We start from the raw sequence: 72,089 nt of genomic DNA on the forward strand, positions 1-72,089 counted from the left end.
CTGTAGTCGATGTCGGCGGCGGAGCCCGGCTCCCGTAGGAGTCCGGGTGAAGTTGTCGTGTAGTCGATTCCACTGAGGACTTCGGCTGTGGGTATTTTATACCCAACACCAGTCCCCCTACTTCCGAGTTTGAACTTCAAACGAAGGAAGTACACAGAGAGAGATGGGCACAGCCGAAACCGTCCCTTCGAATCCTGCGCACTGCCGCCTCCAGATATTTTGTCATTAAATGTGCGCATGCCGGAGTCTTTTCGAATTGGAGCGGTACGAGGGGACGCTTCGAAATTCTTGCAGGTACTTTGGCCTAGGTACGATGCAATTATGATCCTGCCAACCATCAGCCGCTTTTAGCCGTCTGCCAGGGGGAGTGGGACACATGTCGGATGCGGACTGGCCTGAGGAATTCGCGATCATTATGGCGTCAGATCCCAGGGTCTATTTAAACCCGTCCTCCCTCCTTTAGGCATCCTACTCCATTCTTGAGTTTTCACTGGTGTCTGTCTTCTCTTCGAGAGCCCTGCTTTAGTGAGCGTCTTCTCGAGCCGTAGGCGCCTCCCGTTTTTCATCCCCCAGGTCCCTCAGAGTAATATAGGTTAGTGCCAACCTTCCTCTCACCGCCTAGGGGCTTCTCCTCTCATCATTACTTTTGTGTGTCCCTCCGAGTTAGCCTTCGGCCTCTCGCTCTCCTTTCGGTCCATCTTTTTAGGGTCCTTTAGATCCTCCCTTCGAAACTACTCAAAATGTCCTCTGGCTCTTCTGCTCCCGGCAGTTCCGAGAGTTCTTCTGCTTCAAACCCCCAGGTCCCTATCTCTGTGGACGAACCCGCGTCCGGGGCTGGGCCTTGCCCGATTTTCAGACCGGGCGTTATTCCATGTTCCTCGACTTCGGAGGAACTCCTTCTGATAAGGGTTCAGTATGGGGTTCCTCCGGAGTACGATCTGGAGCTACCTGGCCCCTCTGACCGGGCCAGCACTCCTCCTCCCGGTCGCTTTTGTTTGTATCAGGAAGCATTCCGTGCCGGACTCCGGCTTCCGCTTCCTGCCTTTGTCGCTGCCTTCTTCCGCTTCTTGGACATCTCTCTCGCTTCCGTGGCCCCGAATTCTTTTAGGTTTTTGATAGGGTTTCTCTCCCTCTGCCACATAGTCGAGGTTCAGCCGTCTCTCTCCTTGTTTAGGCATTTTTATACCTTCAAACGCCATCCTTCGACGAAGGACTGGTGGTACTTCTCCCCCCAATTTGGTAAGAAGGGGTTGCTGAAGGGTGCCTCTTCTTTGATTCACAATTAGAAGGGAAAATACCTCTTCGTCCACTGCCCGACCTTGGAACTGGGCCTGCCCCCTTGGGGTTCTCTGAGGGATTCCGTCCGTCGGGCTCCCAGCCTGGGGGAGGACGACCTCCAGGCCGCCCAGAAGCTTCTAACTTATCCCGCTCCTTCCCTTCCTAATCTTCTGAGGGAGCAGCTTCTTTTCAACATCGGCCTGAGCCCCAAGGATCCAGCGAGTATTTGTCTTATCTTTTCTTTTCTTGCCTTCCTCTTCTTCTTCTCTTTACTTCTTTTTCCTTCCCACTCTCTTCTTTTTCTTTCTTTCTTCTTTCTCTTTTTTTTTTTTTTTTTTTTTTGACTCTTGATTGATCGGTGTCGCTTCTTTTTTCCTTTTTTCTTCTTTCTTCTCCTTTTTTCTTTTCTCATTTTTTTTTTTTTTAGCAATGGACGCCGAAGCAACGTGGATGCTCGCCAGGGGCATGAGAGCTCAAAAGAGAAAGGGTGCGGCGGCCTCCGGATCGGCGAAGAGGGCTAGGGCGGAGGAGACGAGCTTGGCTGCGCCCATCCAGGCGGCCCCGGCCATCGACATTCCTTCGGATGCCGAGCCAGTGGCTCCCCGGGCCTCCTCGAAGAGCCCGCCGATTGGGGCCCCCACTCCGGGGGTGCGCTCCACGGAGGTGCCCGCCGTGGGGAAGAGGAAGAAATCGATGGCTCGCAGGGCGAGTAGCCACCGAGCTGCTGTAGACGAGTCCGTCTGCTCCGAGGAGGGATCGGAGAATCCCTTTAACGATAGGGACCTGATCAGGCGGTTGATCGACGGCTGCATCCTGACCGACGTCGTGGGGAGGATCGACCGTGCCGATCCTGAGCAGCGGGCTTGGGACTCCTTGGGGTCCTTCCTCGAGGTAAACAGATCTTTATTTACACGGTCACTCGGCCTCTGTTGTAATTCTTTATCCGGCCCTGCAGATTGGGCACCAGCTCTTCGCCTATATTGAGGCGGTGAGCCGCATGAGGAGGGACATCCTCCAGGCGGAGGAACGCTGCCAAGCCGAGGTTGCCCGCCTCCAAGCGAAGTCGGCTGAAGTAGCCGCCCTCCAGGAGGCCCTGGAAAGAGAGAAGCAGGCCCGGGAGGAGGAGAGGCAGGTCTTGGAGGAGTCGGCGAGGAAGGCGGAGGCCGAGGTTGCCCATTTGGTCGAGCAAACTCCAGTCCTGGTCTCGGAGGCCAGGGCCCTTGCGGTGGAGGAATTCAAGGCCTCCGCGGAGATGAGGAACCTGAATGTCCAGTTCGGCCAGGAGGCGTTCACCAAGGGATTCGAGCTCTGCCAAGAGAAGGTGGCCAGCAAATTCTCCGAGCTCGACCTCAGCTTCCTCGAGGAGTCTGAAGACGAGGCCGGCCCCTTGCCCGCCGCCACCGCAGTCGCAGCCCCCACACCGAGTTCTCCACCTCCCGCCCCTGAGGTCTGAGACCTCAGATCTTGTGCCCTTATTTTGTCGCAATATTTTCTTTCTGTTTGTCTTCAAAATTATTCAATCAATAAAGTCGAATTTCTTATTGTGGATGGCTTCTTCCGCCCCTTCCTCCTTCTTTCTGCCTTTCTCCTTGCAATGAGTCGTTCTTTGACGCTTCTACCTTCCGATGGCAGTGTCCTGCAGAAGCACTCCCCTTGCCCCTGAGGGTCCCACTGAAATCGACGATCCAGTGGTTAAAAAAGGAGGTCCTTCACCTGACGAAGAAGTTGAAGAAGTCGGAAGGCGAGCTCCGCAAATCGAGAGAAGGCCATTCTGAAGCCGCCGCTGAGGCCGCCCACTTTCGGAGTCTCCATGTGAAGGCAATTATGGATTACAGCCGGAGGAAAGTGAACTTCGCAAAGGAACTCGAGGAATGCAAAAAAAGCACCAGTGACCGAATTTGGGCTCAAGAAGCCAGGATCAGCGCCCTGAAGGTGGAACTGTCAGCTGCGAAGAGGAAGATCGGCCAGCTAGAAGGAAATTCGTCCCGGCTCTTGGCCCGGGTCGATGATGAACAGAGATGGTCGCAGAAGGTCTCCGACCTTCAGAAGCAGCTTCAAGACACCGAGATGAGCCACGACGTGCAGCGGGCTAGCTGGCGCAGGCAGGTGGAAGAGTATAAAGGGAGATTTCGGACGGTGGCTGACGAAGTCGTTCGTCTTCAGAGGCAGCTGGCTAACAGGGCGCAGCTTACTTCCGCCCAAGATTCCGAAGAGATTCAAGCCCTGAGAGGCACTGTTGAGGGGATCTCTGTCTCCCTCAGGGAGAAGACAGCCGAGCTGCAACAAGTGAAGATCCAACTGGCACTTGAGCGGCGGGCCGTCGTGGATGCGGAGGCGAAGTCCGAAGTTTTGAGGAAGAGGCGTCGAGAGGCGGAGGTCGAGAGCCAGCGACTCCGTCGGACGGTCCAGGACGCGCTGCAGAAGAGGGAAGAGCTAGAAGGAGAAATAGAGAATTTGAGGCAGTCCTGGTTGAGGGATGGAGTAGATAACTCTAGGTTAGAGGGAGCAGGGCCTCCTTATAGCTCTTTTATCTTTATGTCTTATCATGTAGTTACTTCCTTTTTATCGTTTTGTCCTTCTTTCCTTGGCCGTCCTGGCCTTGTAGTGTGTATATCGGAAATGGAAAAAAGAGCATTTTGTATTACCTCGTCCACGCGTTGCACTGATATTGTTGTCTACTGAACCTTTCTTGTCGTTTGACTTGTTTGATGTAGACGTCGCTGGGGGGGGCTTTTTCCCTTCATCCGATCTTGTTAGGCGGTCGGGTTTCGCCACCATTAACCCCCGCTGCAGAAGTCGTGGATGGAGCCCGGCTCCCGTAGGAGTCCGGGCGAAGTCTTCCTTGTAGGCAGAACCCGGCTCCCGTAGGAGTCCGGGTGGAGTCTTCCTTGTAGGCGGAACCCGGCTCCCGTAGGAGACCGGGTGGAGTCTTCCTTGTAGGCAGAATTCGGCTCCCGTAGGAGTCCGGGTGAAGTCTTCCTTGTAGGCGGAACTCGGCTCCCGTAGGAGTCCGGGTGAAGTCTTCCTTATAGGCGGAACCCGGCTCCCGTAGGAGTCCGGGAGAAGTCTTCCTTATAGGCGGAACCCGGCTCCCGTAGGAGTCCGGGTGAAGTCTTCCTTGTAGGCAGAACCCAGCTCCCGTAGGAGTCCGGGTGAAGTCTTCCTTGTAGGCGGAACCTGGCTCCCGTTGGAGTCCGGGTGAAGTCTTCCTTGTAGGCGGAACCCGGCTCCCGTAGGAGTCCGGGTGAAGTCTTCCTTATAGGCGGAACCCGGCTCCCGTAGGAGTCCGGGCGAAGTCTTCCTTGTAGGCGGAACCCGGCTCCCGTAGGAGTCCTGGCGAAGTCTTTCTTGTAGGCAGAACCCGGCTCCCGTAAGAGTCCGGGCGAAGTCTTCCTTGTAGGCGGAACCCGGCTCCCGTAGGATTCCGGGTGAAGTCTTCCTTGTACGCGGAACCCGGCTCCCGTAGGAGTCCGGGTGAAGTCTTCCTTGTAGGCGGAACCCGGCTCCCGTAGGAGTCCGGGTGAAGTCTTCCTTGTAGGCGGAACCCGGCTCCCGTAGGAGTCCGGGTGAAGTCTTCCTTGTAGGCGGAACCCGGCTCCCGTAGGAGTCCGGGTGAAGTCTTCCTTGTAGGCGGAACCTGGCTCCCGTAGGAGTCCGGGTGAAGTCTTCCTTATAGGCGGAACCCGGCTCCCGTAGGAGTCCGGGCGAAGTCTTCCTTGTAGGCGGAACCCGGCTCTCGTAGGAGTTCGGGCGAAGTCTTCCTTGTAGGCGGAACCCGGCTCCCGTAGGAGTCCGGGCGAAGTCTTCCTTGTAGGCGGAACCCGGCTCCCGTAGGAGTCCGGGCGAAGTCTTCCTTGTAGGTGGAACCCGGCTCCCGTAGGAGTCCGGGCGAAGTCTTCCTTGTAGGCAGAACCCGGCTCCCGTAGGAGTCCGGGTGAAGTCTTCCTTGTAGGCGGAACCCGGCTCCCGTAGGAGTCCGGGTGAAGTCTTCCTTGTAGGCGGAACCCAGCTCCCGTAGGAGTCCGGGTGAAGTCTTCCTTATAGGCGGAACCCGGCTCCCGTAGGAGTCCGGGCGAAGTCTTCCTTGTAGGCGGAACCCGGCTCCCGTAGGAGTCCGGGCGAAGTCTTCCTTGTAGGCGGAACCCGGCTCCCGTAGGAGTCCGAGTGAAGTCTTTCTTGTAGGCGGAACTCGACTCCCGTAGGAGTCCGGGTGAAGTCTTCCTTGTAGGCGGAACCCGGCTCCCATAGGTGTCTGGATGAAGTCTTCCTTGTAGGCGGAACCCGGCTCCCGTAGGAGTCCGGGTGAAGTCTTCCTTATAGGCGGGACCCGGCTCCCGTAGGAGTCCGGGTGAAGTCTTCCTTGTAGGCGGAACCCGGCTCCCGTAGGAGTCCGGGCCTTCCATTGGCCTCGAGTCGGTGTGAGGTTCTCCTCTCGTTACCAGCCTGGTTGCGGAGGCACGTTAGGGCACTGCAAGGCCTCTCCCCCCATCCGGTCTAAAAGAACCGGGCCTTCGACTTTGCTCATGTCAGGATGAGGTTCTCCTCCTATTCCTGACATGGCCGTGGGGGCACATTTGGGCGCTGTAAGGCCTCTCCCCCCATCCGGTCTAAAAGAATCAGGCCTTTGACTTTGCTCATGTCAGGACGAGGTTCTCCTCCTATTCCTGACATGGCTGTGGGGTCGCATTAGGGCGTTGTAAGGCCTCTCCCCCCATCCGGTCTAAAAGAATCGGGCCTTTGACTTTGCTCATGTCAGGACGAGGTTCTCCTCTTGTTCTTGACATGGCTGTGGGGGCGCATTAGGGCGTTGTAAGGCCTCTCCCCCCATCCGGTCTAAAAGAACCGGGCCTTTGACTTTGCTCATGTCAGGATGAGGTTCTCCTCCTGTTCCTGACATGGCTGTGTTTCTGGAGGGATCATATCCAGTCATAATACATCCACGCCAGGTGGGAAGGGCACGTTAGGTAGAAAGAAAAGTAGATTCAAGGTGAAATCGTAAGTGATACATTTACAGTTTTCCCGCTCCTCCTTGAGGCCCTCCGATGATGGAGTCGATGGTCCCGATGGGAGGCCGATCCCCAGGTTGCTCCTCCCTCTTCTGCGGTTCAGGCTGTGGGAGGGCTCTTGGCCGGTCTCCTCTACCCTCAGGCCTGCGGTGGATGAATCTGTCGAGTCGACCTCGCCGAATGAGCTCCTCGATCTCGTCCTGGAGTTGGATGCATTCTTCAGTGTCGTGGCCGTGGTCGCGGTGGTAGAGGCAGAACTTGTTGGGGTTGCGCTTCTCGGGATGTGTGCGCATCCTCTCCGGCCTAGGGAGCTGCTCCCTGACCTCCATTAATACCTGGGCCTTCGAGGCGTTGAGGGGGGCATAGTTGCGAAATCTCCCTGGTGGGGAGCCCCGCCGAACCCCACGGTCCGGGCTTCTCTGCCTGCGTGCCCGGGGTGGAGTATGGGCGCGCTTATATCCAGGAGGGGATCGGAAACGCGGTCGGGCTTCCTTTGGCCTTTTCTCAACTGCGGGCTTACTCAAATCTCCCGCTTGACGCTCCCTTGCTGTCTCTTCGTCCTTCATTTTGAAGGCTTCTTCCGCTCGGGCGTATCCTTCAGCCCGAGCCAGTAAATCGGCAAAATCCCTGGGGTACTTCTTCTCCAGGGAGAACAAAAGATCATTCTTCTGAAGGCCACCTTTCAGGGCGGCCATGGCAACTGATTGGTCCAAGTTTCGGACCTCCAACACCGCGATGTTAAAGCGGTTGACGTAGGCCCGTATGGACTCCCTTTCCCTCTGCTTGATGTTGATGAGGGACTCCGAACCCTTCCGGGGACGCCGGCTGCTGACAAAATGGGTCACAAATTGATGGCTCATTTGATCGAAGGAAAAGATGGTACCCGGCTTCAAAGCCGAGTATCAGTTCCTCACTGCTCCCTTCAAAGTAGACGGGAAAGCCCGGCACAAGATGGCGTCAGGAGCACCGTGAAGCAGCATCATCATCCGGAAGGCCTCCAGATGATCAACCGGGTCCGAAGTCCCGTCGTAGCTTTCGAACTGGGGAAGCTTGAAGTTTGGCGGGATCGGTTCCTGCATGATCATTTGAGAGAAGGGAGGGTCAGTGCAAATATCCTCACCATAAGCGGGGGGCGCGTGGCGGAGTTCTTCAATCCGTCGGTTCATCTCCTGGAGCCTCCGGTCCAGGAAATCCTCTCGACTTCGAGTCTCGAGGGTCCTTTGGCAGAACGGGGGCAGGGATCTTCCAGGGGTGGAGTCGTGATCCGATTGAGGGCACTCTACCCTCAGATTTGTTTTTCTGGGAAGGATGGGGCGGCTGGCCCAGGTGGCCCGCCCCGCCGTCGGGTTCTGGCATTCTGGAGATGCCCCTTCCGGATGCGCCGACGCCTGCGGTTGCTGCTGCTGCATTGCTTGTACAGCTTCGACGAGGCCTCTGACCTGTTGTGCCAGCAAGTCGAATTGCTCCGCATCGACCGCCGCCGCTAGAGGAGGAGGAGGAGGCTGAGAAACAGGAGGGGAGGCCGAAGCCTGAGATCTGGCCGCGGAGGCCGTGGACCGTCGTGTGGACGCCTTGCGTGGAGGCATCGAGTGTGGATCCCGTGGGGGAAAATAAGGAGTGGGTGTCGGAGAGACGATCGGAGGTGGCTCCGTTGAACACTCCTTTAAGAACAAGGGTACCGCGGAGGCTCAGGCCCTTCCTCTAGCGCCAATCCTGTTGGTACAAAAATCTGCTTGCGCTGGAAAAGCTGGAGTCGGGGAAGCCGCGGTCGCCGCCGGGACCTGCAAAGGAAGTCTAAACCGGAGGTGGGGTTGCTCCGGCAAGACCCTCTGACGCTCAAGTCAGTTCTCTGCCTCAACAAGAATGGAGTGCTCGAACGGAGAATTTAGCAGAGTTTTGAGATAAGAAATGAGCTTATAGAATAACGTATCTGGGTCCCCTTTTATAGACGGAGGAGGCAACGGATTGATGGCGACATTTGTAACCGTCTGGCAGTGGGCTGCCCAAGGTCAGGCGGGGTTTGCTGCGAAGAGTAGTGGAATGGACCCGTGGCTATCACTGGGGCGTGCCACATGGAGTTTGCCGCGTGAAGTGGGGCGGCGTTTGTTGTCGTGACTTGCCAGCGGATGGAAGAATCGTGCGGTATCCGTTGCAGGAGGTGGAGCAGGATCGCGGTCGTTTATCGTGGCCTGTCAGGTAGTAATGGAGCCGCGTGGGATCCGTCGCAGGGAGTGGAGCAGCGCTGCGATCGTTACTGCGGCCTGTCAGGGAGTGGTGGAGCTGCACGGAATCCACCGCAGGAAGTGTAGCAGAATCGTGGCCGTGATTGTGGCCTGGAAGTGCAAATTTGTCGGCTGAAGTTTGGCTGTGGTCGGAGTCTGACCCCACGTAAGGGTCCAGGCGGAGTCCTCCTTGCGGTTGGGGTAGTGGGTGGAGCCCGGCTCCCGTGGGAGTCCGGGTGGAATCCCCTGTAGTCGATTCCACTGAGGACTTCGGTTGTGGGTATTTTATACCCAACAGACACTAATTGATCCGCCTGAATGAAAAAAATTCATAGGGTGTAAATAGATTTTCAAGAGAAAAAAAGGAGCAGACGAAAAGGTAGAGACCTATAAAGTCCATCTAGTTGCCAAGAATTACTGTCAGTATTATGGTATTGACTATGATGAGACATTCTCTCCTGTGATAATGCTCAAGTCTATCCGGATTATGCTTACTATTGCTGCACATTTAGATTATGAGATCTGATAGATAGATGTCAAAATCACTTTCCTTAATGGAGAACTAGAAGAAGAGGTATATATGATACAACCTGAAGGGTTCACATCCATAGATGAGCCAAAAGTGTGCAAGCTGAAAAGGTCTATTTATGGACTTAAGCAGGCATCGAGGAGTTGGAACATGCATTTTGATAAAGTGATTAAAACGTATAGCTTCGTTAGGAACGGAGAAGAGCCTTGTGTCTACAAGTGAACTTTCGATTTTATGGTCATTTTTCTTATATTGTATATGGATGACATACTGTAACTAAGAAATGACATCCTGACTTTGCAGAGTGTGAAGTTATGGTTATCAATTCAGTTCTCCATGAAGGACTTGGGAGAAGCATGCTACATCCTAGAGATAAAGATCTATAGGGATAGATCCAGAAAGTTGCTTGGATTGTCCCAATCCACGTATATTGATGTCTTGTTGAAGCAGTTCAACATGGATAATTTCAAGAAAGGCTATCTTTTGATGGGCCATGGAGTTACTCTTTTCAAGAAGGATTGTCCGACAACTTCTGAGGAGAGAAAGCGTATGAGTAAAATACCATATGCTTCGGCAGTGGGATCTATTATGTATGCTGTGACATGTACAAGGTCGGATGTGGCCTATTCACTAAGGATAGTGAGTAGGTACCAATCAGATTCGGATGAGAAGCATTGAAAAATTGCAAAAGTAATTTTTAAGTATTTGAGAAATACTAAATACCAATGGCTTATCTATGGAGACTCTAATCTGAAATTTGTTGGACATATTGATTTCAGTTTTTAGTCAGATTGTTATGACATCAGAAGCATGTTGGGCTACGTATTTATCTTAAATGGAAAAGTTGTTTGCTAGAAGAGTTGCAAGCAACATACTGTGATCGATTCTGTATGCGAAGCGAAATACATTGCTGTATTGGATGCTATAAAGGAGGCGGTGTGGTTGTGAAAGTTTATCATCGAGCTTGGAGTTACACCTTCCATTGATGGTCCTGTCCTGCTGTACTATGACAGCTCCAGTGCCATAGCTCAAGCGAAAGAATCCAAGTTGCAACATCGCACCAAGCATGTTCTGCGCTGCTATCACCTGGTGCGAGAGATCATGAATGAGGTGATGTCAAGCTTCAGAAGATCGATAGAAAGGAGAACCTAACTGATCCCTTCATTAAAGCTCTCGGGATCAAAGAGTTCGATAACTTGAAATGAAAGATGGGTATAAGATACTGCCCCAATTGACTTTAATTCAAGTGGAAGTTGTTGAGAATTATGTTCTAAAACTAATTATGTGATGATTGAGTTCATCCTTATATGTGAATTATTGATCAATTGAATAATAATTATTTTGATATTTTTTCATCATAAAGTGATATCTTCCTTGAACTCTTGTATTGTGATGAAGTCTCTAGAACTATGCTAGTGTACGATAAAGAGAGGATTAATCGTATAGTTCTTAAACATGTTCACGATCAAATGATACGTCATTATGGGACAATGATGTTTATTGAGTGGAGGTCCTTGTGTGCCATATGAGTTGGTTGTCCTCTTAATCAAGGAGTGTGGTGACACTGCTATGGCATACAGATGAGATGTAGGAGTACATCATCATTGAACAAGTGACTCACTTGCTAAGTATTCTACTATCAAGAGCTGCTCGTGAAACATATGGGTATAAGTGTTCTTCAGATCTGAGATCACCATAGTGACTTACAAGTAACTTACTATGCTTTGGTGCCGGACTATCTGGATTTCTAATACAGTGATGGAAGGCTGCTAGGTATAGTCAAGTACTTATGAAGTCTGTGTATGGATCAATATGGGATTGATCCCTCTGGATTATTGGAGTTGATGTATCACTATATTTCAATTTAGAAAAGCCTTGGCCAGGATAATCTATGAGATGGATTTGAAAGGTTGAAATATAATGTAGATGAAGCAATCTCGATTGACAGTTAACCTGAGACCATCCTAAAGCATCCAGGGTCAAAAGGATGAATTATGTGGTAACCATGTGTATGGATTCTAAAATATTATTTTGTGATAATTCAACCTAGCTAGACATCGGGACCATTGCTAGATGGTATCTCGATTAGTGTAGGAATTGGTTCTTGTGCTATCGGCTTAGTGTTTAAACCTATGGAGTCACGCTCACAAGTCAGACAAAGTAGGAAGAAATTGACCTATATTTATATGTCCAATTTAAAAGTACTTGACTTGATTGAACATATAAGCTAACTTGATTGAGAATTAAGTTATGGGTCAAATGGAATTAAAGAGTTGACTATGTCTAGCTAGCACTACACATGAGGTTCAGGTTCGATCCTGGTGATGAACAGTTTCTGATCTATGATCCATGAAACATATGAAATATTAGATTTAAGTACTAATTAATTTCAGATTAGATCTAAATTAATTAGACTTAAATGGATCCAAAATCTAAGTTAAATTTTGTACAAAAGTCCTAAAGAGTTTGGGATTAATAGCCTTTCGAAATTATTTTGAACCAGCTTCGAATCGGATTCGAATCGGATCTGTTTTGGATGAGATATGAGTATTCCTACTTGCACTGAGAATACCCCCTTATGAAGCATGACCAAAACCTAGTTTGGTGCTTATTTGGGGCATCTCAAGTGGGTGAGAGATTGGGTGCAAGTTGATTGTCATATGTGATGACAATTATATGTCATATAGGAATCCTTCTTTTATGAACATTGGACTAATTCAAATCAGATTTGAATTAAGAGTCCTAATCTCATTGGATCATGAGAATCATCTATAAATAGAGATGGTCTCTACCTATGGATGTATAACAATAGCATAGCAAACAAATCAGATTGAGAGAAGCAAAAAGAAAAAGAGAGGCGTGAGAGAAGAGAGAGGTCCTATCTTCCCTTTGGCCTTTCCCCTTATTGCTGCCCCTCTTTCTTAGGGTGTGGGGTCTCTTTGGGCATCCCATCTGCTAATGTGAGGTGTCACACTAGCATATCTCATCCCTCGATTGATTGAGTTGCTAAGCCAATTAGATTGGAGTTCATTCTGCTTTCCTACGGCATCTAATGTGCATGTGAAGTAGAGAGTCTACACATCCAGACCTCCGTGAAGGTTTATATCAGATAATTTGAGATTTGATCCTTGATTCCACTACATTTCAGATAAGGATTTGATCATTAAATAAGTAAAATATTAAAAAATTTTAGATACAACCTGAGCATCCCGGAGGGAAACTATTTTCCTTCCCTTCAATTTCAAATCTTTCAAGGAGTCATGGCACGTTGCTAGATGTCAATCTTAACTTATAGATTCATTAAAATTAAAAAAATTTAATTCTGAAGTTAATTTGGAAGAGTCCAAGTTGATTGAGACTCTTCAGGTAATCTAATCTCATCGGATTAAGGTTACGTCGAAAGTCTTGTTCCACTACTGGCTAGATTTGAAACTCAATGGATCACACATTTTAGAATTTGGCTTTGATTTGATCTAGTTTGAGTTTAATATAAATTTTATAGGTTAATTTGATATGCTAGCATATTGTATTAATCCAAGTTCTCAAATTGGTTTAGATCAAAGTGTTTGAGCTAACCTAGACCAGTTGGCTTTGACCTAATGGGATTGGGTCAATTTGGATTGGTTCCTTATCCAACTTGAAAGAGTTTCAAGTGGAGAAGGAGTCTTCTATGCCCATAAGAACCCACAGCAAAAATAAATGCCGCCTCCTTTATTTTAGGCATGTAAAAGGAAGAGTCCTTCTTAACGAGGACTCTTAATTTTCTACGCGTTACCTTCAATTCCTGACCAAAAATCTTATATTTTGATGTCAAAATTTATTAAATTTTTTATGAAATGTAGAAGACTAAGAGTCATTCTACTTCAAATAATTAGATCACTAAAAAATTCACTCAATAAATTTATTTGGCACATGGAAAGTTGGAGCACCAAAGGTTGGCACCCCTTCATCCCATGTGACATCCCCTTGTCCCCTATTTATAGGAGATGCCCCACATAGCTTCTAATGGTGATTTTTAAGTAAAACTAAGAATAGGGATGTGGTAAACATAGAAAAAATTTTAAAAAAAATTTGAGAAAAAAAAGAGAGAATTTTGAGTGGCAAAAGTTGCTACAAGGGTGGTGAGATTTTCAGCAAGTGTTGCTTGAGTGCCCTAGGATTTGATTTTTATATATGTTGAAGCTAAAAATTAAATACTAAATTATATGATATCTAAAAAATATCTTCTTGATATCATTCTGGTGGTGAGATCAAAAGCAACTGGGCTTTGCTACGATCGTGACGTAAGTTCGAAGCTGGCAGTGTTCTTGAGAAGACAAGGCTGCGGCAGTGCATTGGTTGTAAAAGACTTTAGCCAACTTTCATGTGGATCGCCGTTGGAGGACTTCTACCTTGTGATCTTATGAAAAACATCAATATGCCACTCTTTTATATTGGTTAAAGTATAATTTTCTATCTCTTTGCATGCTTGAATTTGCTTTGATCGTGATTGACAAAGTGATTCTAGGATTTTGGATTTGGCTCGATAGTTTTATTTAATAAAGCTATTGATTTGCTTGTTTTAAATTTTTTGAAAATTATTTTTCACTGCATGGTCAGAACCCAACACTAGTTAGATGTGCACAATGCACTAACAGACTATGGTACTGGGTATATACTATTTTAACTTGTCCACTCATTATTGTAGTATCATACACAATGATATTACAATAATCATACTTATTGACACCATCAATAAGATTAGACAATAGTAATAATTACTTAAAATGACATCATCAGGGTTGAAAATAAGCTTGATGATTCTCAATGTTAGGATTGGAATAGACTTCCATCTCCTACATTTGAGAGTCTCTCATCATTTTCAAACTTTCTACTATCTTGAAGTCTTTGCAACTAATTACAAATATGACTTGCATAGTTGGTATCCAATACCCAGGTAGTAGTATTACCAATAAAAAAATTTTAAAGAGTTATCATATAACTATCTTGACCAGCAATCATTTACTAATTTCTCTTCTAGGCCTGTTTGGATTAGCCTTAGACTTTTTGATCAATTTAGGCTCAAGGACTATTCTTAACTTCTGATACTACCTATCGAAGTTAGGTCCGATTGTTGAAAATTATGTCCCAAAGTTAATCGTCAGTCTGTTAACGATTGCGCTCATATTTATAAAATATATATAAATTTTTATTAATAAAAATTATTTGACTTTTTCATCATATTTTATCTATCTTATTTGAACTGCTGTGTTGTGATGAAGTTCTTAAGACTATAATTAATCGATAAAGAAAGATTTATCATTTAGTTTTTAAAACATGTTCGTGATCGAATGATATGCTGTTAATATTACGATAGCAATATCGAGTATAGATCATTGTATGCCATATGAGTTGGTTGTCCTCTTAATCAAAGAATATGGAGATACTAGTATGGCATGCAGGTAGAATGTAGGAGTACATTCACACCAAATGTGATCATTTACCGAGTACTCTACTGTCAAGAGTAGCTCGTAAAGGGCATGAGTATAAGTATCCCTCCGACCTGAGATCACCATGGTGACTTATAAGCAACTCACTGTATTTTGATACGGGACCATCTAAATTTTTAATTCATTGATGAAAGGTTACTGGGTATAGTCAAATACTTATCAAATCGGTGTGTGAGTCAAGATGAAAGTGACCCCTCTGAATAAGTAGGAGATATGTATCAGTGTATTTTAATTTAGTAAAATCTTGATCAGAATAATCTATGTGATGGATTTGAAAGTTTGAAATATAATGTGATCGACTACATTAGGGTTGACAATCAAACCCTAGGTCATCTTGAGCATTTGGATCAAAGGGATGAATTATATGGTAACCATACGTCAGTAGGTTCTAGAATATTGCTTTGTAATCTTTTGACCTATTCGGACGTCGGATCCCATTACTAGATGGTTACATCGATTAGTATGAAAAGTTGTTCTTATACTACCCACTTAGGTTTGAACCTATGGGGTCACACACATTAGAAGATACAGTCCGATCTAATGGCTAAAGAGTCCAATTAGATTGGGACTCTGGAGAAGAGTCCCACTGAGACTGGGACTCTGGAGGAGAGTCCCACTGGATTGAGACTCTACTATTAATAGAAGATTTATTAATAATTAAATTACTAATTGACTTAATTTGATTGAGCAAAGAGCTTTGGATCAAGTCTAATTGAATTAGATTCAGTTTTGACTTAGATTGGGTTTAATTTGATCCAGCCTAATTGTAAGAAAAACTTATTTCTTATTTGATCAGAAGTTGGGTTCAGTTAATTTTTAATTGGATTAAGAATTTATTGAGATGATTAGATTCCTAATTAGATTTAGGTTCCTTCCTCTCATTGGGTTCAAATTAGATTTGATTTGGTTTAGAATTAAATTGAAAATAAAGAGTCCAAGCCAGTAGAGACTTGTTGGATGTATGTCCTAGAAGCCAATCTTGACTAATACATATTATATTTTTAGGATATGATTTTGTACTTATTGGGTATTTATATTATCATTCATATTTTATGTGTCTATGAATCATCCAAGGGATTAACAAAATGATGACACATATTCTCAAAGAGTTGAGAATTTGAGACATGTGTCATTGATGGTTAATTCTTAAATTACTTATGGTCATAAGATCATCATGGGGATGGTGATTAATCCAGATAGACCAGCACACAGATCGCTTTCTTCAGACAGATAGGTCTTAAGTCTGTAGTGTAGTGACACTAGAGCAAGAGTGTAGGTGGTTGTTAGAGAACAACTAGCACTGAGCGTGACTAACACGAGAAGTCATATGGATGTCTGCTCACTCGTTAGTAACTTTTTCGATGCTGCAGTTGTATGACTGATCCTTTGATCTGAGATAGCACTACTGCTTATAGTGAAGCTGCTGAAGTTTGACTGACACATCAACATGGATCTCAATGAGCCCTTGTAGTGGATGTTGGCGATCGTTGGTCCACTGTAGGAGTAGGGTGTGCATCAAGATGAGATCTATCGATCCTAGCAGAAGAAAGTAGTCTTATGGGATTTAAGAAGCTGAGTTCTTAAGTCTATAGCCATAGCAATATGATTGGTGAAAAAGAGTTTTCATATAACCACATATAGACTTGAGCTGATTGAATATATCAAATGACCGATGATGAGGTTTGATGATTCATCCATGACCTGTCATCTAGTCGGGACTCACGATAGAGAAACTGTATCATACGTTAACTGCACCTAGAGGTTTATCATCTTTTATTCTATTGGATTACCACTATATACTGTTAGGTATCACTGATGGATTGTGAGACCCATGAGCATCATTTTGATGATCAATAATTCTTAGTGGGTAGAGTTGGAACTATTTCAATCCATTGAAAAGAGTTTCAATAATATTGTGATAGAGATCATAATATATCTCACTATCAGACAGAATAAAATTTATGGGGTCACATACAAAGAAACTTTTATCTGATCAAATGGTTGAATTATGATTATGAATCACGATAGGATTTGATTATCAATTTGATTGATGATTGATCCAATGCAAAAGTTGCATTATGTAACTCGCTAAAGAGTTAGTGAGTTAAAGGAAGATTAATTAGCAATTGGATTGTAAAGTGGTATAATTTGATTGAGCTATGAGATTTATATCAAGTCTAATTAAATTAAATTTAATTTGACTTGACATGGATTTGATTTGATGAAACCTGATTGGGTTATAAGATAACCTAAATTGCATGGAACAATCATTCCTATTTGAATTAGGATTTAGGTTCAACTCAATTTCTAATTAGACTAGGATGTATGAGTTTCTATTTGGATTAAAAATTCTTATTTTCATGGGTGCACCAAATTCTAATTAGATAAGGATTAAATTGAGTTTGACTCAAGCATTAAGAAAGAGTCCAAAAGGACTAAGACTTCTTCTCCAATTAGGTGTCATCTAATCTAAATAGTTTGAGCTCCAAATCAGATTTGATTTTTCATCTATTTGGATCTAATCTGGTTCTAATATGATTAAGATTGTTTAGAGTTTAAATTAGTTTAAAACAGCCATCTAATCTAAGAGTCCCATTAGATTAAAATATCTTCCTTCCATGCGCCACAAAAGAGGTTCCACGCCAACCAGATTTGGACGCCCAAAACAACTTTCGCCGACCAGGTTTTAATGTGATTCCCCTTCTCCACCTTAGCATGTAAGAAGCCTTCCTAAAACCCCTTTCATCCTGTGAAAAATCTGGGTGCAAGTCAGATTGGATTGGGTGGTATAAAATTTTAGAGTCCTAGGTGCTTTGGACTCTTATCTCCTACCCAATCTCTAACTCTCTTATGCCTATTTAAACATGGGACTTGATGAGGCATAAGGGGGCTGATAAAGATCAGTTTGAGATGCCAAAAACCAAGGAGAGTGCATGAAGAAAAATTATGAAGAGAAAAATGGCATGAAGATGGAGGGCGTGAGTTTGCTTGATCCTTTCTTTCTTACACAACCAAAAGTTGGCTGTTAGGATATCTCTCCCTCTCTTTTGTCCATGTTTAGACATGGGTGTCTCCTTTTATCTTTATCTAAAAGTTGGACAAAAATTTTTACATCTCTATTGTAGAGATTTGGTATATGGGTTTATAAAGAAAAAAGAAGAAATGGTTCTTCTCATGATCTCTAGCATAGAGATTAACATCCTCCCATTTCTTCTTGTTCTCTAAGAGTGACTTGAGAGAAAAAAAGATTTTCAACCATCAAGATATGATTTCTATAAAGGAGCTAGCATCTCGATAAGATCAATAAGCTTCTGATCAGATTGAAGTCTCGTGTGGATGTCCGTAGAGGTTGGACACTTGTGCAGCTATAAGGGACCTTCGGAAGATATCCATGATCATTAGTTTACAGTAAAGATTGATCCATGCCAAGGTATGTTCTCTATTTATTTTTTTATTTAATTTTTATATCTAAATCTTATCTCACATATGATAATCCTATTTATAGTTTGAAGATTTGATCTTATGCATGCTAGGATTAAATTAGATTTAATCTGAAAATTTTAAATTTCACTGCATACTTATTTTTGAAAAATTTTGCATGCATGAAATCATAAAAATCTAATAGTAATATCAGAGCCATATCATATGCATAAAATTAAAATTTAGATCTAAAATCTATAAAAAAAAATTTAGATCTGAAAAATTTTGATGTCGTTCTGACATAATATTGTCCTGGCATAACTTGTTATGCTTTATGGTTATCCTAGAATGATGTTAAATTTTTTAATTAAATTAAACTTTAGATCTAATTTTTATAGCATATATGATATATATTTTATTATTTAGATCTAAAAAGAGTTTCAAAATCTATTTTGATTCATATATATGATATATGAAAGCATGTTTAGGACTGAAATTTATTTCTATGATCTAAATTTTATTCATGTATATGATACATATTTGTATGCATGATTTGAAATTATTTTGAGATCAAAATATACTCTTCATGCAAAAAATTTAGATCTAAAAATTTAGATTTAAGATCTAAAATTAGTATTTGTGCATGAGGGATTGGTCATGGGGAGATCAAATTAGGTCATGTAATTGGATTACATCAAAGGGTTTCTGATTTGATCATGTTGGGTCTAAATCAATTTAGTTGTTGATCAAATCGAGTCAAGTATTAATTAGGGTGAGGTAAATAGAGCTCAAGATTATATAATTATTGTTGATTGAATCGATTGACACCCATGTGTAGAATCGATTAATCTAAGAACCCAATTCAACTCTATGGATCGAATCTGAATCATCTAAGATAACCTATTTGGATCAATTATCCAATTGGTGTCTAAGGCAAGTAAATGAAAGATGATTATTTAATTGGTTTCGTTCGCTGACCTGACCAATTTATTGATATCTAAGGAAAATAATAGGGGGACTCCCACCAATCTCCACTTGGTCAATTTGAAAGATTGAGTCTCAAATATGGTTGCTTGGCGTTTGATTTAGCCCATGCCAATTACATCAGTCATGTGATGATTGATTAGATGAGATCTAAACTCAAATCTCTCTATAAATATTATATTCAAGGTCTTCTACCATTGTAGATGTGCAGACGTGCTACTGATGTTGATTATTTTTGACTGGACACAGTGGTTCAGTTGCATCGAAAATACGCAACCACTCTATTAGCAAAGAGTTGCTTCATAATAAAGATGAGATTGGATCCAATAACTGTTAGGTGAGAGACCCAATGACAGCTTTACACCTGCTTATGAACGGTGGGTCTGACTTAACTAAGAAGTATGGGCAATAACTATTAGGTGAGCCTACATGACTTAAAGACCAAATAGCTGCAACATGCTTAGAGAAGTATCTGGGCAAAGAGTTGTGCATGCATTGGTGTTTATTCATATTACCAATAACTATTAGGTGAGGTACATGGCATTGGTGAGACTGTAGCACCCACTAGAAACTTAATTATCATGTTAGGATTTTTATTTTTTCATATGGAGAGTGTAGGACATCTGATAAAATAGTGAGAGTCTTTTTTTGTATCTAAAAATTTCTAAAGTAATAAAATAAGTACAAAAATCCAATTAGAATCTTTGCTCTCTGTTGTTTATTGTGTCAACTTCCAACTCTCTAGCTCAAATCTTGGATATCAATCGATTAACTGAAATGAATTACATAGACTGGCTCACAAACCTAAGAATTATTCTTAATTTTAAAAAAATAAATAATATTCTCTACCAGGTTATCCTAATGTTAACGACTCATCCAACCCATAGTCAATGAGATATACTTGATGAGTGAATAGACAACGATAATTAAGATAGGTGCTAAATATTAAAGTCCATGTTAGATGAACTCCAACGTATGCATTAGCACATGTTCACTGCCCACGACACATTGATTCATTTACAAGTGTTGTGAGGTGATCAGAGTCGCACAGTGTATGTGATGCATGATGGGCAGTCAGTCTATAATTGTTATTTGATAATGATCAAAGACATTAAAAAGCTTAAAAGGCTCCACATAACCATGCATAAAGAATTGCTTATGGATCTGATCCTGTGATCTCTGATTAGTTTATATGTATAGTTTATGATAAACTACCATATGAATGACCATCATGGCACCCTATCTGAATTGATCAAAGTGTTACTAACAAAGAAACCTTGAAAGAGTTCAGAGGTAAATACCTGGAGAGCCTAAAAAGGTAAAGACATGCTTAGAGTAGGCATGTTGAAATTGCTCATTACCATCCTTATGATTTTTTCTTCTCCCAATTGAGCTATAGACTCTAGTGATTTTATATAGAGTCGATGAGAAGGTGGAGGGCTGAGGATGTAACCTTTGAAATTGACAATAGGGCAAGAGTTGCTGCTGTGGTCATGGATATCTGTCCTTTGTGATTATCATTTAGATTTAGTTCTTAGAAATGATCTCTATCATTTGCATGGTGATGCATCTGTGAACTTAATTAAGCAAATAGTGAATACCATTGGATTGAAGAGATCCAGAATTAAGATAAACTTAAAGTATATGTGGAACCTATGGCTAAGTCATATTGGAGAAGAAATGATTAACAAACTGAAGAATTATAGACTTTTGGGTTTATTGACTACTGAGTCATATCTAGTTTGTGCATCATCTCTTTGAGAAAATATGACCAAACTACTCTTGTGGGATAAGAGAAAAAAGATCACTAGGATACTTATCCTTGTACACATTTGATGTGTGTAGCCCATGTGATGTGCTACTGAAAGGAATTGTCTCTACTTCGTTATTTTTACTGATGATCAGTCATGGTATGGATAAGTATATGAGATACAAATCTAAAATTATTGAAAAGTTCAAAGAATTCAGATGTAAGTAAAGAAACAAATCAAAAAAAATTTAAAGGTACTTTGATCGGATCAAGGATGTAGTACCAATAAAAATTTTTTTCGATTATCTCATAAAATGAAATAGTTTTATATTGGACTGCTCTTAGTACATCTTAGCTTAATAAGATAAGACGAGTCATTGAACTATATGAGATATGGTTTGATCCATAATAAACTTTACTGATTTATTTATATTTTTTTAGAGACATGCTTTATTTCTATGGAATTGGATTCTCTCTAAACTTGTTCCTATCACACCATATGAGATATGGCATGGTGAGAGCTAAATCTTGATTATTTCAAGATCCAAGGATGTCCAGTCTGTGTCTAAGATAGCAGGTGGATATGTTAGAGGATAGGTCTATAAAGCTCATCTTAAAAGAGTCTAGGATACTACTTTCTGAAAGGATTACAATATGATTGTGATCCGATATACTATCTTCTTGAAAAATTGTTTAACCAAGTTGAAACAGTGGGAGGAAAGTCTAGCTTTAAGAGAGTCTCTGAAGAGCAGTGAACCATAAGATCTTACGAACCTATTCATCATGAGCCAGTAGATGTATATTCTTCTTCCACCTCGTTCACATAGTAGGATCTCCAATCCTTTCAAAAGGTACTTGGGTATGCTTAGCAGAGGATGTAGAAAAAATCATTTCTCATGAGAGATGAAAAATATAGAGATGATCTCAGAACCTACAATACAGTGATGTAAGATATTGACTCCAAGAAAAAGATGTGAATTAGCTTTTCTGACTAGATATCTTTTGAAGATTTCTATATAAAAAACTTATGGATTTTACTTCTTGTGATAGGAGATCACAAAGTCTACAATACTCTTGGAGTTGGAACATTTATTTTGATGATATGATCAAACTGTTTGATCAGAAAAGTGAAATTATGTGTTTTCAAAAGGGTCAGTGAGAGTGTCCAATTCTGACATCGATTAAAATATAGTTGAATATAGATTTCTCCATAAAAGACATAAAGTAAGCATCTTAAAGATCTATAGAGATAGATGCAACTAGATGCTTATGTCTTCATAGATAAAGTACAGAGACTAGATACTGAAAGGATTCAGCATAGAAATCTTGGCAGAGTGGTCTGCTATCCTCTTGGGCATGGGTGTATGCCATATAATATACTTAAACTAATATAGATAATACTGTGAATGTTATGAGTAGATATCAGTTGTATCCAGGCTAAAAGCGTTAGATTGCTGTAAAAACATCCTTAAGCTCTTGAAAAGAATTAAAAAATTATTCTTAATTTGAAGAAGGATCAAAGCTAGGAGTGGGAGGATACACTAATTCAGATTTTATGTCTAATATTGATGGTAGAATGTCTACATCATGGGGTGTATTCCTGTGTCGATATCTTAGAAGGGTTCTAAATAATCGATCGATGGAAGCTGAGCATACTGTAGATGTATAGGATGCATTCTGATTCTAATGTTAGTTACAAAATTGGATGTCATACCATCAGATGTCGTGACACTATATTGTAAAGATAATGGCACCATAGCCCTTGCTAGGGAGCCTAGATCTCACTAGATATCCAAGTATATAGAGCAGCAGAACACGTGACTATCTCAAGTAGAAATACATAGAGGTAAAGAGAGCAAACTCTACATGAGATACGGATGACCCACTGGTAAGTCACTTAGCTTGCCTAAGACCAAAGCCTATCTTGTGAAGATGGGACTTGGTAATGGCAGATTGGTTTTAGTGCAAGTGAGAGATTGTTGGATGTATGTCCTAGAAGCCAATCTTGGCTGACACATATTATATTTCTAAGATATGATTTTATACTTATTGGGCATTTATATTATCATTCATTTTTTATGTATCCATGAATCATCTAAGAGATTAACAAAATGATGATATATTCTCAAAGAGTTGAGAATTTGAGACATGTGTCATTGATGGTTAATTCCTAAATTACTTCTGATCATAGAATTATCATGAAGATGGTGATTGATCCAGATAGACCAGTGCATGGATCGCTTCTTTTGGACAGATGAGTCTCGAGTCTGTAGTATAGTGACACTAGAGTGAGAGTGCAGGTGGTTGTTAGAGAATAACTAGTACTAAACGTGACCAACACGAGAAGTCACATGGATGTCTGCTCACTCGTTAGTGACTTTCTCGATACTGCAGTTGTATGATTGATCCTTTGACTTGAGATAGTACTAGTACTCGCAGTGAGGCTATTAAAGTTTGACTGACACATCAACATGGTTCTCAATGAGCTCTTGTAGTGGATGTTGACGATAGTTGGTCCACTGTAGGAGTAGAGTGTGCATCAAGATGAGATCTATCGACCTTAGCAGAAGGGAGTAGTCCTATGGGATTTAAGAAGCTGAGTCTCTAAGTCTATGACCATAGTAGTATGATTGATGAAAAAAAAAATTTATAGAATCACATATGGACTCGAGCTGATTGAATCTATCATATGATTGATGATGAAGTTTGACGATTCATCTATGACCTGCCATCTATTTGAAACTCACGATAGAGGGACTATATCATATGTTAACTGTATCTAGAGATTCATCATCTTTTATTCTACTGGATTGTCACTACAAACTGCTAGGTGTCACTAGTGGATTGTGAGACCCACGAGCATCATTTGAATGATCAATAATCCTTGATGGACAGAGTTGAAACTGTTCCAATCCATTAAAAAGAGTTTCAATGATATTGTGATAGAGATCATAATATATCTCACTATCAGATAGAATAGAACCTATAGAATCACACATAAAGAGATTTTTGTCTGATCAGATGGTTGAATTATGATTATGAATCATGATAGGATTTGATTATCAATTTGATTGATGATTGATCCAATACAAAAGTTGCATTATGTAACTCGCTAAAGAGTTAGTGAGTTAAAGAAGGATTAATTAACAATTAGATTGCCAATGGCTCAATTTAATTAAGCTATGGGACTTGTATCAAGTCTAATTAAATTGAATTTAATTTACCTTGACATGAATTTGATTTGATCAAACCTGATTGGGTTATAAGATAACCTAAATTGCATGAGATAATCATTCCTATTTGAACAAGGATTTAGGTTCGACTCAATTTTTAATTAGACTAGGATGTATGAGTTTCTATTTGGACTAAAAATTTCTATTTTCATAGGTACACCATGTTGGATTTTCATGATTTTCATGCATGCAATTTTTACAAAATGAGTATGCAGCAGAATTTTAAAATTTTCAGATTAAATCTAATTTAATTTAAGCATGCATAAGATCAAATCTTCAAACCATAAATAGGATCATCATATGTGAGATAAGATTCAAATATAGAAATCAAATAGAGAAAAATAAATAAAGAACATACCCTGGCATGGATCAGAACTGATGATCATGGATGTCTTCCGAAGGTTTCTTGTGGCCGCACAAGCGTCCGGCCTCTACGAGTATCCACATGAGACTTTGATCTAATCAGTAGTCTTTTGATCTCATCGAGGTGCTAGCTCCCTTACAGAGATCGTATCTTGATGGTTGAAAATCTTCTTTTCTCTCAAAACACTCTTAGAGAAGAAGAAGAACATAGGAGGATCTTGATCTCTACGCTAGATCATGAGAAGAACCTTTTCTTCTCTTTTCTTCCTTAAATCCATGCACCAAATCTCTACAATAGAGATGTAAAAATTTTGTCCAATTTTTGGACAAAGAAGAGAGGAGACATCCATGTCCAAACATGGACAAAAGAGATAGAAGAGATGGTCCAAACAACCAACCCTTGGTTGTTGTAAGAAAGAAGGGATATGGAGATTCATACCTCATGCCAACATCTTCATGCCATCCCTCATTTTTCTCCCTTGATTTTTCATGCACACACTCTTCTCTTTTTGGGCATCAAACTTAATCCATATCAGCTCCTCTAACCATCCCATAAGTCCATGGTTTAAATAGGCAAAAGGAAGTTAGATATTGATTAGGAGATAAGAGTCCAAAGAACTAGGATGCTTGCAATTTTGATGCCGCCCACCCCACATCCTTTTCACCCAGGTTTCTCATGGGAATTATGGAGATTTTCTAAGGCTCTTACACGCTAAAAAGAAGTGGAGAGGTGGCATCCAAACTGGTTTAACGTGGGACCTCCTTTGTGGTGCATGGAAGAAAGAATTTAAACAACATGGGACTCTCCTTTAGGTGGCTGTTTTAAATCCAATAAAATTCCAATCAATCTTAATCATATTAGAATTAGATTAGACCCAAATTGATAGAAATTCAAATCTAATTTGGAGCCTAAACTATTTAGATTAGATGTCATCTAGTTGAAGAAAGAGTCCTAGTTCTTTTGGACTCTCTCTTGGTGCTTAAGTCAAACTCAATTTAATTCTAATCTAATTAGGATTTGGTACATCTATAGAAATAAAAATTTTTAGTCCAAATAGGAACTCATACATCTTAGTCTAATTAGGAATTAAGTCAAACTCAAATTCTAATTCAATTAGGAATCATTCTCCTATGCAATTTAGGTTATCTTATAATTCAATCAGGTTTAATCAAATCAAATCCATGTCAAGTCAAATTAAATTCAATTTAATTAGACTTGATACAAGCTCCATAGCTCAATCAAATTGAGCTAATTAGCAATCCAATTATCAATTAATCCTCTTTTAACTCACTAACTCTTTAGCAAGTTATTTGATTGCAACTTTTGCATTGGATCAATCATCAATCAAATTGATAATCAAATTCTATCATGATTCATAATCATGATTCAACCATCTGATCAGTCAAAAGTTTTTTTTGTGTGTGACTCCATAGATTCTATTCTATCTGGTAGTGAGATATATTATGATGCCTATCACAATATCATTAAAACTCTTTTTAATAGATTTAAACAGTTGCAACTCTACCCACCAAGGATCATTGATCATCAAAATGATGCTCGTGGATCTCATAATCTACCTGTGATGCCTAACAGTATGTAGTAGCAATTCAGTAGAATAAAAGATGATGAAGCTTTAAGTACAGTTAACATATGATACAGTTCTTCTATCGTGAGTCCCGATCAGATGGCAGGTTATGGATGAATCATCAAACCTCATCTTGGTCATATGATAGATTCAATCAGCTCGAGTCCATATGTGGTTCTATGAAATTTTTTTTCCATCAATCACATTGCTATGGCCATAGATATAAGGATTCAGCTTTTTAAATATCATAAGACTACTCTCTTCTACTAGGATCGATAGATTCCATCTTGATGGACACCCTATTCCTACATTGGACCAACTATCGCCAACATCTACTACAAGGGCTCATTGAGATCTATGTTTATGTATCAATCAAATTCTAGCAGTCTCACTACGAGCAGTAGAACCATCCCAGATCAAAAGATCAGTCATACAACTACAGCATCGAAAAAATTACTAACGAGTGAGCAGACATCCATATGACTTTTCATGTTGGTCACGTTCAGTACTAGTTATTCTCTAATAACCACATGCACTCTCGCTCCAGTGTCTCTACACTACAGACTCGAGACTCATCTGTTCGAAGGAAGTGATCCATACACTGATCTATTCAGATCAATCACCATCTCTATGATGATCTTATGACCAGAAGTAATTTAAAAATTAACTATCAATGACACATATCTCAAATTTTTAACTCTTTAAGAATATGTGTCATCATCTTGTTAATCCTTTGGATGAATCATAGAAACATAAAATATGAATGATAATGTAAATGCCCAATAAGTACAAAACTATATCCTAAAAATATGATATGTGCCAGCCAGGATTGGCTTCTAAGGTATATATCCAACACACCAAGAGAGAGTTCAAAAGGATTGAGACACCTTCTCTAATTAGGTGATATCTAATCTAAATAGTTTGAGCTTCAAATTAGATTTAATTTTTTATCTATTTGGATCTAATCTAGTCCTAATATGATTAGGATTGATTAAAGTTTAAATTAGTTTAAAATAGTCACCTAGTCTAAGAGTCCCATGAGATTAAAATATCTTCCTTCCATGTGCCACAAAAGAGGTTCCATGCCAACCAGATTTGGATGCCCAAAATAACCCTCGCCCACCAAGTTTTAACATGGTTCCCTTTCTCCACTTTAGCATGTAAGAAGCCTTCCTAAAACCCCTTTCTTCCCATGAAAAATCTGAGCGCAAATTAGATTGGATTGGGTGGCATAAAATCCTAGAGTTTTAGGTGCTTTGGACTCTTATCTCCTACCCAATCTCTAACTCTCTTATGCCTTTTTAAATGTGGGACTTGATGAGGCATAAGGGGGCTGATAAGGATCAATTTGAGATGCCAAAAACCAAGGAGACTGTGTGGAGAAAAATTATGAAGAGAGGGACGGCGTGAAGATAGAGGGCATGAGTTTGCTTGATCCTTACTTTCTTACACAACCAAAAGTTGGTTGTTAGGACATCTCTCCCTCTCTTTTGTCCATGTTTAAACATGGGTGTCTCCTCTTCTCTTTGTCTAAAAGTTGGATAAAAATTCTTACATCTCTATTGTAGAAATTTGGTGCATGGGTTTAGGAAGAAAAGAGAAGAAGGGGTTCTTCTCATGATCTCTAGCGTAGAGTGAAGTGAATTTTAGTGCAGGGGTAAAACGGTAATTTTAAAAATTTTTTAAAATTACTATTTTATAGTATAAATTATTAATTAATCTAATTAATTAACATGTATCAATCCTACACAAGGATCTAAATATGATATGTACATAGCATGCATTTAAATTTGAAATTCAAACTTCTATAGTAAATATTTTACTGTTATGTGTTTAGAACACATTACCTTTGTGTGGGTAATCGATAGCCGCAATCTAATCATCATCGGGAGGGTCTGATCATTGCAACATAGTCACACAATGTGTCTGGCCTCTACGGATCATCCACACGAAGCTTCCGGTCTGATCGGCTCCTCACAAATGCTAGTTCGTGGCTGAACCCTTTTGATGGCTGATGTTGATCAAACTCTTTTGATCTTGATCTGTTGACTCTTTGGATGCTCTGGATCATCAGTAGAGATACTTGAGAGGTTGATGAAGCTCTCCCCAAAGTTTGGTGGGCTCACAACACTCGTAGCTCACTTACTCACTTCCCGAACCCCAGGCTGAAACCCTAGGGTACTCTCTGAAAACCCTGCGCCCGCTTTTGTTTCTTTTCTTTTCTTTTCTCTTGAAAGTTTTTGAACTTCAAACTCACACACAAGGCTTCCTCATGCCCACTATTCTGTCTCAAAAAAATTCTATGCATGCTTCACTTTCTCTTCTCTTTTAAAACAGTGCAAGACGTGTCTTATCCGCGTGAGAGGATAAAGATAAGTGGTTGCTCATTTGAATTCAAATCGAATTTGAATTCAAATGCAAAATAACCCATCCTTATCCACTCTTGGCATAAGAAGAGAAGGGCGTGGGCTCTCTTGTGCATGGAGAGTTTACATGAGAAACTCTTTCTCGTGTATAATAAGTGGCGCACAAGATGGATAAGGCAAGTTAGCGCATGGAGTTGGTTGCCCCATTCAAATTCAAACTTCATTTGAATTTGAATGGCCAACCAACCATTTCTATCCAGATAAATGATGCACAAGAGAGGGTGTGGGAAGGCTTCTATGTGGGAGAAAATTCATGAGAAGTTATTTCTCGTGAATTCAAATGGGCGTAGAGAAGTGAGGTGGTGCAGGGAGAAAAGGTCAATAGTGATTTCAACCTAATTGAGCCAACCTAATCAAAATAGGTTAAGCACAATTAGATTAAGTTAAACCCAACTAAATTAGGCTTAATTAGGCTCAATAAAATTCTAATCAAATTAGAAATTGTCTAAGCCCAACCCCTGATCAAATCAGGGATCAAACCACTTCGACGATTAGGTCAATACTTAACCTAATCGGGTCAAACCCAACTGAATCCAATTCAATTAGACTTGATCCAAAAATAATTACTCAATTAAATTGAGTTAATTAGTGATCAAATTATTAATTAAATCTCTCATAAATACTGAGTCCAAATCCGATAGGCAATCGGGCATCAGAGTCCATCGATATAAAATCCTGATCAAAAAGTCCCAAACTAGTGGGACTCTTGACCCCGATACCCAAAATGTGTGGTACTCGTGATCAGAGAATCCTGATTCTTGATCACAGAGTTTCAAACACATAGGACTCATAGTCTACGAGCATTAGGACTCTTCATCAGCCATCAGATCAGATAGGAACCTCTAATGTGTGTGACCCCGCAGGTTCGAACCTAAGCCGGTAGCACAAGAACCAATTCCTGTACTAATCGAAGTAACCATCTAGCAATAGTACCAGACATCCGAATAGGTCAAATAGTCATAATTGTAACATTCAGAACCTATGTGAATATGGTTACTGTATAATTCATCCCTTTTGACCCTTGTGTTTAGGACGACTCCGGGTTAAACTGTCAACCCTGATTAGATCATCCGAATCGTGCTCAACTCAAACAGTCCTATGACTCCTCACTAGGACTATCCTGGCCAAGGTTTTGCTAAATTGAAACATGACTGTACACAACTCCTGAATAGGAGTGGTCAATCCCATCTTGACACACGCACCGACAAGTCAAGTACTTGACGACACCCAACATCCTTCCGTCACTGAATTAGAAATTCAGGTAGTCCAGTGCCTAAGTGCAGTGAGTTGCTTACAAGTCACCGTGGCGGTCTCAAGTCGGAAGGATAGTTATACCCATATCCCATCGGAGCAAATCTTGACAGCAGAAAAAGCTCCAGAGTCGGTCATGTTCAGTGTAGATGTACCCTTACATCTCACCTGTATGCCATACCAGTGTCTCCATACTCCTTGGTTAAGAGGACAACCAACCCATATGGCGCACAACGACCTATGCTTGATAAACGTTGTTGTCCTTGGTAACAACGTATCATTTGATCGCGAACTGATTTAAGGACTAAACGATAAATCCTCCTTTGTTGAGTCTAAATAGTCCTAAGGACTTCACCACAACACAGGAGTTCATTAGAAGATGAAATAATTTGTGATGAAAATGTCAAAATAACTTTTATTTATTTATAATTCATATACTAATACAAGAATGAGCACAACCGTCAACAGACTGACGATTGGCTTTGGAACACTATTCCCAACAATCTCCTACTTGACCTAAAGCCAATCGGTGCAGTATCTAATACCCATCTTCGACTTGAAGTCATCGAACTCCTTCACCGCAATGGCTTTAGTGAATGGGTCGGCCAGGTTCTCCTTTTCGTCGATCTTCTGAAGCTCGACGTCACCTCGATTTATGATTTTTCGGATGAGATGGTAGCGGCGCAGAATATGCTTCGTCTGCTGGTGTGCCTTCAGTTCCTTCGCCTGAGCAATGGCTCCAGAGCTGTCATAGTAGAGCAGAACTAGACCAATAAGGGAGGGTGCTACTCCGAGCTCGATGATGAATTTTCTCAGCCACACCGCTTCTTTGGCAGCATCTGATGCAGCGACATACTCTGCCTCACAAACTGAATCAGCCACAGTGTGCTGCTTGGAACTCTTCCAACAGATAGCTCCACCTTTAAGGGTAAAAATAAATCCTGACACACTCTTGCTGTCATCATGATCAGACTGAAAACTAGAGTCTGTAAACCCTATAAGTCTCAAGTCTGATTCACCATAAACAAGCCACTGGTCCTTAGTATTTCTTAAATACTTCAGGATGGTTTTAACAACCTTCCAGTGATTCTCTCCTGGATCAGATTGGTATCTACTCACTACCCTTAGTGAGTATGCCACATCTGGTCGTGTACATGTCATGGCGTACATGATAGATCTCACTACCGAAGCATATAAAATTCTACCCATATGCTCTCTCTCTTGAGGTGTTATCGGACAATCCCTCTTCGAGAGAGAAATTCCATGGTATATCGGTAGATAGCCTTTCTTGAAATTTTTCATGCTGAACCTCTTCAGCATAGTATCAATGTATGTGGACTGGGATAAGCCAAGCAACCTTTTAGATCTATCCCTAAAAATCTTCATCCCTAGGATGTAGGAAGCTTCTCCCAAATCCTTCATGGAGAATTATGATGACAGCCAAATCTTTATTCCCTGTAATGCAGGGACATCATTCTCGATTAAGAGAATATCATCCACATACAATACAAGAAATACTACTACTGGACCATTAGCCCACTTATAAATGCAGGGCTCATCTCCGTTCTTAATGAAGCCATACGTCTTGATCGTCCTATCAAAACGTATGTTCCAACTCCGGGATGCCTGCTTAAGTCCATAAATGGACCTCTGTAGCCTGCACACTTTAGACTCATCTGTGGATGTGAACCCTTCAAGTTGTATCATATACACCTCTTCGTCCAACTCTCCATTTAGGAAAGCTATCTTTACATCCATCTACCAGATTTCATAATCCAGATGGGCAGCTATCGCAAGCATAATCCGAATGGATTTGAGTATTGCCACAGGAGAAAATATCTCATCATAGTCTATACCATAATGTTGACGATATCCCTTGGCAACCAGATGGGCTTTATAGATCTCCACCTTTCCATCTGCGCCCCTCTTCCTCTTGAAGACCCACTTACACCCTATGGGTTTTACTCCTTCAGGTGGGTTAACCAATGTCCACACATCGTTGACCTTCATGGACTCTATTTCGAATTTCATGGCCTCTAGCCATTTCTCAGAGTTAGGTCTCTGCATTGCATCCATGTAGGTGTTCAGATCCTCATCATTTTCATCAAGTTCGATAGGATCACCATCCCAGACCAAGAAACCATAGTATCTGTCCAGTTGATGTGGTACTCTACCAGATCACCTTAAGGGTGCAGAAACAATGGGCTCCGGATCTGATCTAACCAAATCTGGTTCAGATTCAGCTACTTGTGTCGATTTTTCCACCTATCAAACTTTCTCAAGTTCGACCTTAGAGGCAACAATCCCTTCACCAAGGAACTCTTTTTCTAAAAAGATTGCCTTAAGGCTGACAAACACCTTTTGCTCATCAACTAAGTAGAAATAATATCCTTTGGTCTCTTTTGGGTACCCTATGAAATAACACTTGTCAGACCTAGGTCCAAGCTTATCCGTAATTAAACATTTAGTATAAACCGGACACCCCTAAACCCTAAGGTGCGAGAGTATTGGCTTACGTCCTATCCATGTCTCATATGGTATTTTGGTTACAGACTTACTCGAAACTCTATTTAGAAGGTAACAAGCCGATTCAAGCGTATATCCCCAGTAGAAGATCGACAGACCAACAAACCCCATCATGGATCGAACCATATCCAACAAGGTCCGATTCCTCCTTTCAGACACACCATTATGCTGTGGTGTTTCAGGAGGAGTCTACTGAGAGAGAATCTCATTCTTTCCAAGATATGTTAGAAACTCATTGAAAAGGTATTCACCTCCTCGATCAGATCGAAGAATTTTAATATACTTTTCAGTTTATTTTTCTACCTCATTTCGGAATAGTTTGAACATTTCAAACGACTCCGACTTATGCTTCATAAAGTAGACATACCCATACCTCGATAGGTCGTCTGTGAAGGTTATGAAGTAAAAATATCTATCTCTTGTACTTGAGCTCATGGGTCCGCATACATCAGAATGTACCAGACCCAAGAGTTCACTAGCTCGCTCACCTTTTTCAGTAAAAGGTGACTTGGTTATCTTTCCAAGAAGACAGGACTCACAGGTTGGAAGTGATTCACAATCACCAACTTCAAGAATTCCTTCTTGAGCCAACCTGTTTATTCGGTTCTTATTGATATGACCTAGCCTATAGTGCCAAAGGTAAACTTCTGACATATTATCTATTCTAGGACATTTATCGGAGGTTTGAACCACATTAACAGACTGTGATAGTAAGTATATTTTATTATTTAGTTATTCAACAAACATTGTAACACCATTCAAAATGATATTTCAAACATTTTTTTTTATTAAAAACTCATAACTGTACATGGCCAAAAGGCCTACAGAAATAATATTTAATAAAAAACTTGGATAATAGTGACATTCACTCAGAATTACATTACGAGAATTGATTACAAAGTTCATGATTCCTAAAGCTAGAACTGAAACTTTGCTTCCATCTCCAACATTCAGAAATCTCTCACCTTCATCAAATCTCTTACTAACCTACAGACCCTACATCGAATTACAGATATGATAAGGGCTTTCGGTATCCCATACCCAGGCAGCAGTATCACAAATAAAAAAGTTGCAAGGTGTTATCAGATAATTACCTTGCTTCTTCTTCGACCTGTTCGGGTCTAGGGAGGCAATGTATAGAGGACAGTTTCTCTTTCAGTGCCCCTGCTTCTTGCAAAAGAAGTACTCTGCCTGGCTCTGGTCAGGCTTGCACTTCTTGTTCTGACCCTGTGCTAACGTCCCAGCATGTGGCTGCACCTTCTTCTTCTTCTTCTTCTTGTTCTTCTTCCCTTTCTTAAAGGGTCGACGACCAGAAGAAGACCCTCCCACAATATTCACCAACTCCTTTTGGAGCTGGTGGTCCTTCTCAAAATTTTGCAGCAACCCCAACAAGCCGTGGTAGTTCACTGCAGGCTTTGTCATCCGAAAATGAGTAAGGAAGGGGAGGAAGGACTTGGGCAAATAATTAAGGATCGCATCCTTACCGAGCTGCTCATGCAAGGAAAAGCCCAGTTTACTTAGGCGCTCAATAATTTCGTTCATGTACAATACATGATCGGTGATTGAGGCCCCATCCCTCATTCGAGCATTGAAAATGGCACAACTAGTTTTGTGCCTTTCAACGTTGTCAGGCGTACCAAAGGAGTCGTTCAACATTTAAAGCATCTCCTGCGGCTGGACATTCTCTAACCTATGGCTAAACTCATCATTCATTACCACCAGCATTATGCATCGAATGGTGGTACGGTCATTGAGCCACTTCTGATAAGTATCTCAGACCATTCCTCTAGCATTCAGGGCTAGCTCCTCAGGTGTCGGATCCGTTACTACATAAAGGATCTGCTCATGCTCAAGGACGATTTTCAATTTTTGATACCAGCTATCGAAATTAGGTCCCATGAGCTTGTCATTATCTAATAATAACCAGAGCAACAGGGTAGTGGCCATAGCTGCATAAAGAAAAATCAGACCTCTATTAGTATATAAATTATTAATACTGAAGACTTAGACTTTAGTCTAAAGTTTCTCCTAATATTTTTACGAACTGGTAGCCTCAACCTCCAATTCGTGGAATTACTTTAATTCCTTAGTGGATACTAGAATCCACACAGACTACATACGAGCCCAACTTTGGTTGGTCAACCCATGTGCATCTATGGGTAGGTTCATAACCAGTTATTTTTCTAAACAACTTCTAGTAATAAATTTTGCCCCAAAACCTAATCAGTAGGCTTTGGCATCCACTAAAAAGATCTGGTTAGGTCCAACCATTAACATGACTTGATTTGGTGAATCGAACCAATAAATGATCAGGTCTGACTTTGGCCAGCCAACCTGACCACCATCAGAAAGACTCAACCAAATTATTATACTATGAATGATAATTCCATTAGTCAGTAAGCACCAGGCCTTTGGGCCTCCAGTGATTATTAAACTAATGGACTCATTATCACTCACTTAATGGGAGGCTATGACTTAGTTATCACTATAACTTAATCATTTTAGGGACCTAATAATTTTTGAGGATTTTATTAAAGGATAGAAGAAAAAAATTAACCAGCCAATTTCAATTCTCCCACTGACTTCACCAAGTTAGATTAAAAAAAGATTTAATTAAAGCCAACATTAGTAGCACCTAAATCAATCACACTGATTTACCTAACGACATGGGTGAGCCCTAATCACCAAGTGATCTAATCAAAACCTAACTCACCAGGTTGGCCAAGTAAGTGAGATCAGTGGTGAGGATATGCCATTAACTCGTCAGAAATCGAATCAATGCGAGTAGCTCCCACTTAAAAACCACTGGTCAGACTGCCAAACTTACCTTAGACACCAACCGATTCATTAGTTTTAATTTGATCAACTTAGTAAATAGTGTTTCACCGCATAGCCATGAATTAAGTCCATCTTGGTCTAGTTAATGACATGGACCCATTCAACTACAACTATTGGAGTTGAGTCTAAAGTATCCTTGACCTAATCTAATTCAACTTTTGATTAGATTTGACCAATTACTCTAATTTAGTCCATTTCTTTAAGCTAACCTTAGGTCTAACCCAATTATGGACCTAATCCATCTAACCCATTGACCCATAAGTTTATGCAATTGTCTTAGGTCTTAATTCACAATTCTAGACCAACTTGACAACACTTAATTCTTTTAATTAAGTATTTGGACTGATGGGTCAGGGTTCGATATTTCAAAAATAATTTTCAAATTTGAAAGGTTTTTTTTCTGTTCACCAAATATGTTGACTCATTTCACAAATGGATCAGCACATTTCATAAACAGTAATCCTATTGCCAATTACATAACAAAAAGTAACTCAATCAAAATAAATTATGAATATTCTTTTAGATCTAATCTAACATATTCATGATAAATTTTACAATTAAACCTTTACAATTAAGTCCTTTCGCTGCTTCATCTGCATGGGATATAATTGTAGCGGCACCCCTACCGCCATAGGAGAACCCCATCGAATGGGAGGAGAGGGACTTTAAACCCTACGACTGGATGACCATGGCAACCAACCCAATTAGACTACTTGCTACTTGGATCAAGTATATCTAAATATATCAATTTCAAAATTTAAATTTCAAATTTTAAATTTTAAATTTTAAATTTTGAATTTTAAATTTCAAACAAATTTCAAATTTCAAATTTCAAAATTTTGAATTTCAAATTTTGAATTTTAAATTTTAAATTTTAAATTTTAAATTTGAAATTTCAATTAAATTTTAAATTTCAAATTTCAAATTTTTGAATTTTGAATTTCAAATTTCAAATTTCAAAATTCAAATTTCAAATTTTGAATTTCAAATTTCTGAATTTTGAATTTCGAACAAATTTTAAAATTTAAATTTTAAATTTTGAATTTCAAATTTCAAATTTAAACTTTTAGATTACAACTTAATCTATGCATACAAATATATATATCATATTTTAGAACCCACTCTGATACCATTTGAAGTGAATTTTAGTGCAGGGGTAAAATGGTAATTTTAAAACTTTTTTAAAATTACTATTTTATAGTAGAAATTATTAATTAATCTAATTAATTAACATGTATAAACTCTACACAAAGATCTAAATATGATATATACATAGCATGCATTTAAATTTGAAATTCAAACTTCTACAGTAAACATTTTACTGTTATGTGTTTAGAACACATTACCTTTGTGCAGGTAGTTGATCGCCACAATCTGATCACTGTTGGGAGGGTTTGATCATCGTAATACAACCACATAATGTATCTAACCTCTGCAGATCATACACACGAAGCTCTCGGTCTAATCGGCTCCTCACGAATGCTAGTTCGTGGCTGAACCCTTTTGATGGCTGATGTTGATCGAACTCCTTCGATCTTGATCTATTGACTCTTTGGATACTCTAGATCATCAGCAAAGGTGCTTGAGAGGTTGATGAAGCTCTTCTCAATGTTTGGTGGGCTCACGACACTCGTAGCTCACTTACTCACTTCCCGAATGCCAGGCTGAAACCCTAGGGTACTCTCTGAAAACCTTGCGCCCGCTTTTGTTTCTTTTCTTTTCTTTTCTCTCGAAAGTTTTTGAACTTCAAACTCATGCACAAGGCTTCCTCATGCCCACTATTCTCTCTCAAAAAAATTTTACACACACTCCACTTTCTCTTCTCTTTTAAAACAGTGCAAGACATGTCTTATCTGCGTGAGAGGATAAAGATAAGTGGTTGCTCATTTGAATTCAAATCGAATTTGAATTCAAATGCAAAACAACCCATCCTTATCCACTCTTGGCATGAGAAGAGAAGGGTGTGGGCTCTCTTGTGCATGGAGAGTTTACATGAGAAACTCTTTCTCGTGTATAATAAGTGGCGCACAAGATGGATAAGGCAAGTTGGCACATGGAGTTGGTTGCCCCATTCAAATTCAAACTTCATTTGAATTTGAATGGCCAACCAACTATTTTTATCTAGATAAATGGCGCACAAGAGAGGGCATGGGAAGGCTTCTGCATGGGAGAAAATTCATGAGAAGTTGTTTCTCATGAATTCAAATGGGTGCAGAGAAGTGAGGTGGCGCAGGGAGAAAAGGTCAATAGTGGTTTCAACCTAATTGAGCCAACCTAATCAAAATAGGTTAGGCACAATTAGACTAAGTTAAACCTAACTAAATTAAGCTTAATTAGGCTCAATAAAATCTTAATCAAATCAGAAATTGACTAAACCCAACCCCTGATCAAATCAGGGACCAAACCACTTCGATGATTAGGTCAACACTTAACCTAATCAGGTCAAACCCAACTGAATCCAATTCAATTGGACTTGATCCAAAAATAATACTCAATCAAATTGAGTTAATTAGTGATCAAATTACTAATTAAACTTCTCATAAATATTGAGTCCAAATTCGATGGGCAATCGGGCATCAGAGTCCATCGATATGAAACCCTGATCAAAAAGTCCCAAACCAGTGGGACTCTTGACCCCGATACCCAAAATGTGTGGTACTCATGATCAGAGAATCTTGATTCTTGATCACAGAGTTTTAGACACATAGGACTCATAGTCTACAAGCATTAGGACTCTTCATCAGCCATCAGATCAGATAGGAACCTCTAATGTGTGTGACCCCACAGGTTCGAACCTAAGCCGATAGCACAGGAACCAATTCCAGTACTAATTGAAGTGACCATCTAGCAATGGTATCCGATATCTGGATAGGTCGAATAGTCACAATCACAACATTCAGAACCTATGTGAATATGGTTACTGTATAATTCATCCCTTTTGACCCCTGTGTTTAGGATGACTCAGGGTTAAATTATCAACCCTGATTAGATCATCCGAATCGTGCTCAACTCAAACAGTCCTATGACTCCTCACTAGGACTATCCTGGCTAAGGTTTTGCTAAATTAAAATACGACTGTACACAACTCTTGAACAGGAGTGGTCGATCCCATCTTGACACATGCACCGACAAGTCAAGTACTTGACTACACCCAGCATCCTTCCATCACTGAATTAGAAATTCAGGTAGTCTAGTACCTAAGTGCAGTAAATTGCTTGCAAGTCACCGTGACGGTCTCAGGTCAGAGGGACAGTTATATCCATATCCTATCGGAGCAAATCTTGACAGCAGAAAAAGCTCCGAAGTCGGTCACGTTCAGTGCAGATGTACCCTTACATCTCACCTGTATGTCATACCAGTGTCTCCACACTCCTTGGTTAAGAGGACAACCAACCCATATGGCACACAATGACCTATGCTTGATAAATGTTGTTGTCCTTGGTAACAACATATCATTTGGTCGTGAACATGTTTAAGGACTAAACAATAAATCTTCCTTTGTCGAGTCAAAATAGTCCTAAGGACTTCACCACAACATAGGAGTTCATTAGAAGATGAAACAATTTGTGATGAAAATATCAAAATAACTTTTATTTATTTATAATTCATATACTAATATAAAAATGAGCACAACCATCAACAGACTGATGATTGGCTTTGGGATACTATTTCCAACATAGAGATCAACATCTTTCTATTTTTTCTTATTCTCTAAGAGTGTCTTGAGAGAAAAAAAAATTTTCAACCGTTAAGATACGATCTCTATAAGGAAGCTAGCACCCCGATGAGATCAATAAGCTTCTAATCAGATCGAAGTCTTGTATGGATATCCATAGAGGTCTGACATTTGCGTGACTACAAGGGACCTTCGAAAGACATCCATGATCATCAGTTCACAGTGAAGATTGATCCATGTCAAGGTATGTTCTTTATTTATTTTTTTCTATTTGGTTTCTATATCTGAATCTTATCTCACATATGATGATCTTATTTATGGTTTGAAGATTTGATCTTATACATGCTAGGATTAAATTAGATTTAATCTGAAAATTTTAATTTTGCTGCATACTTATTTTTGAAAAATTTTGCATGATGAAACCATGAAAATCCAACAAGACTCTATCTCTTCTCCTTGCACCACCCTGGACCCACCTTCTCTTTTCAATGCCAAAAGGATTTTGGCATGTGAATTTTGGGCATGAAGAGAGAGGGTGCAGATAGGGTGGGTGGCATACATGATGAGTCATAGTCCTTATCTTCTGTCTAATTTGAATGCTATCCGAATTAGAAATAAGGAGATAAGAAGGAAAGAGATTTTTTATGTTTGGAAATCAGGATGGCATCAAGAGATTTTTTTTTTGAATTCTTTGAAGAGTTTTTTGGCATGAGAAAGATCAGATCTCTTTCTCATGCCATAACCCATTTCTAAAATTTTTGGGATGCCAAAATTGATTTTGGCATGGAGACTTTGGCACCCCTTCTCTTGACCCAAAACCCTAGTCCCTTGTTATTTAAAGGGGGCTCCAATAGTGGATGCCTCATATTGTGTTCCTTGCTAATTTTATTTCTCTACCAGAGCTATCTCCTCTCTTTCCTTCCTCCACAGATTCTTCCTCTCCTTTGGAGCATCCAAGAGTTCAAGAGAAGAAGAATTAGATCAGCCTTTGAAGATCTTTGCAAGCTAGCAGTCCCGAGGAGCCTGATCAGCATCCATTCTTCGTGTGGATGATCTATAGAGGCTGGACTTCTTCATGTGACTGTGAGCAACCTAAAGAAACTCTCTCCTATGCAAGATATTTATGGAGATTAGCAGTGTTAGATGTGTGCCCTAGATGTCAGATTGGCTGATACATTCCTGTACAAATATGAGGGCAAATTTATAATTTTAACTATAAATGAATAAAAAGGTTATTCTACTATCACATTGTGTACATTATGTCTGTGATACATCTTTTGAGTTAGTAGAAATATTAATTTATATTTTCAAGAGTTAAAAATTTAAGGCATGAATTTATATAACTAACTCATAAACAGCTCCTGACCATAGGATCATCACGAGGATGGTGATCGATCCGAAAAGTTGGTGTATGATCATTTTCTTAAGGTACATGAGTCTTGAGTCTATGGTGTGGAGACACCGAAGTGAGAGTATAGGTATTTGTTGAGAACGAGAGTATTGAGTGTGACCACCTCGAGCAGTCATAAGGAAGTCTACCTTCTCGTCGATGACTAGCTCGATGCTGCAGCTATGTGTCTAGTTCTTTGACCTGAGGTACATCGACAGTTCACCTTGAGTGTGTTATAGTTTAACTACACCATAACTCGATCTCCTAGTCATTCGAAATCCTGAGGTGTATGTTGGCTGTAGCATATTCATTATAGAAATCAGATTGCACCAAGATGGGATCTATCAACCTTGGTAGATGAGAGGAGTAGTCCTATGATGATCGAAAAATTGAGTCTTTAAGCCCATGGCCATGGCAGAGTGAAATAATGGAAAAGAATTTTCCATTAAGATTTCACATCAGACTTGGATCGATCGATTGATTCACATGACAGATGTTGGGTTTGACGAGTTCACCTTAACCTTAATTCAGTCGGGGCTCATGATAGAAGAACTCAATCACACAGGTAGCTGCACCGAGAGGTTCGTCTTCATTTTTGATGGGTTGCCACCATATACTGCTAGATGTCATTGATGGATTTTGGGAGCAATTAGAATGATATTGATGATCGATCATTCTAAATTGTCTGAATCAAAAGAGTTTTGATCTATCGAAAGGAGTTTCGATGATGAGATCACAACATGTCTCATTATCATATGGAAATGAACCTAATTGGATCACACAAATAAGAGTTAGGGTCTGGATGTCATCAATTGAGCTAGCCCAGTTTGATTGATTTGGATTAGACCCAATTAGGTTTAAAGAAATCGTGCTAGCAAATGATTGAGCCTAACTTTCTTCTCGTGTAATCTTTTCTATCTCGACTGAGCCAAATATGATTTGGCTCACCCAGAAAACCTTGAGAAAGTTTTTCTCAGTCTGACTGGAGCCAGTCTATCTTAGAAAAGACTTGTCTTAATTCATGAGATGAATTTAAGACAACACCTGCTACTTCCTGTCACTTGCCATTTTCGTTTTAGGATATTGGTCAAACATTGACCCATGGACCTTGGACTGAAGGCCACTTGGCAAGAGGTCATTGGAGAGTTTTAGTAGAGTGTCCACCTGCTAAATTAGCCCTCAATGTGGGTGCCATAATCAGATATGACGTGCACCCCAAGTGGATAAGGATAGAGTCCTATGAGATGAGGACTCTGATCCCTTGATCAACTTGGACTGTGGGGCACCAATCTCACTGTGCTTATCCAGTGTTGGCACCAATAGTAGGAGGGATTGTGGAGATTCTTATCTTATATGATCAAATGATATCACTCCATCAATCAAAATTTTTCCAAAATTAATTAGAATTTTTTGATTGGTCGAATGATGTGGCACTGCATGGCACAGCAGGGTCTATTTAAACCCTGTCTGCGCCTAGGGTTTAGAGTCTCTACTTAATACCCAGCAAAAACATGAAACCCCTCCACTTCTCTATGCCTCCTCTAATCTTCTCCCTCCTCTCTTCACGTCCAAGAGGTTGGGCATCCATCTGGTGCTTGTCCAAGGTGTGGTGGCTTCCTGATTAGAAGGCTGCAGAGATTTGTCGAGAAGCTGCTGCTCCAGCTTCAGAAGATCTTTTGAAGATCTTCTAGATCAGATCCAGATCTGATTTTTGGAGCAAAGATTTGCAAGGAGAATACAATCTAGATCTTACTCAAGTAGATACTGGTAGAGGCCAGGTGACTGCGTGGCTATTTTAGAACCTCGGGTATTACTGCGATCATCTACAGGGTAATCTAGTTACCCTAGAGGTATTTCTCTATTCCTCATGATTTTAGATTTAATTTTAGATTAAATATTAAATAATAAAATCAGATCTAATAGACCTTAGATTTAAAATAAAGTAAGATAATTTTTTTAAAAAAAATATTTCATCCCAGATCTCATTAGATCTGGAAGATCCTACAAGGAAAAAGATGATTTTTCTTTCAACTGGTATCAGAGCCAGGTTCATGGCTCTATTTTAGATCTAATTTAGATCTAATTTTTATTTTTATTTATTTGATATTAATAGATTTCAGATGTCATATTAGATATGATTGGATCTAAAATCAAAAAATTTAAAATTAAATCTAAGTAGATCTAACATGTATGAGATGCATGACTAGACTAGGAATAGTTTAAACTATGAATAGTCTTGAAGTTTTATATTTTAATATGATTAAAATATAAAATTGATATAATTTATTCTCTAATTTTTTGATGTTATAAATATTATATTCAGATCAAAAAATAAAAAATAAAATTTAATTAATTCATAAGATTGATCTGCTGCATGCCTAGACTAGTTGTAGAATTATTCTAGTAACTGTCTAGAATAGATTTTATATTGAATAGTTCAATTTAAATCTTATTTTTTAGATGTTACATGTGATGTATCAGATCTAAAAGCATTTTAATTAGATCAGATTTTAATACATGAGATGTATGCAAAGCATGTATAAGTTAGATCTGAAATTATATATGTGATATGTAACTTAGATCTAACTAGTTTTGTAGTTAAATCAATATTTCTGATTAAGGTGTTCCTCATGGCCGTTCGGTCATAAAAATAAAATAGGGTTTAAGACCCTCTCCTCCCATTCAATGGAGTATTCTTATGGTGTGTAGGGGTGTTGTGCGTTCATCCTTAATCAGAAATCAAACTTACTTTTCTGCAAAACCTTAGATCCTGAAACCCTAAGATTTATTTTACATATTTTATTTATGAACCCAAGACTTAATTAATGAATTAAGCTTATGAAATTAAATTAGGTCTAAAATTGAGAATTTCAGATCTAAGTTATTTTCATAAAATTGGGTTTGGGCTTGGGTAGCTCAATTAGGTCTAGCAGTTGATCAAATCGAATCAAAAGTTGATTAGGTGGGATCATGAAAGCTAATAATTGATCAACCTAATAGGATTAAGTCTAAGTCAAGGTTGAATCACATTCATATGTGACTCGATCAAGTTAAGACCTAATTTGGCTCAGTGGTTAGAGCCTAGATTATAGGCTAACCTAATTGGTTTTGGTTCGATAATTTGGTGTCTAAGGTAAGTTGGGCAGATGCGATCGAATGATTTTTATTTGGAAGCTACTCGACTCGAATGAATTCTTGTCAAGTTAATGGCATATCCCTCCCATCGGTCTCACTTATCTGGCCATATGTGTCGATTCAGTTTTGATTTGAGGTGGCTAACAATTCGAGCTAGCCCATGCCATTAGGTTAGTCATAATTGTTATGACTATGTCAAGTCAAGTTTAATGAGACCTAAATTAAATCTCTCTAAAAAAATATTAAGTCTAAGGTCTTCCACCATTGTGGATGTGCGGGCCCTTCCCGGGGTTTATTGTTCTCGGTTGATTACAGTGGCTCAGTTGCACCGAAAAAATATAACTATGTCCATTAGGCATTGGATGCTACGGATTAGAGGATGGATTGTACTTAATATTTTAGATATGGTGAAGGATCCAATCAGGAATCTAATTCATGCAAATTGTGGGTTTGACTTAACTAAGGATTGGAGCAATATTCCAGGCACGGTGAGCTTCATGAATTAGAGATCAAGTTTTGGGTGCACCATGATTAGAGAATCATTGAACAAGAGTTGTCCACTCATCAGTTGACCCATCACGAATAACTGTTAGGTGAGGTGGTGAGCCAGTCAGTGAGACCGCATCACCCACTAGAAATCACTAATCACGGAGATTTTTATATCTCTACCTAGGGAGTGTAGGGATCTAAGAAAATAGTGGGAGCCTAATTTATTTAAAAATAAAATCTCTCAACAAATTGGTTAAGTCTGATTATAAATCTAATTAGAAACTTTTGACTCTCTACAGGAAACATGTCTGCATCCAATCCCCTGACCAAAATACTAGATACCCACAGATTGACTAGACTCAATTTCAAAGACTGGTTGAGGAACTACAGAATTATTCTGGATTTTGAGAAACTGACTCATGTCTTGGACCAGGACCCACCTGCCATGCCAGCACATCCGACTGCTGAACAGAGAGCATCTTTGGAAAAGTGGATGGATGAAGATAACAAAGCTAGGTACTACATGTTGGGTGCAATGTCTGATGACTTGCAGTACCAGCATGAGAATATTATGACTACCTGCCAAATGTTGGCTCACCTAGAAGAGTTATTTGGTGAACCAAGTCGCGCAGCCAAGTATCAAGTCTGCCAAAGTCCTTTTAAGGCTAAAATGCGTGATGGACAGTCAGTCCAAGATCATTGTTTGACAATGATCAAGGACCTTGAGAAGCTTGAGAAACTCGATATCATCTTAGACAAGAATTTTTAGATTGATGTGATCTTTCAGTCCTTGTCCGATGCATATGGTCAGTTCATCATGAACTTTCATATGCATAAGATGCAGTGTACCTTGGTTGAGTTAATGAATATGTTGGTTATGGCTAAGCTTTCTTTGAAGAGTTCAAAAGGCTCAGTCCTTACTATGGAGCGGACTTCTTCCAAGAGAAAGTCTTTTGGAAAGAAGAAAAGGTCTGCGAAGAAGCAGAAGGTGGATGGGAAAAGGAAGGAGACGGAATCGAAGAAGAAGGCTGCTGAAAAGAAAAAATATTTCCACTGCAATTCAGACGGCCATTGAAAATGAAATTGTCCTCAGTACCTGGCTACCCTGAAGAACAAGAAAGATGGTCCTTCTGGAGGTATGCTCAATATAGAATCTAATCTTATGATTTTCTCTGCATCCAGTTGGGTACTTGACTCTGGTTCTAGTGCTCATTTGTGCACTTCTATGCAGGGTCTTGAGGAGAGCAGAAGGCTAAGGGATGGGGATATGATCCTATGCATCAGGAACGGAGCAGGAGTTGTTGCTATGGTTGTGGAAATCTAACCTCTGCGATTACCATTAGGATTAGATTTAGTTCTTAGAGACTGTTATTATGTGCCTGCATCAAGCAGGAATTTGATTTCTGTTTCATGTTTAGCACAAGAAGGCTATGTGATTAGCTTTCATAAGGATCATTGTAACATATTTTATGAAAATAATAAAGTTACAAATGATTTTCTTATTAATGGTCTCTATCAGCTACATATTAATGTATCTGTATTTAATATTGAGTAAAATGTGAATGCCATGGGAATTAAAAAGCCTAGAGATAGTCTAAATGATAGGTATCTGTGGCACCTAAGGCTAGGTCGTATAGCAGAAGACAGGGTTAACAAATTGGAGAAATCCAGACTATTGAGTCCGTTGACTTTTGAGTCATATCCAGTTTGTGAATCATGCCTTCAAGGCAAAATGACCAAGCTCCCTTTTATGGGACATGGGGAAAGGGCCACAGACCTACTTGTCCTAGTACATACAGATGTGTGTGGCCCATTTGATGTGCCGGCTAGAGGCAACTATGTCTACTTCATTACCTTCACTGATGATATGTCTAGGTACGGATATGTGTTTCTAATGAAACACAAGTCTGAAGCTTTTGAAAAGTTCAAAGAATTCAGGCATGAGGTAGAAAAATAAACAGAAAAGCCCATTAAGGTTCTTCGATCAGATCGAGAAGGTGAATACCTTAGTCGGGAGTTCAAAGACTATCTTAAGAAAAATGGCATAGTCTCTCAATGGACTCCACCTGGAATGCCACAACTCAACAAAATTTTAGAACGGAGAAATCGGACCCTATTAGATATGATCCGTTCCATGATAAGCTTCACGGACCTCCCTGAGTTTCTTTGGGGACATTGTCTCATGACAGCAATATATGTATTGAATAGGGTTCCCTCTAAAACTGCTCCTACCACACTGTATAAGATATGGCATGGTAAGAAGCTAAGTCTGAGTCATCTCAGAATTTGGGTTGTCCGGCTCATGTCAAGAGACAGCAGGCAGATAAGTTAGAGTTCTGATCTTTTAGAGCTCGATTCATAGGATATCCTAAAGAGTGATTAGGATACTATTTCTATATTTTGAAAGATCACAATGTGATTGTGAATCGACATGCTATGTTTCTTGAAAAATAGTTTATTCAAGATAGTGGCATCGAAAGAATAATTAAGCTCAAGGAGAATATCTTTTAAGAGCAATGAGCTAAGGAACCTGAGGAATTCAATCAATTAGAACCAGTCCTAACACAACCTCTTCCACCTCGTAGATCGACTAGGATTTTCTATCCTCCTGAAAGGTACTTAGGTACTATACAAGAGAAAGTAGAGAAAATATTTCTCACGGAAAATGGGGCTCATGGTGATGACCCCAAGACCTATGATGAGGCGATATCAGATATCGACTCCAAGAAATGGTTAGAGGCAATGAGATCAAAAATTGACTCGATGTACTCAAACCAAGTCTGGACCTTGGTAGATCCACTTGAAGGTATTATACCTATTAGGTATAAATGGATCTTCAAGAGAAAGATAGGTGCAGATTGAAATATGGAGACATTCAAGGATAGGCTCGTAGTGAAAGGTTATAGTTAGTGCGAAGGTATTGACTATCCAGATATCTTCTTATCCATAGCCATACTAAAATCCATCCGCACATTGCTTGCTGTTGCAGCCTATTTTGATTATAAAATATGGCAGATGAACTTGAAAACGGCGTTCTTAAATGGATATCTTGAGAAAAATATCTATATGGAATAGCCACTTGGTTTTACATCCAGTGATGATGATCACAAGATCTGCAAGCTGCAAAGGTCCATTGATAGACTTAAGCAAGCATCTCAGAGCTGAAATACTCGTTTCAATAATGTGATCAAAATATTTGGTTTCATCAAGAATGAGGAGGAATCATGTGTGTTCAAGAAGGTCAATGAGAGCACAGTTATCTTCCTCGTACTGTACATAGATGACATCCTCCTAATTGGGAATAATATTTTCATATTGACCTCAGTCAAAATATGGTTGTCTAAGGAGTTCTCTATGAAATATCTTGGAGAGGCATCCTTTATACTGGGTATTAAGGTCTATAGAGATAGACCAAATAGGATGCTGGAACTTTCACAGAACATGTATATAGAGGAGGTGCTAAAAAGGTTTAGCATGGAAAATTTCAAAAGAGATTTAGTACCTTTTAGATATGGCATTCATCTCTCCAAGAAGATATGCCCTAGCACACCTGAGGAGATTGAACGCATGAGCAAGATCCCTTATGCTTCCGTAATAGGGAGCCTCATGTATGCCATGCTATGTACACAACTTGATATAGCCCATGCTGTGAGTGTCACTAGTAGATATCAGTCAAATTCAGGCGAAGAGCACTGGACTTCTATGAAATGTATCCTTAAGTACTTGAGAAGGACTAAGGATATGTTTCTAATATTTGGGAATGGAGAACTCCAGGTTTAGAGATTTACAGACTTAGACTTTATGTCTAATATAGATGATCGAAAGTCGACATCTGGAAGTCTGTTCATTTGCAATGATGGTGCGTTAGCTGGAAGAGTTCTAAGCAGACGGTGATTGCTGATTCCACCATGGTGGCAGAGTATATTGCTGCATCAGAAGCTGCGAAGGAGGTATTCTGGTATAAGAAGTTTGCCGCAGAGCTTGGAGTGATGTCATCGGATGCCATCCCTCTTTACTACGATAATAATGGCACCATAGCCCTAGCTAAGGAGCCAAGGTCTCACCAGAAGTCCAAGCATATCGAGCGGCGATTCCATCTGATCCGTGATTACCTTGAAAAAGGTTATGTCGAGGTTAAGAGAGTCGACTCTACAGACAATATGGCAGATCCACTGATAAAGCCATTAGGCCAGCAGAAGATCGAAGCCTATCTTGAGAAGATGGGACTTAAATATGTAGCCAATTGGCATTAGGTCAAGTGGGAGTTTGTTAGATGTGTGCCCTAGATGCCAGATTAGCTGACATATTCTTGTACAAATGTGAGGGCAAATTTATAATTTTGACTATAAATGAATAAAAGGGTTATTCTACTATCACATTGTGTATATTATGTTTGTGATACATCCTTTGAGTTAGTAGAAATATTAATTCATATTTTCAAGAGTTGAAAATTTAAGGCATGAATTTACATAACTAACTCATAAACAGCTCCTGACCATAGGATCATCACGAGGATGGTGATCGATCCGGAAGGTTGGTGTACGAACGCTTCTTTAGGGTAGATGAGTCTTGAGTCTACGGTGTGGAGACACCGGAGTGAGAGTATAGATATTCATTGAGAATGAGAGTACTGAGTGTGACCACCTCGAGCAGTCATAAGGAAGTCTACCTTCTCATCGATGACTAGCTCGATGCTATAGCTGTGTGTCTAGTTCTTTGACCTGAGATACATCGACAGTTCACCTTGAGTGTGTTATAGTTTGACTACACCATAACTCGATCTCCTAGCCATTCGAAACTCTGAGGTGTATGTTGGCTATAGCATATTCATTGTAGGAACCAGATTGCATCAAGATGGGATCTATCAACCTCGGTAGATGAGAGGAGTAGTCCTATGATGATCGAAAGATTGAGTCCTTAAGCCAATGGCTATGGCAGAGTGAAATAATGGAAAAGAATTTTCCATTAAGGTTTCACATCGGACTTGGATCGATCGATTGATTCATATGACTGATGTTGGGTTTGACGAGTTCACCTTAATCCTAATTCAATCGAAACTCATGATAGAAGAACTCAATCACACAGGTAGCTGCACTGAGAGGTTCATCATTATTTTTGATGGGTTGCCACCATATACTGCTAGGTGTCACTGATGGATTTTGGGAGCAATTAGAATGATGTTGATGATCGATCTTTCTAAATTATCTGAATCAGAAGAGTTTTGGTCTATCGAAAGGAGTTTCGATGATGTTGATCATGAGATAATGACATATCTCATTACCATACAAAAATGAATCTAACTGGATCACACAAATAAGAGTTAGGTCTGGATGTCATCAATTGAGCTAGCCCAGTTCGATTGATTTGGATTAGATCCATTTAGGTTCAAGGAAATCGTGCTAGCACATGATTGAGCCTAACTTTCTCCTCGTGTAATCTTTTCTATCTTGACTGAGCCAAATATGATTTGGCTCACCCAGAGAACCTTGAGAAGGTTTCTCTCAGTCTGACTGGAGTCAGTCCAGCTCAGAAAAGATTTGTCTTAATTCATGAGATGAATTTAAGACAATACTTGCTAATTCCTGTCACCTGCCATTTCTATTTTAGGACATTGGTCAAACATTGACCCATGGACCTTGGACTGAAGGCCACTTGGCAAGAGGTCATTGAAGAGTTTTAGTAGAGTGTCCACCTGCTAAATTAGCCCTCAATTTGGGCACCATAATCAGATATGGCGTGCGCCCCAAGTGGATAAGGATAGAGTCCCATGAGATGAGGACTCTGATCCCTTGATCAACTTGGACTGTGGGGTGCCAATCTCACTGTGCTTATCCAGTGTTGGTGCCAACAATAGGAGGGATTGTGGAGATTTTTATCTGATATGATCAGATGACATCACTCTACCAATCAAATTTTTTTCAGAATTAATTAAAATTTTTTAATTGGTCGAATGATGTGGCACTGCATGGTGCAGTAGGGTCTATTTAAACCCTGTCTGCGCCTAGGGTTTAGAGTCTCTACTCAGTACCCAGTAAGAATGTGAAACCCCTTAACTTGTCCATGCCCCCTCTGCTCCTCTCCCTCCCCTCTTCACATCCAAGAGGTTGGGCATCCATCTGACGCTTGTCCAAGGCGTGGTGGCTTCCTGATTAGAAGGCTGCAGAGATTTATCGAGAAGCTGCTGCTCTAGCTTTAGAAGATCTTTTGAAGATCTTTCAGATCAGATCCAGATCTAATTTTTGGAGCAAAGATTCATGAGGAGAAGATGATCTAGATCCTACTCGAGTGGATACTGATAGAGGCCAGACGACTGCATGGCTATTTTAGAATCTCGGGCATTGCTGTGATCATCTACAAGGTAATCTAGTTACCCTAAAGGTATTTCTCTATTTCTCATGATTTTAGATTTAATTTTAGATTAAATATCAGATAATAAGAATAAAATCTAATAGATCTTAGATCTGAAATAAAGTAAGATAATTTTTTTTAAAATATTTTGCCCCAGATCTCATTAGATCAGGAAGATCCTACAAGGAAAAAGATGATTTTTCCTTCAAGTAGCTCATGATCTGGTAATGAGTTTTGAACTTGTTAGATTAGTTTTGATAGATCTAAAGGTTAGATCTAGTCTACAGCATCGATTAGATCGATGCAGATTTTTATTTTTAGATCTTATATTTATATTAAATTATATCATAGTTCTTGGTATGGTAGTGTAGATTAGATCTTATACATGTAAAATAGATTAAAGTATTTAATCTAATAAATCCACTGTGAAAAAATTTTAAAACTACATGCATAGTACTATCCTACTTTTTCTTCAATTGATATCAGAGTCAGATTTCTTATGATATAATTTTATATACTTTTAGATCTGATTTTATGTTATTTAGATTAGATCTAGACAAGTTTTATCTTTAGATCTAATTTTTGATCAATCCTATACATATTAGATTAGATGATCTGAGTAGCAAAGTACTCAGATTGGATAATCACCAGATCGTCCAGCCATAAGAGCAAGTAGGGTTATATGACCCTCTCTTTTCATTCAATAGGGTGTTCTTATGGTGTGTAGAGGTGCCATTGAGAGATCCCATAAAGAAGAAAGCAAAAAGAAGAACTTGTTTTTCTATAAAATTCTAGATCTTGAAATCCTAGGATTTATTGTATGTGATACAAGTTGTAAAGAAAAGTAATTACATCTAATCTTAATAATCAAAATTATTTTGATTTGAAATCATTAAAATTTAGATGTGATCTAAAAGATTATATGATCTAATATAAAAATATATATTTGAAATAGTTTCAAAACTTAACCTAAAACCCACGTTGATGCTGAAACTTAATTAAAAATTAAGTATAGAATCGATTAGATCTAGAATTATGATTTAAGATCTAATAATATTATATAAAATATAGGGGTATGGGTTAGCTTAAATCAGTTTCTCTTAATTAGGTTAGAGCTAAGGTTAGAATCAAAGAGTTAATGGACTATGTAGAGAAATTAATTAAATCTAATCAAATATTGAATTAGATTAAATCAAAATTTTTTTAATGCAATAGTTATAGATGGTTAAGTTCATGTCTTTGATAAGACCAAATGGACCTTAATTATGGTTCGGTGATTGAACTCGAATCATTAGGCTGGTCAAATCAAAACTAATTAACGAATTGATGTCTAAGGTAAGTTTTGTATTTCGACCAATGATTTTTAATTGGAAGCGGCTTATCTGACCATTTTAATGGTGCCTAAGATAAGCTTAACATATCCTCCCATCTATCTCACTTACCTGACCAATTTAGTGGATTATGTCTTGATTAGATCGCTAAGTGATTTGAGTTGATCCATACCATTAAGGTTGATCAGTGTGACTAATCTAGGTGCTTGTTCAATCAACATGACCTTAATCCAATTCAATGACTTGGTGAAGTTAGTGGGAGGATTGTAGTTTACTGGTTGATCTCTTCTCTTCTCTTCTCTTAATTTATAAATTAAAATCTTTAAATTATTAGATTCTTTAAATGAGATAGTTATGGTGATAACTAAATCATAGTCTCTCATTAAGTTGGATGATAATGGGTCATTAGTATGATGATCATTGGAGGCCCAAAAGTCTGGTGTTCATCTACTATTAAAATTATCATTCATAATATGATGACTTAGTCAAGTCTATCTAGCAAGTAGTTAGATTAGCCGGCCAAAATCAGACTTGATCATTTGATAGATAGATTTTTAAGTATGATCATGTTGATGGATGGACCTAATCAGGGCTTGCAAAGAAGATTAAAGTCAACTAAAAAGTTATCTGGGGCTAAATCAATTACTAAAAATTATTTGATGAAATAATTAGTTAATGAACCTACCCATGGATGCACATGGGTGAGCCAGTCAAAGTCGAGCTCGTGTGCAGTCTGTATGGATTTTAGTATTCGCTAAGAAATTAAAATAATTTCTTGAGTTGGAGGTAGAGGCTACTAATTTGTATAAAATAATGAAAGAATCTTTAGACTAAAGTCCATATCTTTAGGCTTAATTAATTCATAAATTGATTAGATTTTGATTTTCTTTTTGTGCAGATATAGCCTCAAACTTGTCGTCCGATCATTATTGGATAGTGAGAAGTTGACAGGACCAAATTTTGATAATTGAGATCAAAAAATAAAAATTATCTTGGAGCATGAGTGAATCTTGTATTTCATTACAGATCTGACACCTGAGGAGACTGCTCCTAATGCTCGTGGTATGGTTCGAGACACTTACTTGAAGTAGCTCAACGACCGCACCATGGTTCGTTGTATAATGCGAGCTTCCTTAAATGATGAATTCAGCTAAAAGTTGGAAGAGGCTTAGCTAGAAGATATGCTCAAGGTATTGAGAGAATATTTTGATACTCCCGATGATGTTGAGGGGCACAAGACCAGTTATACCATTTTCAATGCTCCAATGAGAGAGGGAGCATCGATCATTGATCATGTATTGTACATTATCGAACAGATCGAGCGTCTAAGCAAGCTCGGCTTTCTCTTGCACGAACAGTTGGGGAAGGATGCGATCCTGAACTCCCTACCCAAAATCTATCTGCCATTTCTCAGTCATTTTAAAATGACAAAACTTGTAGTCAACTACCACGGTCTGTTGGGGTTACTACAAACTTTTGAGAAAGATCACCAACTCCAAAAGGAGATGATGAATGTAGTGGGAGGATCTTCTTCGGTGGGCGTCATCCCTTTGAGAAAGAAAAGAAAAAGAATAAGAAGGTACAAAGTGCTGGAAGTCAGACCCAGAAGCCCAAGTTCAAGGCCGACCAAAGTCAGGCAGAGTGCTTCTATTATAAGAAGCAAGATCACTAAAAGAGGAACTATCCTCAATACATAGCTTCTCTTGATCTGAACAGGCCAAAGAAGAAGAAGCAATTGATTATTGGACAAGGTAATTATATGATAATACCTTGTAACTTCTCAATTTTTGATACAATGATCTGGGTATTGGATATTGGTAGTCCTATTAATATTTGCACTTCATTGCAAGGACTTCAGGTCTATAGGAGATTTAGAGATGATGAGAGATTTCTGAATATTGGAGATGGAAGATCAGTTTCAGTTATAGCTTTAAAAATTATCAAGCTTGTATACAATTCTCATTTTATTATTCTTAATGATTGTCATTACTATCTTAGTTTTCTATTGAATGTCATTTTTGTAGGCCTTGGCCAAAGTAAATCATGAAATTTTAATAAAGAAAAACTTTTGTGATATCATTTTGAATGGTGTTACTATAATGCATGGATAGTTAAATAATATATTTATATTGTATTATGGCCTAATGTAATGTACACATCTAATAAATGTTCTAGAATATTTGATGTCACGGATGCCTACCTTTGGCATTATAGGCTAGATTATATCAACAAGAACAGGATGAATAGATTAACTCAAGAAAAAATTCTTGATGACAATGATTATGAATCGTTGCCTACTTGTGAGTCTTGCTTACTTGAAAAGATGACCAAGTCACCTTTTACTGAAAAAGATGATGAGCCAGTGATGTTCTGGGCTTAGTACATACTGATGTATGTGGACCTATGAGCACAAGTGCTAGAGAAGGGTACCAATATTTTATTACATTCATAAATGACCTATCTAGGTATGGGTATGTCTACTTGATGAAACACAAGTCTAAATCATTTGAAATGTTCAAACGATTTTCTAATGAGATAGAAAAATAAATTAAAAAAATATTAAAACTCATCGATCTGATCGAGGAGGTGAATATCTCTCTGATGAATTTCTGATATATCTTGAGGAGAATGAGATTCTCTATCAATGGACACCTCCTCAAATGCCACAACACAATAGTGTGTCAAAAAGAAGAAATCAAACCCTATTGGATATGGTTCGATCCATGATAGACTTTTCTAATCTATCGATATCTTTTTGAAGATATGCACTTGAGTTGGCTTGTTATGTGCTTAATAGGGTTCTTAGTAAATTTGTAAATAAAACATCATATGAGATATGGATGGGACGTAAGCTAATGCTCTCTCACCTTAGGGTTTGGGGTTGTCCGACTTATGTCAAATATTTGAAAATAAACAAACTCAGAGCCAGGTTTGATATATATATTTTTATAAGATATCTCAAAGAAACTAAGGGATATTATTTCTATCTTGCTGATAAACAAAAAGTATTTGTCAGCCTTAGGACAGTCTTTTTGAAAAAAAAAAATTTTGGAGAAGGAATTAATGCCTCTAAGGTTGAACTTGATGAAGTTCAATAGGTAGAATCAACACAGTCTAGTGAACCTACAGAATCAGATTTGATGATGTCAAACTCAAAACCTATTATAGAGGCACCATTAAGGAGATCCGATAGAGTATCACATCAACGAGACAGATACTATAATTTTTTGATCCAGGATGGAGATCCTATTGAACTCAATGAGAACAATGAGGACCCCATCACCTATATGGATGTAATGCAGAGGTTCGATTCTGATAAATGGCTTGAAGCCATAAAATCTGAAATGGAGTCCATGAAGGTCAATAATGTGTGGACAGTAGTTGACCTACCTGAAGGGGTTAAACCCATAAGGTGTAAGTGGATCTTCAAAAGAAAGAAAGGTGGAGACCTATACAATCTGTTTTGTTGCTAAGGATTATCATTAGCATTATGGTATTGACTATGATGAGATATTTTCTCCTGTGGCAATACTCAAATCTTTTCAGATTACGCTTGTGATAGCGGCACATATAGACTATGAAATCTGACAAATAGATATGAAAATAACTTTTCTAAATGGAGAGCTAGAAGAAGAGATGTATATGATACTGTTGGAAATTATGTCCCAAAGCCAATCGTCAGTCTATTGATGGTTGAGCTTATTATTGTAATTGTATATGAATTATTGAATTAATAAATATTATTTAATTTTTTCATCACTGTGTACATCTTATTTTGAACTCTTGTTATATGATGAAGTCCTTAGGACTATTTAATTCAATATAGAAGGATATATTGTTTAGTCCTTAAACCTTAAGTTCACGATCAAATGATATACTATTATTAGGATGATAGCTATATCAAGTATAGGTCGTTATGTGCATGTATGTTGGTTATCCTCTTAATCAAGAAGTGTGGATATATTGGTATAGCATGCAAGTAAAATATAAGAGTACATCTCACTAAACGTGATCAATTGCTAAGCACTCTACTGTTAAGAGTAGCTCATGAAGGATATGGATATAAGTATCCCTCTGATCTGAGATCACCATGGTGACTTGTAAGCAACTTACTGTACTTTGATGTCAGACTACTTGAATTTCTAATTCAGTGATGAAAAATTTCTGACCACAGTAAAGTATTTAAGAAGTCGGTGTGTGAGTCAAGATGAAATTGATCCCTCCAAATAAGTAGGAGTTAATGTATCAGTGTGTTTCAATTCAGTAAAACCTAGGTCGAGGTAATCCATGTGATGAATTTTGAAATTAAAATATAATGTAGATGATCATATCAGGGTTGATAGTTAAACTCTAGGTTACCTTGAACATTTTGGTCAAAGGGATGAATTATACAGTAACCATATGCCAATAGGTTCTTTAATAATGCTTCACAATCTTTTGATCTATCCGGACATCGGGTATTATTGCTAGATAGTCACTTTGATTGGTATAGAAAGATTATTTCTATACTACTGGCTTAGATTCGAACCTAGAGGTCACACTCAAAAAAAATTTCTAACTGATCATATGGCTGATCGATGATTAAGAATCGTTCTAAGATAAAACAGTCAATTCAATTGATGATTAACCCTATGCAAAAGTTATAATAAATCAATTAGCTAATTATTAGTAAATTATAAGAAGATTGATTAGTAATTAAATTATTAATTAGCTCAATTTGATTGAACATTGAGATTTGAATCAAATCTAATTAAATTGGATTCAATTTGGTTTGATTCGATTAGGTTATGAGATGACCTAATCGCTAAGGGTGTTCGATTTCTGATTTGATCAGAACTTGAGCTTGATTAATTTTTGATTTGATTAAAATTTAATTAAGACTATTTACTATCTAATTGAATTAGGTTTAGTGATCTAATTAGATCTAACCTAATTTGGTTGGGTTAAGAATCCAATTGGATGAGAAAACAATTCGAATTCAAATCCTTTGCGCCTCCTTTCTCTGTGCCCTCTTATTCTTCACGTGAGAAAAATTTTTTATGTAAAATTTTCTTATATAAAAAAGCTTTTTTATATTTACATCTAATTTTTTTAAAATTAAAAATTAGTTGGTTTAAATTTGAGTTCAAATGGGTTTGAATTTGAATGAAAATCTAGAGTCCAAATTGAGTTGGACTCTTCATTTCATGCCATCACCTTTTTCCATGCATAAAATATTTTTGCATGAGATTTTTTGTACCAATCTAATATTGGTCAACCTCTCTCTAAGTTCATAAGATGAAAATAAAGTTTGATTCAAAATTTAATTCAAATTTGATTTGAATTGGTGATAAGGATCAACCAACGTTTGAAATTGAACTGAAAATACTTTTTCCTTATCCTTATCTTCCATGGGATGCCACCTTTAAGAAAGGATCAATTTTATGTGAGATTAGAATTAATTTTTGGCATGAGAAACTTGAGAGTTGGGGTGTGAAAAGTTGAGAGTGGGTTGGGCTTCCGTGCATGAGAAACAGAGGAAGTGTTCTTCCTCTCCGCCGTGAGGGTAGGGTCTAGGGATCTAGATTTTATGAGAAGAAAAATACAAGAGTGAGTCTTGTTCAATCTCCCACACCACCACCTCCTTATAAAGCTTTATCTTTTGATCTAAAAGAATTTGGAAGATATAATGAAAGAAGTTTGGATCAGCCATCTAGAGCCTTCGACACGAGCTAGTACTCCTATAAAGGAAGATCCGATTAAGACTTTGAGTGGACAATCTATAGAGATTGGATGACCTGTGCGGCTACTCGACATCAATGAGAACTTTGTACTATACCTACCAGTAGTGAAGATCATCGATTCATGAAAAGGTGATGATTTTTGAACTCAACCGATTTGATGTAATGGTTAGATCAGATTCAAGGTATCGATGTGATCGATGCAGTTTTCTATTTTATATCAGATTTTATATATAAATTTTTTATATCATAGATTTTTAATTGATAATTTAGATCTGATATAAGATATATTTAGAAGATTAAAGTGTTTAATCTTTTATTTTTTGCTGTAAAATTTTAAAAATACATGCTTTGAACTATCCATTTTTTCTTCAATTGGTATTAGAGTGCAGTTTCTTATGACATGAATTTTTTTGTATATAATCTGATATTAAAAATATTTAGATCTATAATTTAATTTAAATTAGATCTGATATATGATATTTAGATCTAAAATTAATTATAGATCTGATGGCATAAATTGATATAAGATTTTCTTGCTGTAAGGTTTACCCCTTACAGTATAAAGGTTGTCCTAGTTTGTACTGATCTTTATAAAATTTAATTTTTATTATTTAAATTAAATTTAAATAATTAATTTAAAATTTAAATATTATAATAATTTGATTGGATAGATCCTCATAGTCCTCCGATCATAGGAGAAATTAGGGTTTCATGACTTTATTTATCTATTCGATGGGATCTCCTATGGCGTGTAGGGGTGTTGTGCGGTCTTTTTCATGATGATAAATAATGAAAAAAAAATTTAAATTTTATTTTAGATCTGAAATAATATATATTAGATCTAAAATTAGTATTTTGATGATTACATGATTGATTGTAAAAATATTTTATAAAATTGAAAACTATTTTCAAACACCAAATCTGAACCTATGTCAGTCCAAAACTTAATTGAGAATTAAGTGATCTAGATTTGAGAATCAAAGATCTAAGGCATTAATTTCATAATTCATGGGTTAATGGGTTAGCTCTAGTCAAGTTCATTTAACTGGATTAGACCTAGGATTAGAAATCATTGATAATAGACCATGTTAGTAATTGATCAAATCTTATTAAAAGTTAATTATGATTGGATCAATTTCTTCTCTTGATCAATTTCAATAGTTGTAGTTGGTCAAGTTCATGTCTTTGATTAGACCAATATAGACTTTGATCGTAGCTCCATAGTTGAACCCAAGTCTATAAGTTGATCAAATTGAAAATGACTAACCAATTGGTGTCTAAGGTAAGTATGACAACTTTGATTGGTGGTCATTAATTGGGAGCTATTCACATAGATTGAATCTATGTCGAGTTAATGGCATATCTCTCCCACCGATCTCACTTACTTGGCCAACATAGTGAATCATATTTTGATTAGATCACTGAATGATTAGGTTTGACCCATGCTAACTAGGAAATCAATATGACCGTTTTAGGTGCCTCTAGTTCAACTTGTCTTGAGTCTTTTTCATGACTTGATGAAGTCAGTTAGAGGATTTATGACTGGTTGGCTAGACCAGCTTATGCCTGATTTTTTTTAATCTGATTTGATGAAGTCAGTGGGAGGATTAAGATTACTTGATCAAGTCTTTTCTCATCTCTCAATTCAACTAATTAAATTCTCTAAAATTGTTAGGTCTCTAAAATGAAATAGTTATGGTGATAACTAGATCATAGCCTCCCATTAAATTAGATCATAATGAGTCCAATAGTTTTGATAATTATTAGAGGCACCACACACCTGGTGCTCATCTGACTGTCAAAATTATCATTCATAATATGTTGATTTAGTTGCATCTTTCTGATGATGGTCAAGTTGGTCAAGCCACAATCGGATCTGATCACTCGTTTGTCAGATACACTAAATTCTGGTATGTTAATGGTTGAACCTAACCAGAACTTTCAGTGGAGGTACCACACGCCTGCTAAAGAGGTATCTGGGATAAAATTGAATGCTAAAAATTATTTGGTGAAATAATTGGTTAAGAACCTACCCATGAGTGCACAGGGGTTGGCCGAGCCACACTCGAGCCCGTGTGCAGCCCATGTGGATTCTAGTACCCACTAAAAAATTAATGTAATTCTTCAAATTGGAAGTAGAGGCTACTAATTTGAATAAAATAATGAAAGAATCTTTAGACTAAAATCCATATCTTTAGGATTAATTAACTCATATACTAATTATGTTTTGATTCTTTTTTTGCAATTAAGGCCACCATCTTGTCGCTCCGAGCACTATTAGATAGTGATAAATTGATGGGATCAAATTTTGATAGCTGGTATTGAAAGCTCAAAATAGTCTTAGAGCAGGAATGGATCTTATATGTGTTGATAGATCCAGCACCTAAGAAACTAGCTTCGAACGCACATAGTACAATCAGAGATACTTATCAAAAGTGGCTTAATGATCGAACTACGATTTGTTGTATTATGCTGACGGTAATAAATGATTAGTTCAGTAGTCATTTTGAGAATGTTCAGTCACAAGACATGTTGCAAATATTGAATGAGTCCTTTGGCACATCTGATGATGTTGAGAGGTACAAGACTAGTTGTGCCATCTTCAATGCTCGAATGAGGAAAGGAGTGTCAGTCATCGATTATGTACTATACATAATCGAGATGATTGAGTGCTTAAGCAAGCTCGCCTTTTTCCTATATGAGCAGCTGGAGAAAGATGCTATTCAGAACTCTCTGCCCAAGTCCTCCTCCCTTTTCTTACTCATTTTCGAATGACCAAGCCTGCGGTCAACTACCATAGTTTGCTAAGGTTGCTGTAAAATTTTGAGAAGGATCACCAGCTCTATAAGGAGTCGGTGAATGTTGTGGGAGGATTTTCTTCTAGATGTCAACCCTTTAAGAAAGGGAAGAAGAACAAGAAGTATAAGAAAGGATGCAAAATGCTGGGGCACCCAAGTCCAATCAGACCAAAAAACCCAATTCCAATCAAAGTCAAACAGAATACTTTTACTGCAAGAAGCAAGGGCACTGGAACAGCAATTGTCCTCAGTACATTACCTCCTTGGATTCAAACAGACCGAAAAAGTTGTTACTGAATAAGATAATTATATGATAACACCTTATAATTTCTCAATTTATGATTCTACTTCCTGGATATTAGATACCGAAAGCTCTTTTAATATTTGTAATTTATTACAGGATCTGTAGGTCAGTAAAAGATTTGAAGAAGGCGAAAGGTTTCTTAATGTTGGAGATAGAAGACCAGTTCAAGCTCTAGTGTTAGGGATTGTTAAACTTGTATTCAAGTCTAATGTAATTATTCTTAGTGAATGTCACTTTTGTCCTTCCTTTTTATAGAACATTATTTCTATAGGCCTCTTGGCCATGTACGGTTATAAAATTTTAATAAAAAAAATAATTTTAATATCATTATGAATGATGTTAATGTGATGAATGGATAGCTGAACAATGGTATTTACATATTGTCGCAACCTGTTAGTGTAATGTACACTTCTTATAAACATCCTAGAGTTAGTGATGTCTTCGATATCTATCTTTTGTATTGTAGATTTGGTCATGTTAATAAGAATAGAATAAACAGGTTGACACAAGAAGAAATCTTCGAAGTCAGTAGTTGTGAATCACTTCCAACTTGTGAGTCCCGTCTTCTTGAAAAAATGACCAAGTCACCTTTTATTGGAAAAGGTGAGCAAGCTAGTGAAGTTCTAGGTCTGATACATACTAATGTATAAGAATCGATAAATACTAGTACTAGAGGTAGATATTATTATTTCATTATATTTACAAACAACCTATCGAGGTATGGACACATCTACTTAATGACACATAAGTCAAAATCATTTGAAATGTTCAAATGATTCTGTAATAAAGTAAAAAAATAAATTGAAAAGAGTATTAAAACTCTTTGATCTGACTGAGGAGGAAAATACCTCTCCAGTGAGTTTCTGACATACTTAGAAGAGAATGGGATTCTCTAATAATGGACTTCTCCTGGAACACCACAGCATAATGGTGTATCGGAAAGGAGGAATCGAACTCTGTTAGACATGGCTCGGTCCATGATGGACTTTGCAAGTCTGTCGATCTTTTTTTGGAGATATGCACTCAAGTTAGCTTGTTATATTTTAAATAAAGTTTTGAGTAAGTCTATAAGTAAAATACCACATGAGATGTGGACAAGACGTAAGATAGCACTCTCTCATTTTAGGGTTTAGGGATATCTGGCTTATGTCAAACGTTTGAAAACTGGCAAGCTTGAACCTAGGTCTGACAAGTGTCTATTTGTAGGGTACCCAAAAGAGACCAAAGGGTATTACTTCTATCTTGCTGACGAATAGAAGGTGTTCATCAGCAATAGGGCAGTCTTTCTAGAAAAGTTCTTTGGGAAAGGAACTAATGTCTTAAAGATTGAACTTGATGAAGTTCGATCAGTAGAAGAACTGACACAATCTAGTAAATCCATAGAGTTGGACTTGATTAGATCAAATTCAAAACTTGTTGTAGAAATATCTTTAAGGAGATCCAATAGAGTACCACATTAATCAGATAGATACTATAGTTTCTTGGTCTGAAATGGTGATCCAATTGAACTCAATGAGAATAATGGGGATCCGATCACCTATATGGATGTGATGCAGAGGTCTGACTCTGATAAGTGGCTAGAAGCTATAAAATCTGAAATGAAGTCCATGAAAGTCAACAATGTATGGACATTGGTTGACCCACCTGAAGGGATAAAATCCATAGGGTGTAAGTGGATCTTCAAAAGGAAGAGGAGTGCAGACGGAAAGGTGGAGACCTATAAAATCCATCTGGTTGCTAAAGATTACCATCAGCATTATGCTATTGACTATGACGAAATATTTTCTCCTGTGGCAATGCTCAAGTCCATTTGGATCATGCTTGTGATAGCAGCACATGTGGACTATGAAATCTGACAAATGGATGTAAAAATAGCCTTCTTAAATAGGAAGCTGGAAGAAGAGATGTATATGATACCATATGAAGGTTTCATATCCACAGATGAGTCTAAGATATATAAGCTTCAGAGGTCTATTTATGGACTTAAGCAAATATCTCGAAGTTAGAACATACATTTTGATAAAGTGATCAGAACATATGGCTTCATTAAGAATAGAGAAAAATCTTGCATATACAAGTGGGTTAATAACTCGATGATAATATTTCTTATATTGTTTGTAGATGATATTCTGTTAATCGGGAATGACATCCCTGCATTACAAGGAATAAAAGTTTGGTTGTCATCACAGTTCTCCATGAAAGACTTGGGAGAAGCATCCTTCATTCTTGGGATGAAAATCTATAGAGATAGATCTAAAAGATTACTTGAATTATCCTAGTCGACATATATTGATACTGTGCTGAAAAGGTTCAACATGGAGAATTTTAAGAAAAGCTATCTTTCGATAGGCCAAGAAATTTCTCTCTCGAAGAGGGATTGTCTGACAACCTCTCAAGAGAGAGTGTATGAGTTGAATTTTATATACTTCAGTGGTGGGATCTATTATATACGCCATAATATATACGCAACCAGACGTGGCATACTCACTAGGGGTAATGAGCAGATACCAGTCCGATCTAGGTGAGAACCACTTGAAGGTCGTAAAGACCATCCTTAGGTATTTGAGAAATACTAAAGATCAGTGGCTTATGTATGAAGAATTTGACTTAAAATTTATGAGGTTTACAGAGTCTAATTTTCAGTCAGATCATGATGATAGCAAGAGCATGTTGGGATATATTTATACCATGAACGGTGGAGCAATCTGCTGGAAGAGTTTCAAACAGCACACTAGGACCGACTCTACTTGCAAGGCAAAATATATCATGACATTCGATGCTGCAAAGGAAGCTGTGTGGTTATAGAAATTCATCACTGAGCTCGGAGTGGCACCCTCCCTTGATGGCCCCATCTTGTTGTACTACGACAATATTGACACCATTGCTCAAACGAAGGAATCGAAGTCACATCAGTAGATCAAGCACATTCTACGTCGCTACTATCTGATCTGGAAGATCATGGATCGAGGTAACATCGAGCTTCAGAAGATCGATAGAAAGGAGAACCTGACCGACCCATTTACTAAAGCCCTCAGTGTCAAGGAGTTTGAAGACTATAAATCAAAGATGAGTATACGATACTGTACCAATTGGCTTTAGTCTAAGTGGGAGTTATTAGAAATTATGTCTTAAAGTCAATCATCAGTCTGTTGATGGTTGAGCTTATTATTATAATTATATATGAATTACTGAATTAATAAATATTATTTGATTTTCTCATCACCGTATATATTTTATTTTGAACTCCTATTATATGATGAAGTCCTTAGGACTATTTGATTCGATATAGGAGGATATATATTTAGTCCTTAAATCTTAAGTTCATGATCAAATAATATACTATTATTAGGATGATAGTTATATCAAGTATAGGTCGTTGTATGTCATGTACGTTGGTTGTCCTCTTAACCAAAGAGTGTGAAGACACTGACATGGCATGCAAGTGAGATGTAGGAGTACATCTCACTGAACATAACCAATTGCTGAGCACTTTGCTGTCTAGAGTAGCTCATGAAGGATATGGGTATAAGTGTCCCTCTGATCTAAGATCATCATGGTGACTTGCAAGCAACTCACTGTGCTTTGGTGTAAGACACCTGAATATCTAATTCAGTGATGAAAGATTTTTGGACATAGTCAAGTACTTGAGAAGTCGGTGTGTGAGTCAAGATGGAATTGATCCTTCCGAATAAGTGGGAGTTAATATATCAGTGTATTTCAATTCAGTAAAATCCAGGTCAGGGTAATCCATATGATGAATTTTAAAAATTGAAATACAATGTGGATGACTATATCAGAGTAGACAGTTAAACTCTAAATCACCTTGAGTATTTGGGTCAAAGGGATGAATTATATGGTAATCAAATGCCAATAGGTTCTTGAATGATACTTCGCAATCTTTCAACCTATCCGGACATTGGGTATCATAGCTAGATAGTTATTTTGATTAGTATAAAAAGATTATTTCTATACTATCGACTTAGGTTCGAACCTATGGGATCATACTCAAAAAAATTTCTGACTGATCATATGGCTGATCGACGATTAAGAATCGTTCTAGGATAAAACAGTCAATTCGATTGATGATTAATCCTGTGCAAAAATTGTAATAAATTAATTTGCTAATTATTAGTGAATTATAGGAAGATTGATTAGTAATTAGATTGCTAATTAGGTCAATTTGATTCAGCATTAAGGTTTGAATCAAATCTAATTGAATTAGATTCAATTTGATTTGATCCGATTAGGTTATGAGATAACCTAATCACTAAGGGTGTTCAATTCCTGATTTGATCAGAACTTGAACTCGATTAATTTTTGATTTGATTAAAATTTAATCAAAACTATTTACTACCTAATTAGATTAGGTTTAGTAATCTAATTGGATCTAACTTAATTTTGTTGGGTTAGGAATCTAATTAGATGAGAAAATAATTCAAATTCAAATCCCTTGCGCCTCCTTTCTCTGCGTCCTCTTATTCTTCATGCAAGAAAAATTTTTTACATAGATTTTTCTTATGCCCAAAAGCTCTTTCACATCTACATCTAATTTTTTTTTATATTAAAAATTATTTGGTTTAAATTTGAGTTCAAATGGGTTTGAATTTAAATGAAAACCTAGAGTCCAAATTGAGTTGGACTCTTCTCTTCATGCCATCACCTTTCTCTATGCATAAAGAGTTTTTGCATGAGATTTTTTGCATTAATCTAATGTTGGTCGACCCCTCTCTGAGTTCATAAGACGATAATAAGATTTGGTTCAAAATTTAATGCAAATTTAATTTGAATTGATGATAAGGATCAATCAACATTTGAAATTGAACCGAAACTACCTTTTCCTTATCCTTATCTTCCATGGGATGCCACCCTTAAAAAGTGATCAATTTTGCATGAGATTAGAAGTGATTTTTGGCATAAGAAATCTAAGAGTTGGGGCATGAAAAGTTGAGAGTGGGTTTGGCTTCCGTGTATGAGAAATAGAGGAAATGGTCTTTCTCTTGGGCGTGAGGTGTAGGGTCTAGGGTTTCAACTCTAAATTTTGTGAGAAGAAAAATACAAGAGTGAGTCTTGTTCAATCTCCCACACCATCACCTCCTTGTAAATCTTTATCTTTTGATCTAGAGGTGTCCAAGAGATTCAAAGAAAGGAGCTTGGATCAGCCATCTAGAGCCTTCGACGTGAGCTAGTACTCCCGTGAAGAAAGATCCGATCAGGGCTTTGAGTGGATGATTTGTAGAGGTCGGATGATCTGTATAACTGTTCAGCATCAGCAAGAGCTTTGTACCATATCTATCAGTAGTGAAGATCATCGATCCAAAAAAAATGATGAGTTCTGAACTCAATCGATGTGATCTAACGGTTAGATCATATTCAGGACATCGATGTGATCGATGCAGTTTTTTATTTTATATCAGATTTTATATATAAATTTTTTATATCATAGATCCTTAATTGATAGTTTAAATTTGATCTAAGTCATATTTAGAAGATTAAAGTGTTTAATCTTTTATTTTTTTCTATAAAATTTTAAAAATACATGCTTTGAACTATTTATTTTTTCTTCAGATACAGTCTGAAAGTTTCACATCCATAGATAAGTCCAAAGTGTGCAAGCTTCAGAGATCTATCTATAGATTGAAGTAGATATCTAGGAGTTGAAACATGCATTTTGATAAGATTGTCAGAATGTATTGCTTCGTTAGGAACAGAGAAGAATCCTGTATTTATAAGTAAGTAAATAACTCTGTGGTTGTATTCCTCATTCTGTATGTGGATGATATTCTTTTAATTAGGAATGACATCTTTGTATTACAAGGAATAAAAGTCTGATTATTATCTCAATTCTCTATGAAGGATCGGAAGAAGCATCCTATATCTTTAGGATGAAGATCTATAGAGATAGATCAAAAAAGTTGCTTGGATTGTCTCAATCCATATACATAGATACCGTACTGAAGCAGTTCAGTATGAAAAATTTCAAGAAAGGCTATCTTCTGATAAACCATAATTTTTCTTTCGAAGAGAGATTGTCCGATAACTCCTCAAGAGAGAAGCATATGAGTAAAATTTCATATACTTTGGCAGTGGGTTCTATAATGTACACCATGACATATATAAGACCAGACGTGGCATACTCACTAGGATTAGTGAGCAAATACTAGTCTGATTTAAGAAAAAATCATTCAAAGATTGTAAAGACCATCTTTAAGTATTTAAGAAATATTAAGGACCAGTGGCTTATTTATGGTGAAACTAATTTGAAACTAGTGGGATTCACTGACTCCAACTTTCAATCAGACCATGACAATAGCAAGAGTGTGTCGATTTATATTTTTACCTGAACGGTAGAGCAATCTGCTGAAAAAATTTCAAGCAGCACACTGTGGCTAACTCTGTTTGCGAGGCGGAATATATTGCGGCATTTGATGCCGCGAAGGAAGCTATATGGCTGTGAAAATTCATCGACGAGCTTGGAGTGGCACCCTCCATCGATGGCCTTGTCCTATTATACTATGATAGCACTGGAGCCATTACTCAAGTCAAGGAGCAGAAGTTCCATCAATGCACCAAACATATTCTGTGCCGCTACCACCTTATCCAGAAGATCATGGATCAAGGTGACGTCGATCTTTAGAAGATCGATGGAAAGAAGAATCTGACTGATTCATTTACTAAAACTCTCAGAATCAAAGAGTTCAATGATTACAAGTCGAAAATGGATATACGATACTGTACCGATTGGCTTTAGTCCAAGTGAGAGTTGTTGGAAATTATGTCTGAAAGTCAATCATCAGCCTATTGATGATTGTGCTCATATTTATAAAATATATATAAATTTTTATTAATAAAAATTATTTAATTTTTTCATCATATTTTATCCATATTATTTGAACTTCTATGTCGTGATGAAGTCTTTAGAATTATAATTAATCGACAAAGAAGGATTTATCATTTAGTTCTTAAAACATATTCATGATCAAATGATATGTTGTTAATAGGATGATAGCAATATCGAGTATAGATCATTGTGTGCCATATAGGTTGGTTGTCCTCTTAATCAAGGAGTGTGGAGATACTGGTATGGCATGTAAGTGGAATGTAGGAGTACATTCGCACCGAATGTGACCATTTATCGAGCATTCCGCTGTCAAGAGTAGCCCATGAAGGGTATGGGTATAAGTGTCCATCTGATCTAAGATCAGCACGATGACTTGTAAGCAACTCACTAAACTTTAGTATCAGACCATCTAAATTTTTTATTCAGTGATGGAAGGTTACTGGATGCAGTCAAGTACTTATCAAGTCAGTGCATAAGTCAAGATAGAATTGACTCCTCTGAATAAGTAGGAGATATGCATCAGTATATTTCAATTTAGTAAAATTTTGGTCAGGATAATCTATGTGATGGATTTGAAAGGTTAAAATATAATGTGATCGACTATATTAGGGTTGACAGTTAAACCCTAGGTCACCTTAAGCATTTGAGTCAAAGAGATAAATTATACGGTAACCATACACCAGTAGGTTCTAGAATGTTGTTTTGCAATCTTTCGACCTATCCAGACATTGGGTCCCATTGCTAGATAGTTACATTGATTAGTATAGAAAGTTGTTCTATGCTATCTGCTTAGGTTTGAACTTATGGGGTCACACATACTAGAAGATATGGTCTGATCTGATGGCTGAAGAGTCCAATTGGATTGTGACTCTGGTGAAAAGTCCCACTGAGATTGAGACTCTGGAAGAGAGTCTCACTAGACAGGGACTCTACTATTAATAAAATATTTATTAGCAATTAGATTGCTAATTAACTCAATTTGATTGATCAAAAAACTTTGGATCAAGTCTAATTAAATTAGATTCAGTTTGTCTTAGATTGGGTTTGATTTGATCAAGCCTAATTGCAAGAAAAACTTATTCCTGATTTGATCAAAATTTGAGCTTAGTTAATTTCTAATTGGGTTAGAAATTTATTGAGGTGATTGGGTTCCTAATTAGAGTATGTTCTTTTCTCTCATTAGGTTCAAATTAGATTTGATTTGGTTTAGAATTAAATTGAAAATAAAGAGTCCAAGCCAGCAGGGACTCTATCTCTTTTCCTTGCGCCACTCTAGACCCACCTTCTCTTCTTGTTGGGTATAAAATACCCATGGCCGAAGTTCTCAGCGGGATTGACCCTTGCGGGCTCCGTCCACGACTCCAAGAAAGACTCCGCCCGGACTCCTACGGGAGCCGGGCTCCGTCCACGACTCCAAGGAAGACTCCGCCCGGACTCCTACGGGAGTCGGGCTCTGTCCACGACTCCAAGAGAGACTTCGCCCGGACTCCTAGGGGAGCCGGGCTCCGTCGCCAACTTCAACTGTCGGTAAGCTCCGTCCGGACTCCTACGGGAGCCAGACTTCGCACCTGACTTTAATTGTAGGAGGATTCCGCCCGGACTCCTACGGGAGCCGGGCTCCGTCCACAACTCCAAGGGGGACTTCGCTCGGACTCCTACAGGAGCCGGGCTCCACCCATGACTTCAACCGCAAGGAGGACTCCGCCCGGACTCCGACGGGAGCCGGGCTCCGTCGCCAACTTCAACTGTCGGTAAGTTTCGTCCGGACTCCTACGGGAGCCAGACTTCGCACCTGACTTTAATTGCAGGAGGATTCCGCCCGGACTCCTATGGGAGCCAGGCTCCGTCCACAACTCCAAGGGGGACTTCGCCCGGACTACTATGGGAGCCAGGCTCCACCCACGACTTCAACCGCAAGGAGGACTCCGCCCGGACTCCTACAGGAGCCGGGCTCCGTCGCCAACTTCAACCGCTGGTAAGCTCCGTCCAGACTCCTACGGGAGCCAGACTTCGCACCTGACTTTAATTGCAGTAGGATTCCGCCCGGACTCCTACGGGAGCCGGGCTCCGTCCATAACTCCAAGGGGGACTTCGCCCGGACTCCTACGGGAGCCGGGCTCCACCCATGACTTCAACCGCAAGGAGGACTCCGCCCGGACTCCTACGGGAGCCGAGCTCCGTCGCCAACTTCAACTGCCGGTAAGCCCCGTCCGGACTCCTACGGGAGCCAGACTTCGCACCTGACTTTAATTGCAAGAGGATTCCGCCCGGACTCCTACGGGAGCCGGGCTCCGTCCACAACTCCAAGGGGGACTTCGCCCGGACTCCTACGGGAGCCGGGCTCCGCCCACGACTTCAACCGCAAGGAGGACTCCGCCCGGACTCCTACGGGAGCCGAGCTCCGTCGCCAACTTCAACTGCCGGTAAGCTCCTTCCAGACTCCTACGAGAGCCGGACTTCGCACCTGACTTTAATTGCAGGAGGATTCCGCCCGGACTCTTACGGGAGCCGGGCTCCGTCCACAACTCCAAGGGGGACTTCGTCCGGACTCCTACGGGAGCCAGGCTCCGCCCACGACTTCAACCGCAAGGAGGACTCCGCCCGGACTCCTACGAGAGCCGAGCTCCATCGCCAACTTCAACTGCCGGTAAGCTCCGTTCGGACTCCTACGGGAGCCGGACTTCGCACTTGACATTAATTGTAGGAGGATTCCGCCCGGACTCCTACGGGAGCTGGGCTCCATCCACAACTCCAAGGGGGACTTCGCCCAGACTCCTACGGGAGCCGATCTCCGCCCACGACTTCAACCGCAAGGAGGACTCCACCCGAACTCCTACGGGAGCCGAGCTCCGTCGCCAACTTCAACTGCCGGTAAGCTCCGTCCGAACTCCTACGGGAGCCGGACTTCGCACCTGACTTTAACTGCAGGAGGACTCCGTCCGGACTCATGTGGGAACCAGGCTCCGCCCACGACTTCAATCGCAAGGAGGACTCCGCCTGGACTCCTACGGGAGCCGGGCTCCGTCGCCAACTTCAATTGTCGGTAAGCTCCGTCCGGACTCCTACGGGAGCCAGACTTTGCACCTGACTTTAACTGCAGGAGGACTCCGTCCGGACTCCTACGAGAGCTGGGCTCCTTCACCAACTCCGATCGCTGTCGAACTTCAGCCGACGGATCTGCACTCCCTGGCGCGACACAGCAACCACCACGATCTTGCTCCACTTCCTGCGACGGATTCCGCACAGCTTTATCATTCCCTAATAGACTGCTATGACGGCCACGACTCTGCTCCACCTCCTGCGATGGATCCCGCACGGCCCCACTATTCCCTGGCAAATCGCTATGATGCCCATGATTCTGCTCCACCTTCTGTAACGGATACTGTGCGATTCTTCCATCCTCTGGCAAGTCGCGACAACGGATGCCGGTCCACTCCCTGCGTTAGACTCCACGTGGCGCGCTACAGTGAGGGCCACGGGTCCACTCCACTACTCCTCGCAATAAATTCCTCCTAACTGTGGGTGGCCCACTACCAGACGGTTATGAACGTCGCTATCAGTCTGTTGAGCCCTCTTGTTGCCCAGCTATGCAACCCAAGAGGGGGGGTGAATTGGGTTTCTAAAAATTTTAAGCCCAGCGGATTACTTATGAATAACAAGATAAAGATTTTAATTCAATATTAATTACCTAAAGCAGTATTGCAAGGATATAATAAAGAAATAAGATAAAGCGATAAAGCACACCACAAACACAAGGATTTATAGTGGTTCGGTGCCAACCTTGCACCTACATCCACTCCCCAAGATCCTACTTGGGAATTTCAATCCACTATCCTTTGTATTCAACCCGAATACAAAACATCGAAAACTCCGACACTAGCTATCCCAAGCTAGATCACTTGTTTTCCGGGTACAAGTAAACCCAAAATACTCCAATTTCAGGTTCGGATCAACCTTTCCTTGTTTTGGAAATCCTCTAAAAACAAGAACAAAAACTCACAAAGAGTAAGAATATTTAGAGCACAGATTAATACAATAACAGCTCCTTAAATGAGCAAATATAATAATAAAAATTTTACTCAAATGATGAACTCCTTTTTCGAATTTTCTCAAAGTGGATGAACGCTTGAATTCTTGAGAAGAGGTTGATTATTGATTGAAGATCTCTTGAAAGCTTTGAACGATCTCTAGATCAAGGTTGAAACAATAGGCGTGAAGAATTCTCTCCATGAAAGCTCTTGCTTTTCTCTTTCACAATCTCTCTGGTATATTATGGATCCTCTCTCTTTTTCTTTTTGAATTTTTTGTTGATCTCAGGCTTTTTCGTGCAGATTTCGGATCCTCTCTTCTGTTCTTCTCGTTTTTGATTTCACGTTTGATCCGCTATTTAATCTGTAATTTCTTTCACCATTTTAAGCATTTTGTAGCATTAGAAGCAAGAGAAAATAATTTAGATAGATAAAGAGCCGTTAGAGCAATTTTAGGAAGCATTAATAGCAATTAAAATGGACAAAAAAATAGCCGTTGCTGATATTTTCCGTCGCAGGGTTCGACTCATGAGTCGACTCATGCATCAGGAGTCGACTCATGAGTCGACTTCTGTTGCACAGACCAGAAGGTCTGATTTCTGGATTTTTCGGCTCAAATCAGCAGAGGTCGACTCATGAGTCGACTCATGCCTTGTGGGTCGACTCATGAGTCGACTCACAGGTCGTGCCAAGTCAAAAATCCAGCGTGCCATGGGAATTTTTTGCGTGCCAATCAGCTCACAGTGCCATGAGTTGACTCATGAGTCGACTCATGCACTTCAAACCTTCATAACTTCAAAAATATAAGTCCAAATACAATAAAATTTTCACCAATAGTTTACAAATCATTTGTTCTATCAAATAATACTATCAAATCAGGATTTTAGTGAAATTATGATTTTGCCCTTGAAGAGCATAAGGACTTTTTCATTTTAAAATTATTTGTATCCCTTCAATCTGCTTTGTAATCATCAAAATCAATCAGGAGCAACAATCTCCCCCTTTTTGATGATGACAAAACATTTGAACAAAAATATTTATGTTAATGTATTAATTTCAAAAGAATCCATTATAGGTGTATATGCTTGAAAAGAGTATGATTCTTTTGGCATGTAATATTTATGCAAA

Source organism: Elaeis guineensis, chromosome 14, assembly GCF_000442705.2.
Source record: "Elaeis guineensis isolate ETL-2024a chromosome 14, EG11, whole genome shotgun sequence".
Taxonomy (NCBI): Eukaryota; Viridiplantae; Streptophyta; class Magnoliopsida; order Arecales; family Arecaceae; genus Elaeis; species Elaeis guineensis.